We start from the raw sequence: 55,698 nt of genomic DNA on the forward strand, positions 1-55,698 counted from the left end.
AAGTAATTTAATGACATAAATATTCACAACTGTGGCTTAAAGTTAGAGACTTTCAACTAATAACGTATGTTGTGAATAGTTGTTTCTTGTAGTAATTAAGTTGAAACCACGTGTTATTTAAAAAAAAATATATTTTTGCATATTCTGGAGCACAGGCATTAATCATAACTTAGTGTTCTTTTTTAAATGTAAATGTAAAATATATAATTGATTAATTGACTCTTGAAATTATTGGCGTCCGACAGCTGATTCTATTTTCGCTATAAATTATTGGTTTTTTAAAAATAATATTTCTGAAAATTGTACTTTCTTACCGGATGATGTGCTTATATATTGATATATATAGTAAATAATTTACCATAAGTATCTAGTTTCCCCAGAATGACTGAGAGAAATGTTTTTTTTACTATGCCCCGTATTCGGCGTATATATGGATACGGCGATCTCGAGCAAAACATACCTTTGAATAATTTTCATTTTTATCCAATGTTTTTATCTCCTCATTTCATCAACTTCAAAATACCTATGGTATCGTAAAATTTTCTACATTATGGCGTCATGTTTGCCCGGATATGCTTTCCAGTGAACAATAGGCTTTTCATACCTAACAAAATATATTTGAATAAAAAAATAAATTATTGTAGAAAGCAATCACTTTGTGGTTTGACATATTTAATAAAATAAAATAATTTTTTGTTTTAAAACCACGATATTTATTAATTTAAGAACCGACCGGTTTCGCTTTACTTAAGCATCATCAGGGTACAAATTAATACTAAACAAGAAGTAAATAATGTGTGTATATATATAACAAAATATAGAGGGAGACAACATGATACAAATATAAGTTCTCCAGTTCTCCTTACCTCCTTACCACCATGCCAGTTGATGCTTTGTTTCTCCCGATTTATTGATATAACCCGTCTAGTCTACATAATTATCTAGCGGTTTTTCCATTACTTGTGCACTTATGTTAATGTATTTTATGACCGTCTTTGTGTTGCTTATATTTGTATCATGTTGTCTCCCTCTATATTTTGTTATATATATACACACATTATGTACTTCTTGTTTAGTATTAATTTTTACCCAGATGATGCTTAAGTAAAGCGAAACCGGTCGGTTCTTAAATTAATAAATATCGTGGTTTTAAAACAAAAAGTATTTTATTTTATTAAAAAAATAAATATTTATTTTTAAGAACATTTAATAACATTGAACAAAAAGTTTAATAATGTTCATGCATTAGAGATAATGATCTAATACATATTATTTCTTACAAAAAGAAAATTCTTCGCAAGATATTCGATATTAAATTTTTAAATTTCGATTGTTTCTCTTTTGCAAACATAAGGGAGTGATAGTTTTGCACGATTTCTTCCAAAAATAAAATACTTAAAATTCTCGCTTGGTTCCTTTGCATAACATCACCCAACTTGTCTATGAACTTTTTGAACCTACGTCACGTCACATACACAAACGCAGCGTTTTTATTTTCTTTATCCATGGTAATTCCTTTTTGTGCAATTTGCCGAAAATAGCGCATGGCGTTAGTTCTGTCGTCAAAAGTTAATTTAAAACGCGCTAAAATACAGTGATTCGCGTCTTATGTGATAGTATTTACCAATTACGAAATGGATTTCAACATTAAAAAGAATTTTCCGGTGTATATGACTCACGTCGAAAGCGAAGGCCCGTATCTGAAATTGTTTGGACAAGCCGACAAACAGGGAGCTCTTGTAATAGAAAGCGTCATCAACAACGAACGTGCACGATTAGAACATGGAGTTGGAATTGTTCCACCGTCTTCATTACGGTGTGGTCTGATGTGTATAGCGCAGTATAACGATGAGAAGTACTACAGAGCCAGAATTAACAGTCTCCATAATATTGAAGCAGGTTTTGTATCTGTTTATTTCATAGACTTCGGAAACATAGACTCGATCCCCGCGGCTTCCATTCGGCTCCTCGATGCCTATCCCGATGTTCTACAGAAATTACCACCTCAGGCTTCCGACTACTTATTATCGTCTATAATAAACCTTGGCGTATGGGAAGAACCAGCTCTAACCAATATCCGAAACTTGCTATACTACCAAGAAGTATCGTGCACCGTGGAGCTCTCCATTTACAACAAATCTTTCGTCAGAATAAAATTCAGGGATCAAGATTTGGCAGATTATCTTGTTTCCTGTAACTATGGAACTAAATGTTCACTACAAGATCAGCAATATCTTCTTCAGAACATGTTAAGTGGAACAAAAGGGGGCAGTCAAGTAGTCGTCCAGCCGCAACCATTTACGAAAGCCAAAAACACAGCCAGGTTCTCGTCAGAAATATATAACGCTCCCAATGAAAACACTAGTCAAGCCTACCGAATTCACATGGCTCAGAACTCTCCTCACCATGACCCCACCAGCAGAAGTGTACTGCCAGAACCCAGCAACCGTAATAAAATGCGAAGTGTTAATGCGCCAAGGCCACTAAATAGACCCACGGAGGAGATGAAAGCTCATTACCAAAAGCCTGAATCAACAAAAATGATGCAAGCTAACAATAATGTGCCAATAAACAATCCTACTTTACAGAAGAATCCGTCCACCTATAAGAGTCGATTCTTGGAACTGAATTCGCAGCACCAAGTTCATGTTTCATTTGCTAAAGATGGCCCTAAGCTGTTTGCGATACAGCTACAGAGTGACGAGAACTTTCTGACATCTATAGTCTCTCAGATAAACAGTCAGCCCCCCAAGTGCCTGTCGGAGCCCCCCATGATTGGATCCGTGTGTTTGGGACGCTTCTCAGAAGACAATACCTTGTGCCGAGCTGTTATTATGGGACTGACTCCCTCACAATGCAAATTGTTTTTCATAGATTTTGGGATGACCGAATCAGTTTCTCACTCTAATATCTTTGATATTCCTGAAGAATTTGTTACTCCCTGTGTTTTTGCCCTGAGATTTAGTTTGTCTGGAATAATGGGATTGCAGATAACGGAGGAAATCAAAAATGAGTTCTACGAAATAGTCAATAATAAAGTTCTCACGTTGAGAGTTGTACCTCCGGAAGGCCCACCGCTGATACAGTATTGCGAACTCTCTCTAAATGGGGAAAGTGTCAGGGACATGCTGTTACAGAAACAAAACCCCAGTTTCTTAAAAATTGATCCTTCTTCTATAACTGGGGAGCATTCCGTTTTAGTATCTTATGTGGATAGTTGCACCAAATTCTTTATCCAGCTCTCGGATAACATAGATGCTCTCAACACTGTGATGGAAGCTGTGGAAGTTTACTGCCAAAATGCCCAACCCTTACTGTACCACCAAGTCAAGTATGGAATGGTGTGCTGCGCTCTATTTCCCGATGATCAGAATTGGTATCGAGCCTCCGTAACTAATATCAAGAAAGACAAGATAACTGTCAACTACATAGATTATGGCAATGATCAAGAGGTTACCTGCGATTCATTGCGGCCAATTACTCCAGAGTTAGTTAAAATGAGAGCACAGGCCATTCATTGTGCTTTAAAAGAGTTTGAAGTAAAACCATTCGACCAGCTGACATCGGACAACCTAGAGGCATTAACTTTAGAGAAGATTCTGTGCATGCGAGTTCAGGGTTTACTGGAAGGAGGTGTTTTACTGGTAGAGCTGCTGGATCAGTCTACTAATCCCCCCATCCACATCGCTCGCGCCATCAAGGAGGCCGTTGCTGCTTCCCTTACTCCGCCTACCTCCGCTCCTCAGAAGGTTTATTATCTATCTAACATACTCATAATCCCTTCTATTAATCTTATATTTAACATACTGTTAATCGAATCATGTTCTTTTTTTCATTTCAGGAATTCAATGAGTCTCCTGGAAGTGTTGAAAACTCTCCTGACTTTACCAAAAATAATTATAAAGGTGGCAAGCCGTCGTATAGTGATAGATCTTTGGGCAATAAGGACAATGAGAACCACTTTAGGTCAAATAGGCAGTATGACCGAGGGGACGGAAACCATTCTCAAGGGGGGCGCACTTATGACAGACAACCAGAATGTGAACAGTAAGTTGCAATTTGTAACAATTCCTTATCAAAATAATATCTTATCTCAAATATGGTGATGACCCTAAAATAGATAGATATTGTGTTTGTTCTGCAAAATTACACAAAATATTCTATACTTGTTTATAAATATAATATCATACTTGTTTTTAAATCTAGACTAAAGTGAAAAGAAGTGGCTTATCTTAGAAAAGATATATATATATACAGATGTATATTAATTATCATCAAAATATTATATTTTCTAATCTCCCTGCTCTGTATAGAATTGATATTATTTACTGGCTACAGTTAAGTTTTGAAGTATTACCTGAAAATAGGAAAAAATGCTGGCAGGCAATGCAACACATTCAAGCAATCTTAACAAATCTTACAGGAGAATGTATGAAAATCAACGGGAACAAGAACACAGGAAGTTGGCACACCAACAGTGGGGAATTCCTGATCCCTCGTATAACTCCAAATCTAGATATCAGAAACTGTTTGGTAGAGCTGAAAAAACCAATTCGCCCAGTGGTGTTGTTTCACAATGTCACCGGTACCTTATTACTTGAGATATTGCTTTCGCTTTATTACTATATCATAGCTCATAGCCGTCTGCACGTTGCTTTAGGTATAAGTGTCTTGCTTTTCCTATTCTAAAATCATGTGACATTTCTATTGTGATTACCATCTTTTGATCTAACATTGAAAAAATATTATTGTTTTGCAATAACATATGTTTTGCGTTCATAGTAACTCAACATGCATTTTTTAACATTTTTAGTCCATCACGTTTTAAGATATATATTTTTTTACCTTATCTCCACACAGGAGGCCCTGAGGAAAATAATTTCCCTCAGGGCCTATGTCATCTGAAGGGATGCTGTGTGGAGGGTTTTTTTAAAGAAAGGGAGAGGAATTTCTGGAAAGGAAAAGGTTATTGGAGGTGGATATGAATTTGGGGGTCAGTGTGTCCAGGAGTGGCCAATGTGTGAATCCATCCCTCCAGCTGGCCTTCAGTCAAAAGCGACAAGTTGGAGAGGTCAAAGGGTCCCAAAACAGCCTCTCCCCATCTGGCACGCCATGCAGCTGGTGGGCAGGCGCATCCTGAACACCCTCCCCTGCTAAGTCACCAAACGTAGCGAACCACCTTGGGGTGACCTATGGCAGAGGTGTTGGTTATCAACTAAATGGTTCCCGGGGCCGAATGTGAACATTGATGAATGAATTGTGTTATCACCCCTACCAGAATATGTACTTTGGTATAGGAATTGACTCTTCATTTTTTTATAATACACTGATGTTTTGAGGCAATCAAATAAAAATTATATGACAAAATTTTTGGCTGCATTTGATTTCCGAAATTATTACAAATTAAATAATTAGTGTCGTACACCCATTTAAATTTTTTTTTTTTTTTTTTAATCTTTGTTGGTTTGGTAATGTTTCATTTGAGTGTTTTTTAAATGCATTATTTTAGTTTTTATAGTGTATTCATTTTGTTCTTTTTTTTAGTCTGCACTAGATTTACATTGTAAAATGAGAAATGTAATAAAATTGTCCCATATTGCACAACCCATTTTCCGAATGATAAAATCTAAAATCAACATTTTTAAGCATTTTATAACCATTTGGTTATAATTCGACTTTTTCACATTGTTCTAGTATGTGGCTGATGAATTTTAGGTTCAGGTTCAGATGGGTTTAGGTTCTCCTCTAATATTTGTTGTTTGTTGTTAACAGTCAAGAAACAACATTAACTTTTTCATTACAAAAATATGTTCTATTTGCCCCTGTCCATTTTTTTTCTTATATGTAGTATGAGTAGAAGGTGGTGCATGAACCAGATCATCTCATTGCGGATGCTCAATGAGAAGTTTCTGGCAAAAAAAACCAGAAACTTTTATGTGCCTTTGTAGATCTACAGAAAGCATACAACCTAGTTGACAGGAAAAGCTATGGAAGGTGTTATCCAAGTATGGAGTGAATATGAATCTCACTCAGGCTATTGCGTCTCTGTATGAGGGAAACGTTGCATGTGTTAGGGTGAACGGTGGTTTTACGGGGTGGTTTGATATCACAAAAGGTGTTAAACAAGGCTGTGTAATGTCACCGTGGTTATTCATTCTATACATACATGGATAATTGTATGCAAGAATTGAAAGAGGTGGGATTGGGTGCGAATATGAGTAATCTGAAAGTATGTTGCCTGTTGTATGCTGAGAATGTGGTGCTGATTGCTAATAATATGGAAGATCTACAGTCTCTCGTGTCTAGGATGTATGAAGAATGAGTTAATGATGAATGTACGTCAAGTCTAAAGTCATGGTGTTTGAAAGAGAGAGTACGAAAACAGTGTGCAATATAGCTGTGAATGATAAATACTTGGAGCAGGTGGATAAGTTTGTGTATTAAGGAAGTATGTTTACGAGAGATGGGAAGGCTGAGATAGATATTGAAAGAAGGGTAAATGCAGGTAACTCCATTAACCCTCAGGATCCGACCAACTACAATAGCAGTTCAGTGAAATCATGACTTCCTTCAGGTGCACTGCAATGTGCAGTGTGCACTAGGTTTTAGAAGTTTTGAACGCATTTTAATACTGTCTATGAAAATTCCTAATTAAAATATTGATATTGTAGATGTCTGTCAATTATTTCATATATAATTTTCAATATTATATTTGTCTTTGAGATATTATAAAATATTACCCGGCTTTTAAGGGTTAATGGAGGACTAAACGCAGTTGGCGCTGACAAAAAATTGTCCAAAGAATGGAGTGCTGATACCTATCCTTATGCGAGGCATGGAACTGGTAGAGAAAGGATGAAAGTAGACTGAATGCTGTAGAAATGAGATCTTTGTAACACTTACTTTCCCAATAAAATACCCATCGCCCAATTTAGTTTAATGTGTTCATCCTTTAACACATTAAATTACGCCACAATAAACCAAAAACTTATTTAGAGGTTAATTTTTTTTTTGTAAAATACTTGATTTGAAAATTCTAATTATTTTTGATATTTTTCAGGGAAAGTTCTAAGTCTGATAGATTCTACAAAGCCCAGATTGGTGATAGGAAACCATATTCTGAAAGGAAGGAATATGACAGTGAAAAGAAACCATATTCTGAAAGAAAGGAATATGACAGTGAAAGGAAACCATATCCGGAAAGGAAGGAATATGACGGTGAAAGGAAACCATATTCTGAAAGGAAGGAATATGACAGTGAAAGGAAACCATATTCTGACAGGAAGGAATATGACACAGAAAGGAAACCATATACTGAAAGAAGGGAATATGATGGAGAAAGGAAACCATATTCTGAAAGAAAGGAATATGACACTGAAAGGAAACCTTATTCGGAAAGAAAACCATACTCTGAAAGGAAGCCTTATTTAGATAGGAACACAGAAGAGAGCTCTTGGGAAAATAAGCCCTCTGACACATATTCCAGCCCGCCAGCTAAGACCCTCTCCAACCCCGTGGCATTTGAAACGCCTTTTGGAAAACACAATTTGGATGACCAAGTCCAGGATGTCAGAGTTTCCTGGTTCATTAACCCTGATGACTTTTATGTTCAAATTCTGGCTCAAGAAGAGCAATTCAAGAATATGATGATTAGAATACCGAGCCTCTATTCTGGTGTGAAAGCCACCAGCAATGACATCCCTACCGGGGCTTCTGTCCTGGCTCGCTTCCCAGAGGATAAGGTCCTATACAGAGCTGTGGTGCTGGACAATAGTTGGGGGAAGATCATAGTGCAGTTTGTTGATTTCGGAAATAAATGTCAAGTTACTGCCAGCGACGTCTGGCAGTTGGAAAGTGAACTGATGACCCTACCAGCACAGGCTATCCATTGCTCCTTGAAAGGCATACTGCCTCTTGATAAAACCTGGAAAAAGAATACTCAGGTTGATGAATATTTTAATTCCCATTTGCACAAGTGCACCTTTCACCAACACAAACCCCAACACGAAGATTTGTACTCTGTGTCTTTAACTAAAGAAGATGGAACAGATGTGGGCCAGAAACTAGTTGCTAACAACTTGGCACTTAATGATTCAGAATCCACTGGTAAGTAATAAGTAGTGCTACTCTTGTTATTTACACACTGCAAGCGACTTTCATCAGTGACTCTTTTTGCTGCATGGTTTACGAAATAAAACAAACCATGATGCCCGTTACAATTAAGAAGATGTTTCATTGAAGAAGAAGATAATACTAACAAATCTAAAGGAAACAGTCTCAAATAGGAATCGAACCCAGGATCTCTGTCTTATCGGGACTACGTCTTTACCTTTATCTACTCCATTTGAGACCGTTATCTTTTTATTTTCTGTGTCTTCTAAATTGTATAACCTTAACAGTTAAAGAAAAGTAATTCCAATAAAAATTGAAGTAGATGTTTGTTTACATATTTTATTATGAAAATATTTGTTGTTTTAGGTGAGGTTCCTGAATCAGCCATTACGGTATTCGTAACCCATATAGACACACCGGGACAATTTTGGTTGCAGTTGGAAACTGATTCTGAAAAAATCGACACTCTTCAAGAAAGCTTACAGGCTGCTGATACTTTTGAAGACTACGTAGATTATGAAGTGGGAACATTGTGTGTTGCTAAATATTCCGCAGATGAGCAATTTTACAGAACAATCATTTTGGATTCTGATAATGACATAATAACTGTGAGATTCATTGATTATGGCAATACTGATGTCCTTGATAACACTGCTGGTGTCCTGAAGTGGTTGCCAACTGATATGCAGGACATTGAGCCATACGCCATCAAATGCAGCGTTAATGCCACTCCCACCGGTACAGGACAGTGGACAGAACAAGCTTCTGAGCACTTCACGCACTTGCTTGGTAACACTGAAAATCCTGTTGATGCTGTCTTTATCTTGAAAGGTGCCATGACTTATGTCAATTTATACATCGAAGGTCAAAATACAACAGATAAATTAATAGAAGCCGGCCACGCTGCCCGCGCAGTCAAATCTGATGGTGATGACTTGCCAACTTGTTTCGCAAGCCATGTGAATTCTCCATCAGAGTTTTGGATTCAACTGGAAAGTTCAATTCTCGATCTGGAGGCTATTTCCGAAGAGTTGGTTGCTGCTGACGAATTTCCAATTCTTAATGAAATAGCTGAAGAAGCCATTTGCGCTGCCAAGTTTCCAGAAGATGATTTGTGGTACAGAGCGCAAGTCATCATTCATGGAAATGATGGCACTGAAGTGTTGTTCATGGATTATGGCAATGCTTCCTTGACCAATGAATTAAGAAGTCTTCCAGATAACCTCAAGAATCTTCCTGCTTTATCCAGAAAATGCGCTTTGCAAAAGCCTGGTAACATCAAAAATTGGTCAAAAGAAGCTGAAATGAAATTCGCAGAACTCGCAGCGGACGGAGCAACTATATTTCACATCACCTTTATAGCTTCAGGTGACATATCCATAGTGGAGTTATTTGTTGACAATAAGTCTGTAACTGATGAATTAATCTCCCTGTGCGATCTCTCCGCTAATACACCCACACCCTCACCCGATAGACTCCCACTGATTGGGGAGGACAAGATATCTCCTGTCTGCATATGTTACAGTAATTGTCCTGAAGATTTCTGGGTTCACTACATGTCATCTACAACAAATTTGGATATTATCACAGAAGCCCTGGAAGATGCTGAAAACTTTGAACCTTTCAATGATATTGTAGAAGGTGCCCTTTGCGTGAGCGTATTTCCCGAAGATAGCCTGTGGTACAGGTCCAAAGTAATAGATCATGGCGAAAATGGTATACAAGTTTTCCATATCGATTTTGGATCAACGGCGGTGACCACCGAGCTAAGAGTTTTGCCCAAATCTCTGCGTGAATTGCCGCCATTGGCAAAACATTGCAGTCTTCTAATACCCCACGAAAGGACCAAAGGCAATCAAAAGTTTCACGAAAACTTTGCGCAATGGGCCCTAGATGATTCCCAGGAGTACCACATGGACATTATAGATTCAAGCGTTGATCCAATGTCTGTGAAACTATTCTTGAATGGACAAGATATAGTTGAACTATTGATTGATACCGAGGAAATAGTTTCCCAAGACAATATGGATGAAACTGGTGATGACACAGTTGTGGAAAAACTGGATGATGCTATTGAACCGCTGCCCACTGAGCCTTGTGATGACAGTCCAGTGGATAAACAAGTCAACACTGATGAAGCCACTGAACTTCTTTATAAACAAGTCAACACTGATGAAGCCACTGAACTTCCTTATAAACAAGTCAACACTGATGAAGCCACTGAACTTCCTTATAAACAAGTCAACACTGATGAAGCCACTGAACTTCCTTATAAACAAGTCAACACTGATGAAGCCACTGAACTTCCTTATAAACAAGTCAACACTGATGAAGCCACTGAACTTCCTTATAAACAAGTCAACACTGATGAAGCCACTGAGTCTTATGGTGATAAACCAGTGGACAAACAAGAAGAAACCGCCATCGAGGCTTGCGATGACATAGTCATGGAAAAACAGGAAAATGTTGAACTTACTGAATCTAACGTCATTGTTACGCAAATTATTAAACAATCTGTGGATCTTACTAAATTGTCCAATGAAGATCCAGGAAGCGTGAAGAGTGAAGCAGGCGTAACGGAACTAGAAGCTAAGGAAGAAAATGGTGATAAAGCTCTTAAGACATCAGATGATAGTTTGGACAATCTATATGAGGGTGTAACTGATATGAACATTGAAGAACATTGTCCCGCTGAAACCATTTCAGAAAATGAGGAAACAAATTCTGGGGACATATTTAAATCTCCTGTTGTTGAAATGGATTATTGTGAAAGTGAAGTTTCTCCAGAAACAGAAACTGGGTCTGAATGCCAAAATCACATTACTGAAGAAAAATATTTAGATTTATCTAAGGAATTAGAAATAAGTGATAATATTACAGAAAAAGCCAAATCTGATGATGAATCTCTAGTGGAGCCTGAACTTACTGATGATTCTACAAGAGTATTAAAAACTCATGACAATTTACTAGATAACTCAAAGACTGATATTGACGTTTTGGAAGAGTCAAAAACAAGCTACAAATCATTGGATATCTCCAAATCTGAGAGTGATACATTGGAAGTCTCCAAAGATGAGAAGGATTTCTTAGAGATTTCAACAAATGACGAGTCTTTTGAAGATGGTGAATCTGAGAATGAATCTGAAGACGCTTCTAGTTCTGAAGACAAGTCAGAAGCAGACCCTAAAGCTCACGTTACACACCCTGAAGTTTCACAAAATAAGAATGAAAAAATAAAAAATGATAAATAATGATTCCTGTTTTATCCAAAACACATTCTGTTGATAAGCAAGTAAAATACTCACAAATATATTATATTAAGTGATTTTTACTAATTTTTTTAACGTTTAATGCTACGGTGTAAAGAATGTTAAGTTTGTGTTATGTGTATTGTATTTTTTCCTCAAAAATATTTAACAAACTTAAGAAGAACGGCTGTGCGGCCTTTTTCATACAAAACTTAAATCTGGATTTGAGGCCAAAATATATAATTATTTTTTTGTATCTAGTTATGTGTTATTTTTTTTTTTGTGTTTCAAATTATGATTTATGGGTCATTGAAGAATTCAAATTTCCATGATTTTAGAGGTAACTTCGGCATTTTTTGTGAGTTATGTAATTTTTATTGAATAACCCACTGTCTCAATATAATGAAAAATAAAATTTAAAACGAAAACATGTTATAAAAATCGTTTTTTTTTTTTTGTAGAAATTTTATATTATGTGACAATTTTTTTGTTTCAATGTAAATCGGTTGTTTATAATTTGAATTTAGGTCCATGAAAATGCTTTTTTTTTAAATTCAAATTTTCATATTTAAATCATATTTACACAGTACATAGATTTTTTTTAAAATTATCATTAAACTTACAAATAATTGAGCCAAAGTTACCTCTAAAATCATGAAAAATCAATTCTTTAATATTTTATAATTTAAAACATAAATAAATAAAGTAGCACAAGCCATACGAGATATTTTGATTTAAAAAATAATTATATAGTTTGGTTGTATACTTAGGCCTCAAATACAAATTTAAGTTTTGTATGAAAAAGGCCGCGCAGCCATTCCCCTTAACGGCTGTAAGTTTTGAGTGAAATGTCCATAACTTGTAAATATTTTTTTTCATACATTTATTACTGTACTAGATTTTAGGAATACCATTATGTATTTAGTGATTTCATTGAGGGTCTTATTTTTTATAAAAATAGTGACATAATATTGCGATTGCCTTTTGATACAAAACAATTATTTGCCATGTTTTCTTTCCTTTTTTTATGCCATGTTGGGAGGGCATATCTATATGTTTTAAAATAATAACACAAATATCCTAATTGTACTATTAAAATTTATGCTTCAAAATCTGAAGATCCTAAAAAAATATTATTACAGCAAAATAATGAATACGTTATAGTTTTTTTTAACACCAATCAAGAAAATTGTGTGTGTGCAGTGGGGTCAAAAAAACCTTTATGATTTCCATGTGCAAGGTTTCTGGAGGTAAAGTGCACTAGCTTTAGGTGGTTCTACACGATAGTACAAGACGTAAAAATAAAAGTGTTTTAAGGTAATTTTCAGGTAGAAATAAATCTTCTATGGAACAATATTATTGTACGGGAAAAACAATTGATTTTAGAAAAAATAAGTAATTTATTTTTTTACTTGTATAGAATAACCGCCAAAGTTACTGCACTTTACCTCCCGACACCTGTATAATTTTTAATAATGTTTATGCTATAAGAGGCAACTTTTTATTTACTTTAAAAACTTTACCAAGAAACTGTTACAATATAATAATTGGATTATAAATAACCTAAATCTAGGCGTATTAATATTAAATACCAGGCAACTGATCTGTTTTTTTGTTTACTAGATTTCTTATCCACTCGACCGATGGAGATTTCCGGATGTTCGGTTCGGCCATTTGATTTAATTAATATACCTCCAAATATGAATATGGAACCATATGAACTGCTTACTGCGGTTTAAATATGTTTCACGTTCCGGAATAAACTCATTATTATTATTATGTATTGCCAATGAATCCACCTTGATTTCAATGTTTTTTTTCATGACATATTTTTAGGTAATAAAAAAAAAGATGTTTATAATTCATAATAAAAATCACCTACCTAAATCTAGGTAGCTATCGCTCGAGTGGTTAGATGTTTGCACAATGGTCAACGAAAACTATACATTAAACATTATTGTTTCACTATTAAAATTATTTTATTGAAGAATTTATCTTGTTTTTTTGTAATTACTTGAAAGCTGATGTTACGGTTTTTTTTAAGTTTTTTTTTTTTAATGTAAAGCAACATTAAAATATTATTTTCATTTAAGAAAATCAGTCAGTGGATTAATTTTATTTGTTTAACATGCTTTTACTTTATCACGAAATGTTATAATATTTGTGTTACAATAAATAAAAACAACAATTAAAACATTCCAAGTATGAGTTTATTTAATAAATAATTTTGTCTTACCACAACAATATAAAATGTTAGCAACCCATGCGTGGGCCTTTTTTACATTTTATTTTTTCTCAACTAGAGGGCGGCCCGTTACTTGACAAAAAAATGGTAACATATGCAAATAAATTAACACCTCAGGTTAATTTATTTATTTATATGTATATACCATGTTCGCTTTTGAGAACAGCTCAAATGGTCTCATAAAAATCGTTGCATCTCCCTTATCGTCATGGAGAGAAATATGATCTAAACAGTGTTAGAAAGAGAAAACCTTTATATTCAAATATAGAAGTTTACCACAGAATAATTAAAATGTACGGCTCTGCAAAACCAAAAGTTCCGACCGAGATTTCAAAAAAAATTATGAAACTTAATTTTTTTATTCATTATTTTCATTTGAAATGACAAAATTTACATTTGTCTAATAGTAATTTTATTTTATTTTTTTATGTTTGCATTTAAAAAATTTGATGTTTATTTCTAATTTTATAATAAAAATTTGAAAGCGCATTTCATCACCTTTCCAGAACAGTTTAAGTTTACGAATAAGTTCAGAAATATTAAATTTTTTTTGATTTCACTGCAAAGTGGAAATACTCCGACTTTCTGACAGAATATGCCAGAGGCATGAGCGTTTAGTGACAACGGGAGCTGCATAACCATAATTCCCTTTTTTTCAGTATGTAAAACGAGCCATATCCGTTATTCCACGATTGTACGGGACGGCACTGTAGTCGCCGGCCGCACAGACGATGTAGCGGGAATGGCCGGCTGGCCGCTTCGACGCCTTAGAAGGAAAAAGGAGGGAGAATGTGGAAAAATGTGGGAGAAATTGGGAAAAATATGAGGAAAGGGAGAAATGGGGAAAATGTGGGAGATTATGGGAGAAAGGTGTATGGCAGGGGGGAGGAAGGTAGGGGGGAACCTGCGCCCTGACAAAGGGCGTTTCGACTATTGCAAAAAATGTTTCTTCTTGGTGAGCACCAGGGAGCCGGGAGAAAGAAGAAGGCCAGGTTGAAGTGAAGATCCCGGGGCAGAAGAGGCAGTCAGGGGCAGTCCAGGAGAGATGTTGATGGTTCGATGGTTGCTGGATCTCTGCCGAATTGCGCAAGTTTTCCGCCTTTTAAAGGACCAACGGGCTCAGCTCTCCCTTTGTTAGCGAGAAATCACGAGAATTATTTTGGGTTCCCGGAATTTTCACAGGGCAGAGCGCCGTTGTTGCGCAACTCGATAGCGGACGACATTGCCTGGGTCCCTGACTGTTTCTTTAATCCGCTTGCCCGGGACATATTTTATTTTTAAATAGTTTGCACAAATTTACGTATTAAAAAGGGAATTGATATTTAAAGGGAAGCTTTGCACAATATTCGATTTTGTGCAAACGGCGAGTTTTGTAAAGGAAACTGCGCATTCATTCATTCATGTTTTGTACAAATTTAATTTATAAGAGGGTATTTGGGGGGTCAAGCCTTTGTTTTTTGTCTATAATGATGACTGCTTGACCCCGTGGTTTTATTTATTAATCAGTTTTGCAGTTTTTATACAAGAGAGAGAATTTGTTGCATAAATTCGAAGATGCGCAGAGGTAAGTTTGTAAAGGAACTACCTCTGCGTAAATTCAATTTTATGCAAATTAATTTAAGTCGGTGTACAACGTCCGGTACAACGATATATATTGACTTCGAAAATTGTACACAGCAAACTAACGATCACATCAACAATACCATGATAATGTAGAAAAGTCATTTTTTTAAATACCTGGTTCACAGTTTTTGCCTTTTAACCCTACAAACCAATATTATATTTTCAACAATAGTTTTACCAGTTATTATTTTTCAAAAACAATTTAATCGCGAGAATTTGATTACTATTAATGTTTAAACTAGTTTTCAACAAAGAAAACTGGGCGAAAGTGCTAATAACGAATTCATAGCATCAAGTTTGTATCTAGATTTGTAGTGCTCAACATCTAACATTGTTAATTAGTTCCAAATTTGTTAATCCTAACTAATTCATTCCAAACGTTTGGTATATGCATGTGTAACGAATACGTTGACAATAGTCAACGACCAAGGATGATGATGACAGACGATGCGTCTGCGCTGCTATTATCCTTTTTTTCTATTACTTATATAAAATCTTATATTACGGTGAATGTGCGGCAGTGTATTGCACTAAGGCAGGTACCGCATCTCGTCCCAACTGCTCCCAACCATCTGGAGCCAGTGAAACTATGGCATCCCCAATTGGGGTATGTTGTGAGGCTGAAGGTAACGGGGAGGGGAAGGAGATGGGGTAGAGGAAGGTGGGGATATACCTCTGGTCACCAAACACAGCTGAAGCCATTTCAAGCAATGTTTCTATTCTGAATGGTTGTCTTACACCAGGGCGATACTGAGAGTATCTTCCACTCTGATACGTGCTGCAAATCTTTATACAGGGTGTCCGGAAACTCGTAGTACAAGCGGGAAACTGGTGAATCTACATCACATTTGGAGTCGATTTTGTAGTATATTTTTTTTTTATTTGAGCTTTCGTTGGTATCGAGTAAATCGAGTTTGAAGTTGATTTTTTTTTTTTTTTTTTTTTAATCAAATTCTTATAAATTATTACTGAAGATCAAAGTACCCAACTAATTAAAACTATTTGAAAGTAAAACAAATGAAGAAACTCGGATTTGAAGCATTATTTTGAAATCACCCTTCATTTAACCCGGTGTAATCATAAAATATTTCTGCTCTGCAGGGTTAAAACATCTGTTATTCAACCCTTAACACCAGAAAAAACTTTAACCCTAAAATAGCCGAAAAATATTTTTTTTTGGTTTTTTTTTTTTTTTGAAAATGCTCAAATCAAAAAACTTTATGTTTTTTTGGGTTCCCCATGTGGTGTAGATTCTCCAGTTTCCCGCTTGTACTACGAGTTTCCGGACACCGTGTATATAAAAACCTGCGTATGTTTACCCTCGCAAAACTCGAAAAGTAGTCGACCAATATTTCTGAAAATATCAAATAGAAACAGTTAGTTCTTATTATTGATAGAAGTAGTCAGGGACGCCCGAGGAAAACTTCATGCAATATGTCTACACCGGAACAAGATACGGAGTCGGATTTTGTCGGATGTGTAGTTTTTTAACAGTACTAGAATAATATCTGGTACTTTCTCGATCAGATCAGAAAGATATAGAACATTGATACATGCAACACGCATCACATTGGAACGTAAGAGACACGCGGCGAATGTACATCGAGCGCCCAAGATCTACGAGACCTAGCGTAGTACCTAGAATAATAGCGAAGCCGCCAGCCTACCTACTTAGAAAAGTTCTAGACATTAATAGGCGTATGTGACTACTATAAGGGTGTATCGGCACGTACCCGACACACTTTAACCATCTATTCCTTAGCACATTTGGAGAAAAAAATGTTATGGGCACTTTGCTGTCCGGTAACATTTTTTTTTCATTTAAAAAAAAAAACAATTTCTACACTCCGTCACTGTCATTGCTTCTCATGTTCAACAGCTATTATTAGCAAGTATGTCGAAAAGCGTCTTCGCTCTTTCGTACACACTAAATAATAATAGTTAAAAATAAGACGAATGGTGCCGTGCCATTTCGTTGTGATTGTATAAGCGCGCCAATGTAGGTACATACGTACATTATTCAACAAAACTCGAATAAAATATTGCCAGATGGGTTTTGAAACTTTGACAAAAATATAACAGTGGTGACATGTGGTGAAAGAATTATTAAAAAAAATGGCAAAGTGGCTTACCATTTTTTACTCCATATATGCTCAGGAATCGTTGGTTAAAATATGTATTTGGGTACGTGCCGATACACCCTGTATAAACACAGCAACATCGCGGTACATAGGGCAGTCAGTTTTAAGCGGCTACAGAGTATTCAGTAAGTGAGTCCCAGGAAGTGCCAGTCGCCTACTGAGCGGTCATTCCGTTCTGCCGCCCCGCGCCATGCATGCACATCAACTACTATGACGATATCGTCGTTCGTCGTCAGCAACAACTGTGACTATTCTGGCTCCTAAGTAGTATTCGACAACCTCAATAAAGACGCTGCTAGGATACCTGTTAAGATTTCAGGTACTGAAATCTTAATATTGGTGCTTGTCACCCTAATGGGTGTGGCAACATTTATTTTGTGTTAGCGATTGCCGGGGCAATTTCGTATTGCCACGGATTTTTAATCCTTCTTCTCTTGTTACCATCCGTCTTGGGCGGGTCGTTTTTGGCAAAACGGCAGAGCTGCCAGGTTTTCACTTACATGTGGTTTATAAAACCGCGGAGAGAGATAGCAATATTGGGCTCACCGTACATGAGCTGTCCTACGGGTCTTTTTTATTGTTTAAATAAAGACCAATATTCAAGAGCTGGAGTTATTATTGAAGAGTTACTCCAGTCACACTTTCCTTTGGAATCTGGTGGTACCACGCCGGATTGCTCTGTCAGGAGAGTGAAGTTGAGATCCTGAACAATACCACACACATCTTTCATTCGTCTCCCTACCACATCCCCAAAGTAGTATTCAGTAGTGAATGATGGAAGAAGTCAGAGACGCCTGAGAAAGACATTAGCAATAGTGAAGCATTGCGGGGTCCACTATCTGCTTCAAATATATAAAGTTGTTTGTGGCGGGCGGCATGGATTTCATTTTTACAAATCTACAGTTTTATTTCGAGGTTAATGAAAATTTGCACACTTGACCTTCAAAACAAGAGAGAGGTCACTGTTTACATGAGATTTTGAAAATCACCCCTTTTCCCACCCCTTAAAGCAGTATTTTGAAACTTTTCTGTCTGATTTTGAACATTTGACGTTCAAAATTAGAGGAAAATTTCGGTGAACAAGATGCAACTCATTTTCGAAAAATTCTACATAACTCCCGGGCAATGCTGGGGACTTCAGCTATGTAGCTATCTATATATGTAAAGAAAAGTGGTCTGTTGAGGCTTGGTGTTTTACATAAATCTACAGTTTTTTTCCGGGATTGATGAAACTTTGCACACTTGACATTCAAAACGAGAGGAAAGTCACTGTTTACATAAGATTTCTAAAAACCACCCCCATCCCCTTTTTTTGATACATCGTGATGAAATTTTGCATTTGCCGTTCAAGATAAGAGGACCTTACAGTTGCACTTTCGCTTTTCATCTGAATTGTCTCTTGTGCCCATTAGTAAGTTCGTGTAGTTAAGTATTCATTGATAAACAAATACTTAAGTACGGCGCCAACTCTGTTCTCAGTGTAATGACAAACCTGAAATGCGAAGTGTACCTAAACGTGAGATTTTTATGGACTCCAAAGGAGACTAATTCTACTCATGTGATCTATGTCAATCAATGCAACTCCTTGAATGCTTATCCAAGTTCAGAAAGATTTTCTTGCAAGCCATGTATGCAAAGTCTAGCAAACTGAAACAGACATGAAATCTTTGAGAAAATTAAAAAATATGAGTAATACTCTGTTGTGACGATTGTTAAATTACTCGTTGCAAACAATTGACTTTGCAATAAGGCACCATGGAAACCCGTACTATGTCTCGTAGTCCAACGGTTACCCCTGTTGTAAGATAAACAAAAATATTTAACCGATAAACAAGGGAATATGCCTTATCTTAATGGTGTGATGCAATCCTTCTTCTTATTGACACTTGAAGTTGTAGCAGACTGTCTGATTATAAATTCACATACAGGAATTGGGTTATTTTTAAAACGAATCGAGCATAGCTTCTTTTCCGAGAGATAAAATAATTTCACTATTAATTTTTGTTTTACAGAATTTACAAATTGTTACATGTGTGTATGACAAATTTCAGATAAGTAGCTTGAATAAAAAACTAGTTATTTTAAAAGCAAGCCCGGAGCAATATAGACACGTCCCGTTCAAACCTCACACTAGTCTACTTCAAATAAAACCATAAATAGTTAGCAAAACAGCATTTAATTCAAATATGTAGGTATAATTGTTTTTTCAAATGGAGGTCACAAATGGATATATTTTTTATTTATTGTTATCAAGTTTAATTTGTAGAACTCCATTTTAATTTATTTAAATATTATTGAATATATAAAAAATATTAAAAAAAAGATATATTTTTTCCTCATATTTCATCCAAAATGCATTGTAGCATCTCTGGCTGGTAATTTCAGACGTAGTGGTCAGATTTATTGCTATCTATGACCTTCAACCCAGGGCCTGAAAGTAGTGACAACGAGGCATTCTGAAATAAATATGAATTTTCCATTAAATCTCCTCATAACCTTGTTCTGAAGAACAATGTGGCACTAGTTTTCAATCATTTCTAAACAAATATACATTTGCAACACAATTTTGTCGCTTTTATGACCAAATTAAATTAAGAAACAAAATAACTTACCTGTGTGTAAATAGATTTGTCTGGCCGGCACAAATTTGTCAGATATGCTTAGACATGCTTACTGTTTGTAAAACTGTCAAGTGAATTACATCAGTACTAAATTAGCATGGTTGTTGCATTTAGTAGTTCACACTATGCTCAAGAGATAGTGTTACTAGTACCCATCATTATTGGAAAAAATATGCAAAGTTGAACAGTGCCAACACAAAGCTGGCAAATTTAAATAACCGGTAAAATTTCCATTGGGACATTCACACCTCATTTTACAGTATCTCATCTTTTTTTATATGATTACTGACTACCACACAGGAGTCAATTACCCATGGAGCCAGTGGGACTCTATGTCATCCCTAAATTGAGGAATGTTGAGGGCGAAGGGTAATGAAGTATCTGGTGATTCAGATCAGTTCACCAAACAGTGCTAGAGTTATAAGCGACGTTGCGATCTGAATGGTGCTCTTCTACCGGGGCGAAGCTGAGAGTATCTAACACTTTGGGGAATGGTACTTTAGAAAATGTTACAAGAATTATTTAATTGTAAATAGCAATACAGGGTGTATCGGCAAGTACCCGAGAAACTTTAACCAGCTATTCCTTAGCACATTTGGAGTAAAAAATGTTATGGGCACTTTGCTGTCCGGTAACATTTTTTTTAATAAAAAAATTATTATTCATATTTTCACCACATGTCACCATTGTTTTATCCTTTGTCAAAGTTTGAAAACCCGTCTGGCAATATTTTGTTCGAGTTTCGTTGAATAATGTACGTACGTACCTACGTTGGCGCGCTTTTACAATCACAACGAAATGGCACGGCACCATTCGTCTCATTTTTAACTATTATTATTTAGTGTGTACGAAAGAGCGAGGACACTTTTTGACACACTTGCTAATAACAGCCGTTGAACACGAGACACAATGCAAATGACAGTGACGGAGTGTGGATTTTTTATTTATTTTTTGTTTTTAATGGAAAAAAAATGTTACCGGACAGCAAAGTGACCATAACATTTTTTACTCCAAATGTGCTGAGGAATAGCTGGTTAAAGTTTGTCGGGTACTTGCCGATACACCCTGTATATTATTACATAAACTGTGTCGTTACAATCCAACAAAACAAAGAAATAGACATGTCTAAGTTGGAACTTGGTGGTTTAAAAAATATCAACCTATAAAACCCATGTTTTTTTCATATACATTTATTTTCAATTTTCGGCCCAGTTGCGACATCTCCTTAATTTTATTTTTGGTTTGACTCAGACAACTGCGCTAAACCCCGATTGGTTGCATGACCTACATTTATTTCGAATATAGACGGCTGTAATGTCATCCAATTTCAGAGAAATGCGTATATGTCCGCGTGAAATGATGAACATGAAAAAATGCATTGTCATCAACAAGTCTATCTGCTGAGTTTCAGCTCGATCGGATGTCAGGAAGTGGGCTAAGTTCCGTTTACAAGATTTGCATTAATTCATTCATGAAAACAAAGTCAAAATTCAGACAGACATATTTAAAAATGTGTTTTTAATTAAATGTTTCTCAACAACGTGCCCATGCACTTCCTGCGCAGTACCTACAAAGTACATACTCGCAGGTTTTGCTAAACACAATTTTCATGAAATACAATATACAAACCAATATTCAAAAGATTTGTATTATGGCTGAATGAAAAGGAAAGAACAGATATTCAAAATATTCTAAATAAATAACATTTCATACAATTTCTCACGAAATTATATAAATTTCTCACGAAATTATATAATATTCAAATAAAACAAATGCGAGAAACTGCAATTTTGCAATACTAATTATCATGTAACCGCTATACCTATATTCAATTGTCACAAAATTTAATTTACTTTTATCTATGTTACATAGGCAATCTTCTCATGGAATGTAACTAATAAAAAAAAATAAAAAAAGTATGTATGTAAATATTTAATATACCACCACATAATTGTATCTTTTTGTCTTTTTACAACATACATATATATATATTTTTTTAAATACATACATTTCTTTTGGAACAAATATAATATGTGATTTACCCGCCTCGGAACAGACTTTGTCTAGTGAGGCGGGTAAAAGAAAAGAAAACAATGTAAACAACCATGAAATTAAATAAACGCCCGGGTTGCCGGCACTGAAACTGAAAAAAAACTGAAACCTACTTACATAAATAACATTATAAAATATGTTAAGTTAATATTTCTTCTAATAATGATTCTAAAGCATGACTGAAAACTACTGCTCTCGGAGTACTAGCCAAACAACCTTATGTATTTTATTTTCTTTTCATTACTTACTTTATTTTCTTGTATAACTTTCTAGCTTGAAGTAGTTTATACATAATATCATAATAACTGCTATTAAAACAGCATAATACAACTAGTTTTCGCATTGGATGTATAAATACACAATATTGTGTGGGTAAATGTGCTAAATGAAATTGAGGAGAGGAAGGGGCAGGATCACTTAAATAGATTATGTACGCACATGAAATTTACAACATAACTCAACTTGTAATATATTATTTATATATTTGCATACATCATTTTTTTAAACAATATTTTGTTGCTAAAATACATGTGTTATCATGTTCGAATCATACAAAATAAACATCAAGGCCTTAATAATTACCTTATTTTTTTAGTTCAAAATGCAAACAAATTATAGATAAAGACCACTTCAAATTAACCCGTCCTAAAATAGTTAACAAATCAAAAGTTATGTGCAAAATAGAATTGAAAATAAAAGTAGTTATTTGTGTGGCTGTATCGATGTGCTCACAATTATGGCGTAGTATTTTTCCTTTTAACCTAACCTAACCCAATAGATAGGCGTATGTGGCAGTGGTGTGAATTTCTCTATGAACAAAGGTGGACTGTTTAAAGTTTTGATACAAATTATCATGAATTGAGTATTGAAAATGGCTATTTTATTATTACCTCCCGCCATTGGAGGGAGGGGCCAAGTTAAACTTGGCGTAGTTTTGTCTCTTAGTATCTGGTGTATATTAATCAACATTATCAAAAAAAAAATTTCATTTCGTCTCTTAGGGCCGAGGTTCTCGAACTTTTTCAGCCACGTGACCCTAAACAGCTGCTTGATGTTGGCAGAATCGCAGTTCCTCCGAAAAAAATATTTTTTCTGTACCCCCTTCTAAATAAATATTTTTAAAGTAGGTTATTAGAAATATTTTTCAATCCCAATATCGCACAATATTCTCAAATTCCCAGAGCTAATGGGACTATGGCATCCTCAATTGGGGTATGTTGAGAGGCAGAATGGCGTGGCATATTATAATATATAATGAATAACATTGTTTTCTAAGGTAGGATGCGCCACAGTCGAAAATTTAGCAATTTTTCTATTTCTTCAAATCGATAAATGCCGTCAATTTTTATCATTCGGAAAGCCCATAGACATGCAAATTGATAAAATTGCCATAACAAGAAATCTGGGTACCATTTAAACGAACTGGAGGCAAACCACATGACCACAATATGTTTGGCACCAGAAGGGTTCGAGAATGCTCTGAATAAAGTACAAAATCAGTCGTAAACTGACCGCCGAAGAGCGTGCGTCGTAATAACCATAGCCTGCGCAAAGTTTTGCGGCGCAGTACGCTGTGAACTTTTTATGCAGGATTTTAATGTTTATTTTTAAACGAACTGTCTGGCGTGGAGACGGTAAAAAATGAGCGAGGTCGGAAAAATTATAACACATTTGTAAAAGTGTCTAACTAAATAGTGTAATAAAATCATAAGACTAAATAAATTCAATGACAGGTTATAGCTAATCAAACAAAAAATATGGCATATTCTTGTTTTATCTTTCATAGCCAAAATGATGTGAATAAGAAAAGGATGGCAATTCAGAGAATATGTGTGTGCGGATGAAATAGCAATATAAAGGCGGGCACATTTCTCGGTGTCACTATCAAGCGAGAAACGAAACGAATGAGAAAAGGAAAGCAATTCGAAGAATGTGTGCGCACTCCGCGCAAACTTGCTTTGTTCCCCTTTCCATGATTTGCTGGTCTATCAATTTGAATGTCTATGGGAAAGTCAGATTTTTTCAGTGCTTGTTTCAGGAACAAATTGTAATAATTGTTCACGAAGCCTGTGGTCATTTTCTTGCAAGAAATATCATGAAAAAAGTGCAAGAAATATCACGTCGTTTCATTATGCAAGGTTTGTAAAACATTTAGCCGAGTTTATTTTTTTGATCAAGCTGTTCAAAATTATATGTTTTTGCATTTACGAAACTAATGCATGACTAAAATGTAGGCAGCATTTTTGCCAGAATACTCAAAATGGTTAGTGATTTGAATAAAAACAACTTCAAGCATCAAATTCTATGTGACTTTTTGGAAAAACTTCTCTTCTTCTGATTTGTACTATGTATATTGTTTTGTGGTCAACTGAATAAATTAGCGTCCAAGTTTATTACCAAATTCATGGAAAAAATATACATAATATTTATTACATATATTATGCATTTTGATCAGAGATATGCAACATCTAAAAAAAATTCTATTGTTTAATTTATGAAAATTAAAAAAATAAAATGCTTGTTTTTCTTAGGGTAGACACAGCTTTTCAACTTTTATGGACTGCACGTCACTGGGATAAGGAGATCGGCGATAAATTTAAAAAAAAAACACACTTTTGGGTTGGGTTAGTTAAATGGTCAAAATGGGTGGTTGTGTGCATGTTGATATGTCCACATGAAAATATAATATTATGCGTGACATTTTATGAAAACATATTTAATTTTTTTCTTCCGGGCATATCATAAAATCTGTAAAATCCGAGTTCTTCTTCAGGAGTAGTCCCTTTTCATTGGCTAAATGTAGTACTGCGAGTAAGGACAGGGACACACTGAGGGCGTCCTTCATGTGCGTGGACAGCTTCAGGGGCAGCTTCTTGTAGAAGTTGCGGAAGTTTGTTTCCCGTACGCACTCTACTTGGCAGCCGTTGGGGTCGTTCTCCTTGTCCGCCCCGACCTCGTTGGAGGTCAACAAGCGCCAGGAGACTTGCTTCAGCTGTTTCATATCCACTTTTTTGGATCTCATCGCGTACGGTATGAATATTTTAGCAACCTAAAATTAAGTTTCGTATAAAATGAAGTAAAGTCAATGCACATTTATAATTACATATTATATCTAGTATCTCTTGTCTCTTACTCGCTTTTAACATAAATATTACCTTAGCCGGTGGCTCTACCATGTCTCCATTATTCTGGTCAGGTAATTTGTTCTGATTGTGGACATCGCCAGCTAACAAGTCTTCATTGCCCTCTTCTCCTTGCCAAGCTCCTCCCTCATCCTGAACAGATAACAAAAGTATTGTACTTGAAGCAAAAGGTTCAATTAACTGCCCAACTAAATATGATAAAAACATCCATTTTGATATATTATAATAAAACAAATAAAAAACTTTATTCCACTTAATTTTTTTTAATTTTTTTTTTTTTTTTTTTGGAATAAAGTTTTTTATTTGTTTTATTATAATATATTATAATGGAATTCAACCACGAATTATCGGTCTCAAAAATAGAAACATCCATTTTGATCCCATGTGTAACATGGTATGTAATGAACAAGGGACAAGTTAAATGGTTTGGTCATGTACAATCGATGGATGAAAAAAGGAATATGAGATCAATATTAATATTTATTTCAAACAAGCTGAAGCTGAATCCATCTAAGACTGAGTTTCTCTGAGCGGCCACAAACAAACGTCAACATTTCATAGACGATTCACCTATTTCTTATTATTATTTTTTTTGGTAAACTATTGTTTAAGACAAGATTTTTTATGCATAGCACAAAGGGTAACAATTATTTTACAAGCAATAATTATTAGCCTGAAACACTCATCCACATTGAAAAATCTCCTGATAAAAGATACATGACGCCAACGGGACATGAACCCGTGTCCTTTCGATTTCCGGTCGACAGCTCTGACCACTGAGCTATGGCGGCTTATCTCTTATCCGCGAAATAATTCAATATATACTAGTGTTTCATTCAACAATTACTGCTTGTTACATTTTTTTTCCACCTATTTCTATTTCCAGCAGAGATATCATCCCAAAAAAAAACAATCAAACTTCTCGGTGTCAATTTAGATTCGGACTTTTCGTTTAAAAGTGAAATAAATAAGACGGTAAGCACCGGTTTTTTTCACCTAATACATTTCAAGTCTATCCGAAGAAACCTTCCTACAGAGGCAACAAAACTACTTATCAATCATTACATAGTCTCACGTCTCGATTACTGCATCAGCATTTATGCCAGCCTTCCAAAATAAATATTTTAACAAACTTCAATTCGTGTTTAATGCAGCAGCACGGCTCATAACCGGGGTCTCTAAATATTCGCACATTTAAGAACACCTTTGTAACCTTCACTGGCTCAAGTGCCCTGAAAGAATCCAGTACAAATTGTGCTGGATGGTGTTTAAATCCATCAATGAAATGGCCCAACCCTGCATCTCTGAACTATGCGTCCCGGAAAACACTGGTCTGAGGCAGTCAACTCTTAGATCAGCCATAGGCAGACTGATGGAACCTAAGCGCAAGCCAAACACTAAGTTTGGTGATCGCGCTTTCGGAGCATTTGGGCCGAAGGCTTGGAATAAACTCCCTCCGGAAGTAAGATCCATAACAAATCCAACAGAATTCAGGTCAAAACTAAAAACTTACATTTTTAAGCTGTCATACCCTTAAATTAAATATACCATTCCTGAGAGTAGCATTCTTGTATGGTCGATCCAATAACGATCGAATACATCCTAATCACACTTTTCTTATTGGATTTACATTATTCGAAATCTGTCTTACACCGAGGGACGAATCACATTAAGGAAAGTGAACTCTGATCAAAACCTTGTACTGTAGTACCGCCCAGCATAAAATTTTCCTTTCCTAAACTCGCTCATTAAAGAACATAAATATATATTATTAAAATAAATACGGGAAAGTCCAATTGTGTCCAATTTTCCAATTACGTCCTGTGCGTGCGAACCATATCTATATTTCTCTAATAAAAAGTGTTAATCTCAAGTGACCTACCAGGTAAGTATGGTACTGTATATTATCTGCCTGTACAAAATATAAATAAATAAGAATAATAACATATGTACATTCTTGCATCACGTTCATCAATCAAATGCATTGTAAATATAGCTTTGTATTAGTGATCGACGAATCGGTGGATGCAATCTGTTAGTCATAAATTGATAATAGTCTGACTAGTCTATAGTTAGTAATAACATAGATCACTGTAGAAATGTATTATATATTTGTAGAGCGCCCTTGAAGTGATTTTGCACAAAAACGACGCTATACAAATCATCCAAATATTATTATTATAATATGAAGAAATCAGTCCCAACTGCTTAAGAGTCAATGGGAGTATATCATCGTCAATCGCCAGCCATCGGAGTATGTTGAGAAGCTGAATGAGTGGGGAGAGGACTTACGTTAGGTTGACTGTTAGGGCAGTAAGAGTTGTCATTATCATTATTGTAATCATAGTCATTGATATCACTGAGGCTGTGACTGTCTTCTTTCTGATTCTGGCTTTCCACTTCTCGTGCGGTCTTGAGTACAAAACTCTGCTTGAGGTTAAACTTGCGCAGGTGCATCAGGTTGAAGCCGCGGTCGATGGGAGTCTTGAAGTTGTTCTCGCTCCAAGTGTTGCCCTGGGAGAGCGTCTTGCGGCCGATCATGATCCTTGCGGGCACTATGGAGGAATACTCGGGGCACTCTTTGCACAGCTTGTTGAAGCCCATCCCCTCGCCGCTGTAGTCCAACTGTTTCTTTTTCCTCGATACCACCTTCTTGACGATGACATTTGTTATCATTTGACTTTTTTCGGCTATTCTTGAATCTGGAATTAAGTTTATATAATTTATCAATAATTTCAAGTGTTTAATTTTATTTAAACATGCCTGCGCGCTGGTTAATATAGTAGTGAGAAACTTACATCTATTGATATTGTTCTTCAGTTTCCAGTGGGAAGGGCCGGCCCAAGAGCCGATGACGGCACTACAGTAGGAATATTCCAAGAAAGCATCGGCATGGGAAGACGGTCGCATGTCCACTAGATGCGCTACTGCCCGAGTTTTATCTGAAACAAATTCAAAATACATAATCACAGCCTAAAGGTTCCAATAATTTGCTTTTCCACACAATGTCACAAGTCAAATTATCCTTCTGCTCATCTGAAAAATGTAATTAATGTGTTTTTATAATGTTCTTCTCGTCTGATAAATGTAAATGATATATATTTTTACCTTGCTAATTGCGTGCCTCATCACTTTCTGTTATGATATGTTTTTACCTTGTCTAATTGCATGCCACATTACTTCCTCTTCGTCACTTTCTACTCCTCTCTATGCATCATCGTCATCTGCAAATTATCCTGCTTCTCGTCTGATTAATGTTAATGATATGTTTTTACCTCGTCTAATTGCGTGCCTCATTACTTCCACTTCGTCTTCGTCACTTTCTACTCCTCTCTGTGCGTCATCGTCATCTGTAAATGAATTAAAAACAAAACGTAAGGAAGAAAAAATATATAAAACAGTAATAATTTGACCGGTCAGTGGTTGAGTGGGCATAGCGCTTGGGTCTCACCCGAGCGTCGCGTGTTCGATTCCTCGGCTGGCTAAGTCCTCCATCACAACACAAGCAACATTTTCGGCTTTCTGTGGTGGTAGTAGGAGATTTTCAAACATTGTTGGGTTATTCGTAACCTGGGAATGTTTGTCTTTCTTTTAAAAAAAATTTTTTTTTTTTAAATTGATCAAAATTAAATTACGAAGTGATTGTATTTAGGTCCTGTACTATTCTTATGTCTTCTTTCTTCGGTAGCAGTCATGCTCATGTATTGCTCTTTCGCATCGACTCGCCGTCTTTCACGATGATTTCGCATTCTTTCTGTTTCTTTCATTTTGTATTAGCAGTTGTTAGCTTCTTTCCGATCTTTTCTTGCTCTATCATGATTTCTAATATCTTCAACTCTTTTCTTTTGTATTCGTTGAAACTTTTATCGTCCCCAAACCAAACGTCTTTCTCTATCTGCTTCGGTTTCGTTTCTCCAGGCTGCCTTTTCTCTTTTCGATTTTGTTTGGAATTGAGTAAATACTTTCTTTCTTTTTGGCATTTCAAACACAAAAAATTACAAACAAAGAAATTCAAAAAAAAAATTATACGTAACAAATGTACATTGTGAATAATAAAAACTCATTAAAGAAAAAAAAAAAAAAAAAAAAAAAAAAAAAAAAAAAAAAAAAAAAAAAAAAAAAGAAATTCATGTTAACTTTTAAAAAATTTCACTTGGATATTCAAAAAGATTATTCGAGTTCACTTTTAAAAACTTTCACTTGCATATTCATTTAGACTTTTGCAATACTGACCCTGGCGCGCCAAATTTCGCCTTATATGTGTAACACTCTAAGAGAGAAAGTTCTGGAAGGAGCCACAGCAACACAGCTAGTAATACATATTAGTTTTTTTTTTATCCAATTATAAACCAATGTAAGATTTTTTTGCAACCATTGTTTACTACCCTTATGTACAAAATTGTAAACATTTCAATGTACCCAATGGGCATATAAAAAAGGGTAAATAAAAATAAAATTACCATAGTTGAAGTGATCACCGATTTCATTGGGCAACGGTTCTACATCTGCATTCAAATCAAAAGCCATAGCCTGTTGTGACAGATTTAAATTATTTTCAATCCACTTATTCGTGTTAGTTTTCCTGTAAATTAAGATATTGAATTAATCAAAGGCTATAACTTTAACTACCTATATACTTTTTAACCATATCGGTCTCATGCCAACCGCTGATGTGAGTGCCTTAGAAAGCCTGTACTTCTAAAAAACTCTATATTATTAACTTTGTATTAGTGACAGTAAATTCCCAGTTTAGACAGCCAGCATTAAAAATTTCATTAAACTTAACTCATATTTTATTTATCATGGTTGAACACTTGGTCTATCATGAATAAATGATACCACATGAGGGGCCAAATATTGAGAGATCTCGAGGACACGGAAAGACTAAATTTGAGGCTAATCAGTTCTGGACTACAGTTTCACGGTATCCTACGGTATCGGATGCGCAAATTTTTTGTATTGCAGTAGGGCTGTTTAATGTTTCGTTCCTGCATTTTTACTGTTTTTGAAATCAAGAAATATAGTGTGGTGTTATTTTGATTTAACCCCTATTTATTTAATTGGAAAAATATATTATCAAAAACAGTAGAAATGCAGAAAGGAAACATTAAACAGCTCTACTGCAAAACTACAAAATTTGCACATCCGAGATTGTTCTTCGGGACAGTCAAATTAATTATTCTGTCAGAGATTACAAAATGCAATTTGAAAATGTTAATCTCATTATTATTTGAATGAAAACACTCACAAATTGGCTTCTTCATCTTCAGGATCCCAATTGGTCAGGGAGAAGCCGTGGAATGGTCCACAGATCTGGTTATTTTTTTCAGTGATAATTGGGAAGGAACTTTTTTTCATTTCAAAGCATTCCAACTGTTTTGGATCTAGCTCCTTCTCCTTGGATACATTGTCAATGTCCAAAAATAAAACATCAGATCTGAAAAACAATACATTAAACAATAAAACAATACATAATGTAATAACAATAATTAACTAATAATTAATTTACAAAAGTATAAACTGTTTTTTCTCAACAGCAAACAGAAAATGTAATTCTATTTTCTTATTGATTTGCAAGTTGTTACCGTAAAATAAGTCCAAGACTTTTATCATCCACAGGTAAGGTAGCATTGAAGGCGCGATTAGAGGAAGTCATGTCACCCGTAGTGGCTGCCAATTGGGCAAAGAAGGGATCCATGCATTCATTGATTTCCACCTGAAATATTCATGTTTTCATTTAATGACATAAGGCAGCATCGGAGTCACGATTAGAGGAAGTCATGTCGCCCACAGTGCCAGCCAATTGGGCCAAGAAGGGATCCATGCATTTTGATTTCCACTTGAAATATTCATCTTTCAATTTAATGATATTATTAAAAAATATGTCAACACACACCACATGGAAATCAAAACTGTGAGGACCCATAAAAGTATTTAGTTTTTCGTATACATATAAATATACCTCTCCGTTGAGTTGATGCTCCACGTTGGTAGATAAGGATCCTTTAGAAGATTTCTTCTTTTTATTTTTTTTCTGCTGTGTACCTCCTTCACCATCTTCATTTTCCCCCGCATTAATCTCATCTTCTTCTCCGTCTGGCTTCTTGCCTCTGCGAACCTGAAGTCATTATTTATTTATATGAAAATATATAATTTTTTTTCACAAAATATATAAAAAAATAATAATATATCTTATTTTGGAACTAAAAATTTTTAAATTTAAAAAATGTATTTGGTAACTTTGGATGATTGTGTTGCACATGAACATAGAATTTTCTAAAATCAAATAATTATGTTCTGGAATTTCCAGATTTTTGCTGATTCCCGCAGGAGTGGGCAGAAAGGATGGACTGTCACACAACTCTGTATTGGCCCACACTCCTGGCTTCATTCACAAATTCTAAATTTCTCTCTCGATTTCTTAAAAAAAAGTTCAATATTAGGGACTGGTTGTTTCACGGAATGTATTTGTTCATTTATGTCCGTCAGGCTTTTACATAAAACAAGTTTAAATTTATTATATTAAATAGTGCATTCAAACTGACAAAAAAAGAGATAAGAGAGGAAAAAAGGTATTAATACCTGCCTGGAATAAATAACAAAAATCCACATAAAAGAAATAGTTAATTATAAGTTATTATAATATTTACATAAAGTAAGTTACAGATTATATAATACAATAATGTTAGTGAAACCAAAGGTTAGAAATTTCGTATTTAAATTTTAGTAAGGAATAAATGAAAATATCAACAGAACTGAATTTATTTCCAAGCCTAGGTAGCCTTTGGACTGGGGAATTAATAAAATAGTTGGTTTTAGATGAATGAACAAAGAACAACTCGGGAAGTCTCGTGTTACGATTTGGTACTCGGAATGTTATTATTAGCTTAGTTAAGTTAGACGCATTCACTAAACCATTAACTAATTTGAATAAAATTACCAAATCACTCATGGTTCTTCTGTAAGATAAGTTGGTTAAATCAAGAAAATTCATTAAATCAACTTAATTAATTTGGTCAGTGGGTATGGATAGTTTGAAATTGATGAACCTTAAAAATATGTCTTGAACTCTTTCAATTTTAATTTGATGTGCTTTATAGTATGGGGACCAGATGGTTGAATTGTATTCTAAATTACTTCTTACCAAGGCAGCGAAGAGAATCTTAAAAGAATAGAGTGACATAAAATCATTTACTTTTCTTAAAATAAATCTTAAACATTTCATAGCCTTGTTTGTTACTTCATTGATGTGTGGGACAAATGTAAAATTTTCATCAAATAAGTTACTTAGATACATCTTTGATATAAGACATTTTTCTAAGAGGAACATTGTTGATGCTATAATGAGACATAATAGGAATTTTATTTCTAGAGAATGATATAAATTGACATTTATATTATTTTGAACAATTCATCAAATCCTAGAACTATCCAAGAACTGTGAAACAACCTGATGAAATATTAACAGAACTTCAATAGAATGTTCACACAACTTGAATTTTAACCTTAAAATTCAGTGAATTGTTCAAATTCTGTGAAACATCCCGTCCTAAAATAATATAATAATCACCTGTAATTATTGCATGATAACATTATTATCTTTAAATTGATAAAAAGATAATTACCTGCGCAGCTTTTGACATGCCCCCCGCCATTTTGAGAACGTCATGATGAACTGCATCCACCCGGAAGGAGTATATTCTGGTGGAGGCGTCAAGTGTTGTGGAAGCCATTTGCAAATTTTCCATTCTCGAGTCATGTTTTTGTAACATGGATGTCATGAAATCTATCAACTGCAAGTTCCACGCATTGTCCTTGTTGATTTTCTATGAGAATATTAAGAAAAATTATCAAACTCTCAGAAAATAAAATAAAGTAACACGTAAGTACTCAGGAAGGATATTTATTTAAATATAAAGAAAATGGAAAGAAAAATAAAATTGTCCATTGAAGATGGCATTCTAAGTATTTGATTGTCTATTTATTAATATGAACTCCACAATGGAAGCATTGGGACATCAGACAAGTCAATTTTGGGAATGCTGTGGGGAGGGTTCTATAATATTTTAAAAATTTGGGCATGCGTTTAGCTTGTCTCCAGCGAAGACATCAATGACGCTAGTTTTCCAAAATTACCATTTTCTGTATAGATCTTGCATTTTATTTCAGGTGTCAAGAGGCGCCAGGCCTAGGAACTAGAAAACCTAGGAACCTGAACAGTGGGACGCACTCACAATTTGTACAGGGTGAACAGTTTTGTACTATTAAACAACAGGTACCAAATTTAATACCATACAAATAAAAACTTACGTTTTCTGCAAAGAGTTTCAAACATCCCTGGAAGTGTTCCTTCTGCGGAGAACCAACCGTAGATACGCTACTCCTTGTATTGCTCTGAGGAGTACTGAACTGGCTGGTGGCCTTCGTCCTGTCCTCCGCCAAAAGGGCCGCCCTTTCGGCTTCGTCGTCATTTTGTTCCTGAATCATGGATATGAATTAAAAATGAAAACAATAAGATGCTATAATATTATTTGACCGAAAGGTTTAACTACGAAAACCATTGTTTCCTTGTGTCGAGTAGCAACTGCGAAATTACTTGATTGTATGTAAACATGGGCAGTACTGTCAAAATGACAGCAATAACAATTAATTTACAACACAATTATTGATAAGTAGTTTTTATATAACCACAGTGGTGTTCATATTGAATTTGTATGTAATAAATAATGGAAACCTCATTTTTCCGAGAGACGTGAGATGTCCTGTTGACAAGACTTCTCCTGAGAGGGCTTCCGTCATTAACTATCGAGGACCTCATGACCATATCGCTATGGAGATTTGTTCAAAATAACTTGTTGGATTTTATTTACTATCTGTATGTTTTAAATCAGCAACTCAACGATTATTAACAATATTTCTCCACAAACTGTTGGACAACGGCAAACGAAGCTTGTTTTCAATTTGAATTTGATTTTTCTTTTGTCTATGGTTCTTCGTTAGCTATTCAACCGATTCAATAACAAGCCTGTCACACAAAAATATCTTTAATTTTTCTTTCATGTCATTTGACAGCTGTCACACCAGCGACAAGAAACTATGTTTTCATGACGGCTTTATTGTTATTCTGTAAAAAGAACCGAATAATTTTATATAGTTATGTGAGTGGTTTATTTGTGATAGTTATTTGACGAAAATGAATGCGGTGGTTGCGTTATGTCATTTTTGCGAATCTCACGGTCCTCGTGTGGTATTTTGTACTCAAGTGTTCAAAGAAAATAAAATAACGACAAGAGAAAATCCGACCGAAACAGATTGTCCTGCCTGCACGTCAATTGGAGTAGTTAAGACGTTCATAACAAAAGATAAAAATGGAATTGTGTATTGTAGTAAGCAAATATCGTCAACGGAAACTCTGGAAGCATTGTTGAAGCAAGCCTGCATAAGAAGCCTCAGTTGTGAAGTATGCACGGTGACAACTTCTAATCACACAAAAAATCACTGGAACATATATGAACCCCTAATTTATTGTCACTAACCATTATTAATAATAGCTCATACTCACAAGACAATGCATGAACTTGTGAGAAACATACTGATTACTTACCAAAGTCCATTGTGATAGTACCCAGGAAAATATTTACTTTAAATACGTCATGTGATCAAGTCAGGTTATCACTGAATATTATGTGCAAATTTTGTTCACAATTATATATCTCCAATTTTTACTATCATTTAACCCGCCATTAATAAAAATAAATTAAATATATTTTTTATTTTTAGGTCAGCACATCAAAAGAAAATGCTTTGGTATTTTTCGGGGATGAGACCCAGGGCTATGTTCTGAGTTATTCCTTCCAATTGAAAGACACACAAGCCCGAGGCCTAAAACGATTATTTTCTATTATCATACTGATGAGAGACAAGATGTTTTTGCTTAATTTGACCACTCATTTTTCTAGTGAAATACAGGTAAATAAATACGCGTAAAAAATGCACTGCTTTAATTTAGTTTTGAATAAATCCTTTTCTATAAAATACTGCAATGATTATTAGTATTGATAAATAGACAGTCTATATGTCCCCCACATGCACTCAGGCCCAATTCGGAATGCCATAGTCTCACTGGCTCCAGACAGTTGGCACTTTTGTGTGGTATTTAGATGAAAAAGGCCATAGGCTCATTGTACTATCTCACACGTTTTATCTTATTCCCTTAACAGTTAGCTCAGTCTATTTACTAAAGTTCATGAGAGTTTTTTTGGGTATTACTCGTACATTACACTCGAAGTTTTCCACATTCAACATGTGTGTGTTTCCTGAGGTGGCAGTGTCCTATTTATTTTTACTACTAGCGCCCTCTGTGACTTTGTGCCTATATTGCAATTGTAATGATAATCGAGAACATACAATAAAGAAGAAAATTAGAAGTGCCTTCTATACAAATTAGAATAAAAAGAAATGTGCCACTGACTTAGAACCTTTTTTATTTCAGGTAACAACCAAAGAACTTGAGAATTTAGCAAATGACGTATTTAATAAAGAACAAGCAACCTGTTCACAGAGGGCTTTTAGATTAAGGAGAGGTAAAATGGGTGTTGAACCTCCCCGTTCTTTAGAACAGTTGACAGGTTTGTTAAATTATCAATTTTTGTTACATTATTTACAACTGAAAGAATATTTTACTAATAGTGCTGTCATGAGAGATGGAGTCTCAGTGAAACCAGGAGCAATGTTACAGTACTTTAAGTTTTTCTTTGCACATTGAATGTAGTGGATGTCAATATTCTACCGCTGGAAATGTGGTAAAAGTTTTAAAATGCCACAGATTCGATGTTCAATCACTTCTGAAAACTGTGACATTATATCATACGAGATTATTTGTTAGTTGGAGTTCATAATAAGCATCCTACAAACTTTTGTATTTATTTTTACCAGGAAAAACCAATGTATTTGGCTACGTACACATCAGATCAAGCAGTATGCTCTCATCTGCAAGTAAAATTTATACAGAAGTATCTTGTAACAATCTACTACCTGCAGTATCATCACTAAAAATTGAGAATTGTAAATCTGAAAACCCAAATCAGTTTTCCTTGAGGCAACTAGAGGAATACCTAACTGGCGATATCTTTCAGAAAATTATTTACTGTACGTTGATAGGTTTACAGGTACCTATACTTTAATTCATTTAAGTACTAAGTTAATTTACAATACTTTCTCTCAAGCATTCATTTATTTCAACGCAGGGGCTTCAATCTGTGTATTAACTTGGGTTAGCTGGAAGAAATAGGATGTAACCTATAAGCTATACCCTTTGTACTCTGTATTTTTGTGCAATAAATATTTTTTTGAATTTAACTGTTTGTTTTTTGTTTTTGTTTAGGTTGTTGTGCGGGGAGACTCGGAGAAATGCAGTGCAATAATATCAACTTTAGAATCTCTCTTGCCCAAATCAAGTTGTTCCGTATATCCAGATTATGTTCCGTCTACAGTTTCCCGATTATTCAGTTGTAAATCTCATGTTGCAGTTCCGCAACCTTGCTCTGGCGTTTGTCGAATAGATATTGTGGACGAGTCAGCGGTCATTCATTGGATGGGAGAATTACCCTCAAAATGTGAGACATTTTTATGAAATTGAATGTAAGAAATCCATTGGCAGAATTATTTCAGCTCACTAGGGGGTCGCAATTAATGGCCTTGACACTAGCGAGTAGCGACCAAATTCTTGTATGGAATATTACGAATTTTGAGATAACTGTAAATCGTAACAAAAATCTAAACCTGCTAACCCTAGCAAATTTATTTCTCTATCACTTTCAATGTTTTATTTCCAATTTATATTCGCCAATCATCTATAATGAACATCTTAACAATTCCCGGCTACCTCTGACTGAATTAAGGACCTGGGGGGCCTAGTCTGTATCTTTCAAAACGTTCATGCCGCAGGTTTAGCCACGTCACAAACCCGTATTAATCCTTTCCTTATGGTATTAAAAACTCCTCATACTCTGGTGCTATGTAAAAATTAATATATTGTAATTATTTCATGCAATTTGAACTTAAATATGAACTCTGTGTTTATTATATTTACAGAGATATTTTAGTAATTAGGGACGGTGTTCACTCAGTTGACAGCACCGGCAAGGGAAGGTTAAACCACAAACTTACTGGTTTATTGACCTGAAAGATACAGAGTAGCCCCCCTCTTGAGTGTAAACATTTAAAAGTGGGTGTGTAAATTTAATAATTGCAGGGCCAACTCTTATGAAAAACATTTTAAAGGGAATTCATGAAAATGGATTCAATGATGCCACTCTACATCTACATATTTTAGCTCTGTGCGAGGAATGGAAAAAGTAAGAATTAGCTTTTCACCCATTTTATGATGAAATTCGTTTAAATATATAAAAGTGGGCCATTTAATTATTTTTTTGTATTATTTTCAGCAACGCCATGGCACTGAAGTGTATTCAACATTCATCTCCAGTAGTTATATCAGCCATGAAGCAGTCACTAGGAGTCAAAGGACAGGACGAGTCATTATTGAATTATTGGATGTCAAATTTTGTGATATAATAAAAAAGAATATATTAAGCTTTTGGTTTGATTTGAACATGTTTCTCAATATAAATATGGACGAAGGAATGGATTCATCTCAAGAAGCAAGGGTTTGCATTCAGGAACAAGACTAAATTTAGAAATCAGAATGGTAGGCATGTTTTCCTTCGTACGGTATGGAAACCAGCACACTGAACTAAGCATTCAATTACAGACGCCAGGACATTAAACTAACTAACTAACCATCAAATCACGTCCGGGTCACCAATATGGCTATTATGATCGGTACTTACCTTCAGCAATCTTGCCATTAGTTAATGTAATATGTGTAAAGAAATGAAAATAAATAAAGAAAAAAAAAAAAAAAAAAAGTGACTCCAAATTAGAAATGAGAACTCCGATTGATTGAAATATTTGAATTTATTGCTATCAAGTTTAATTTGTAGAACTCAATTTTAATTTTTTTATATATTCAATAATATTGTTATTGGGTTTATAAAAACAGATTATTTTTAAACAAGTTCTGCTGTGTAATTATTACTGTTTTTATAAAACCAATAACAATATTATTGAATATTTAAAAAAATAAATATTTGAACTTTATTGTTAATATAGAATTACACACATGATCAAAGTAAATTCATCAGAAAGATTAGGAATTATAAGAAAAATAAATATAAATTATAAGAACCGAACGAACTGTCCCAGAATTATATCAAAATGGCCTTTCGGACAGCGCTCGGCTCTTAGAAGCAGTGTGGCGATCCGCTTAATATTGCCAACGGCAAAAGGGAATATTTCGCATAAATTATTATTGTTAGTTCTTATTCCCTACACGCCGTAGACAGAGAGGACGGACCAGAACAACTCAGTCTTGGCACACACCCCTTCCCTTGCCTTATTCTCATTCATACATACTCTTCTATTAATCTGACTCTTGATATGGCCCGACTAAATTATCTGATTCACTTGATCGTACAATGTCTTCCTCGGGTTTCCCCGACTTCTGGTACCATTCGCATTTGCATCCTTACCACTCCTTTCTTCGCTCTACATGCCCAAACTATCTAAGCATCCCTTTCTGAACCTTACTCATTACGCTTTCATCAGCCTTGCACTCTTTGCGGATCTCCACATTTCTCACATGATCATACATGGTTTTACCACACGTACGCCTCAGGGATCTCATTTCTACAGCATTAAGTCTACTTTCATCTTTTCTCTGCTAGTTCCATGCCTCACATCAGGGTAGGTACCAGCACTCTGTTGTGGACTGCTAGCTTGGACAATTTTTTGTCAGTGCCAACTGCGTTCAGTCCTACATTAATGGAGTTACCTGCTTTTACCCTTCTTTCAATATCTCTGTCAGCCTTCCCATCTCTCGTAAACATACTTCCTTAACTCTTTGCACGCGGCCGTATCAACTGTTGTTACGGCAAAAAGTCTATACTCACACGCGGCTGTATCAACAGTTGATACGGCAACTTTGACGGCCGATATTCCCGCTCTCTTTCGTCATAAATGTATTTCTTGCTCACTTGGACATTTGTAGAACTATCACGATGCTGACATCTACAAGAATTTCTCAAAAATAAAATTGTATTTCATAAAAAAAGATCGATAACCAAGTGCGCCTCTTCGCGCCTTTTAGTCATTTAGTTTACATTTTTGTCAACGGATGGCGTTAGTACTAGTTTGTCATTCACAACTTTTCATAACTAAGAATGATAAGTGATCATGGTGTCCCACTTGTGCCTATAAACACAGTGGCCTAAGTACACACACACCGAGAGTGGTTTATTTATGACACCGAGTGAATGGCGGGACCACATTCAAAAGATACGGTATGTCTTTGTATGAAATTTTATGTTTTTGTTTTTATAAACATCTAAGAGTGTTGACACACGAGGATTTGTTTTCATATTGTGGAGAATAATCTGTTCTGTCTATAAAGTCCAATAAATCATGCCAGAATAATCTGTTCTGTCTATAAAGTCCAATAAATCATGCCAGAATACTATAATTTGACATTTAATTGCATGCATAGGTATTTGAAAATATGTACCGCGTACGGGTATAGATAAAACGGAGCAAATTAACGCGTTCAAAAGGTTAATACACAAACTCATCCACCTGCTCCAAGTATTCCTCATTCACACCTATATTGCACACTGTTCGTACTCTCTTTCAAACACCATGACTTTAGTCTTGCTTACATACATACTTCGTTCATCCTAGACACAAGACTGTAGATCAGTCATACTCAACCTGCGGCCCGCGGGCCGCATGCGGCCCGCCGAGCTATTTTGTGCGGCCCTCGATACTTTTAATATCGGGAACATTTACAAAATCTGGCATTCTATATCACGTTAATTTGAGATTAATTGCGACTTTGATGTACAGACATTGAAACCCGAAGAGGATAGTATAAGTATAATATTACTGCACACAAAGACAAAATGACAGACAAATATGCGCGCAAATAATTTTGCTCGTGGCAATACATAAATTTTTGACAGTAGGAAATTTTCGAAAAAATGGAATTCCGTAGCTACCCCCCCCCCCCATGAATTCCGAAAAATTGCTGTGGGGAATTACACATTATGTTTTTGGCTGTATTTTTTTTCAGCGAAGTTCTGTAACCCCCCCCCCCCCCAATGGATTTCAAATATTTTGTGGGGAGCACTCATTTTGAACTTTTATCGTGGGGAATTATTATATTATATTTACAGAAATTCTCTAACAACCCCCCCCCCCCCATGGATTTCGAATAATAAAAGGGGGAATCAAGCTCACACCGTTTTGGCAACACCGACCAGTAGCGGCCCGCGTAGCTTTATAATCATATGAATGTGGCCCGCAGAAGAAAAAGGTTGAGTATCACTGCTGTAGATCATCCATACTGTTAGCAATCAGCACCGCATCGTCAGCATACAACAGGCAATCCCACCTCTTTCAATTCTTGCACACAATTATCCATGTATAGATTGAATAACCACGGTGAGATTAAACTAAGCATTCAAATACAGACCCTTTTTATATGGCATGGAAGCCAACACACTAAACTGAGCCTTCAAACACAAATACCTTTTTAAATTTAAATTCTAAATCCCATTCAGGTGTTAAGTTCTATGAAAAGGTGAGTTACTAAAATAGAGTTGCGGGAATATTCCCCGGGCTCATATTAAAACCCCGAAATTTTTTAACTTAACAAGTTATTCTGAATAAAGTATATTTGTGATGAAAATGTATTATACATATAACAGTTAGTAAGAAAGTAAAATTAGTTTTTCAATATCTCCAAAAATGACGATGTTAACATTCAAAGTGAACTTGGGTAAAACATATACAATTGTGTCTCGTGACAATTCGAATGGCAGTACTGCTGTCCCAGGCCAGTATTTGTATGTACCGTGACAACACACGTTTATCGGCCAGCTGCAAAAATCAATATTTTCCTTGCTGTTACTTTTATCAGTTGAAAGCACAAAATCAAGCTCTATAATTCGCCAGTACTCATGACAAATTCAGTATTCACCACGTGCCTCGACTCTAGCACTAATGCCCCTAGTTCACGCTGGCCCAACATGTACAGGACCACTTGGCGTTATTATTATTATTGTCGGTTTTCATGAACACGTCAAAGGATCTTGGCGCCAACAGTGTTTAGATGTGGACTAGGGGCTTTAGATACATACACCGACTGGTTACGCTATCCTTACTATTCCGCCGTCTAACATGCTCTTGCTAGCTATTTTACCAGTCACCAGGGTTAATACAGTTGTTTTAGAACATTTCGGCTAGTCCTCCGTGCATTCTAGTAACTGTCGCTTGTGTTTCCATTTGAAAAAGTTTACAAAACGGAGTCTTCTAGCAAGCATTAACATAAAAATCTTAATGTTAATCCAAAAATTGGAAATTTTGTGAAAGATAAAATCCACCGCTTTCACTAATTGTATAGTTGCCCGGTTTTTGGGGTAGAAAATTAGTGAGAAAGTACTGTACTCAAATAATTTTTACAGGGGTTATTAAGAGAAACGAAGAAATGGTCTTAGGCGTTTATTCCAAGATTCTATTAAGCGGAGAAATAGAGTCAAATTGAATTACAATAAAAGTATAGTAATAAAACAGGCCACAGGTTGCTGGCGACGGTCTCTACTTCTTGTATCCACAGCTGCGCCTGCGACCGCGAGCCTTCTCGAACTTGCGGCCCTTGGAGCGGATGTACGGCTTGGAGTGCGAGCCGGGGACACCGGGGGCGGCGCCGAAGTGCTTGACAGACTCACGAGCCTTGCGGCAACCCTGCAGCAGCACTGTCTTGCGGCCCACGGGGGAGCGCAGAGCCAGCTGGTCGAAAGTCAGAATCTCACCTGGAATTAAAATTCAATTATTGCAGATTATAATGCATATCACTTTGAAAAAGAGATATTTATCAGCATTCACTTTAAAGTAGAAATGCAGCAGATGGCGAAAGTGCCAAATTATTGGAAAAATCTTGATATCTGTTCACTAGTTGAAAAGGTTAATTTGATGAACTATCTTTTCTGCCAATTAACTCACGCTAATTAACTAATAAAACCAGATATTCAATGCACTTTAAAATAATAAGATGTTAACGACCTTTTGGCACTTGATAAAATATTTACAAACTGATTTTGCATTTGAAGTCTCAAAATCTACTTAATCTAATCTTAACTAGTCCCAGACGTAATTAAACAATTTGTCTATTATTTCCAATTTATGTTTGATTATAGCAAAAAAACCAACAAACCACAAGGAGTTACTTATGTAGTTATGTCAGCTATCGATGGTGATCTGGCAATGGGTGTGTCTTATCTTATTTTTAATAGCGATTTGAAGCAGTAAATTGACCTCGCCTGAAAGAAATTATATATTTCCTAAGGGAAACATTTTGAGTATCGGGAGGTATTATTACTTCAAATCACTGTTAAAAAAGGGAAAATGTACATAATGCCAGATCAACATTGATATTGCAAATGGTTTCCCATTTAACATTGAATTAAAATCATGTGCACTGCGGGAGAGTTTATATTAATATCACTGCATACAGGAATAGGAATAATAATAATACCAACATTTATATAGCGCAGTTTTGTGTTATTTCACTTCAAGTGCGCTTTACAATAGTACAAAACTGCTAGTAGTTAACGATAACTATTATTTTTTGCCCTGAAGATGTTACAGTAGTTAGTTGTCAGTTTGTATTTGTTAATTAGCCTAAAAAATAAAAATAAAACATAAGTTGATAATGGCTGAATCAACAATATGGGGTCAAACAAAAGTTAAGAGAAAAAAAAAAGGCAGATGAATGAACTAGATACTAGATGGATTGAAAAAGTTTTTTGGGTTCTCTGTAATTTAGATTAAGCTTTTTCCCGCTAGTTGACGGAGACCGTATACAACTGAAGTCCGTGTAAAAGATTTGCATTACTGCATGTATCACAGCCACTGCCTGTCACTTTTGTTAGAAATAGGAACTGAAATTTGCTACCCGAAATAAAGTAAAAATGAACAATAATTTAATCCATGCTTTCAAGATATTCAACATTTTATTTAAGTAAGAACATCAGTAAGTGTACAGCAGACAGAGGGTTAATATTAACACATTTCGGCCAGGTATTTTTTGCACTGGCGCTACCCTGTCTCCGGGCGAAAATAAAGTATATATACCAACTGTCCAATGACGGTATACACTAGTGTGTTAATTTCAAATGATCTGCATAAGGGTAAGTATATAGTTTATGTTCCAAGCTGTTAATTAATACCTCTCTAATGAGAATAACTCGTGTTTAGGGAGGGACATAACTGAACAGTTACAGTAAATGGACGACTTTTAAAGGTTTTATGAAAAATTACACTAAGAGTGCTCATTACAAGTAATTTAGGAACACTAGCAATTTTAGTTTGCACACAGGATTATCTGGAAAAGTATCAAGGACAACCGGGCGAAACTTCACTCAAATTATTCACAATACAAGCACATGTTCAGAGGTTAATATTTTCATACTTACAACTATTGTGGTACATATAAATTATAATGGTGTATTTTGTGCAAATGCTTTTAATCACAATATCACATAGTAAATTATAGTTTAATGCTTTTGTATTAAACAATAATTTAACAAACAGTATATTTTGACAGTTGTCATGAAATAACTCTGGGTTTCGAATATTTACCTCCGGCCTTCAGGATCCTTGCTCTGGCCTTCTCGGAAACATGAAGAGCGCAGATTGTCATCTTGGGGATGTCGTAGATCCTAGCATCATCAGTGACAGTTCCGACAATCACAGCAATCAAGTTCTCGCGTGTTGGCTTTTTCATGTTACGGGCAATCCTTGCGAGGGATATCGGAGGACGGTTGATCCTGCTCATGAACAACCTCCTCAACACGATCTTGTTAAACTTAGCCCTGGTCCTACGGGCCAAGAACCTGTAGAGCTAAAATAAACAATTCCATTAGGATACTAAGAAAATACTTACAACATAACAAAATAAGTAAATAAATTGATCATGGGTCGTACCTTGACAAGAAGACGAAGATATACATCTTGCGATTTTGGCTCCGTACGCCGAACTATGCGGTCGTACTTATGGTTAATGTCGATACCCTGGAAAAATAATGACAGAAATTACTTTCAAATACTTCCCTTCATCCATTTTGCACAATTTCATCACAAGAATATCACATTTAATGGCAGATGATTGAAGATTTTAAAATTATTTTCACGGCAAATAAACTCACCATGGTGACAACCGGATAAAGAAAGGCTGAGAAATTTTAGGTTAGAAATAGACAACACACAACATTACCCCGAAGCCACAAAGTATGAAGCTATCAACAATGAAATTTTATCTATGGTAAACGAATTCCGGGGCAAATTGTGGGATAATTTTTATGTCACGGTCGCAATTATTTTCGGATTATTTCTACAAATTATCAATCTCGCTAAGATAAAGTAAGAAAGCACGAAGATTGAATTTCAGTGCTTTGGAAATCATATAAAAAAGAAGAGTGAATACGCTAACTCAGCACACTGGTGTTTAATCATTCGACCATTCCCAGATTAATAAAATAATTTGTGACTCAATGAGGTGAATTGGACATCCATCCATTTCCCTACGCCTTCTCTCATCGTGTGTTTCCATTTCATTGGACGTGCCTAAATATCTTTTCAAAAAATGATAAATATTCTGAAATACATAAAATTTGATTAAGTTACGATGATTAATTTGTTAATTATGTCTTAGTGTGATATAACTCCTTACAAATTCCTATTAGAATTATTTTTTTTTGGCTTTCCAACAATAAATAAAAAGGCATCAGGTTCACAATCACCCCACGAAATAAAAACAAAGAAGTGATTCATATGTGATGATCATATTCAAGTAACTACTTAACGATGTAAATTAAAATATAAATACGACAGTTGAAAGAGTTTATACACGGAACAATTTGTCAGAAAAAATAAACAAAAGCCTCAATAACCAACACACATACAAACGAATAATTTGCAACTATTTGCACGAAAATGAGTAAAAGGAAATTGACAAATAAGAGAAGAAATTGTGTTTGTCAGCCGGAGAACTATAAATTGGAAGCATTTTCTCCTAAATTGAATGAATTCCGAATTGAAGGAATACTTTGTGATGGTGTTATTCACTGTGCCGATAACAAATCAATTCTAATTCATCGCGCGATATTATCCACGGCTAGTCCATATTTTCAAAATGTGTTTGTCAACACTTTGAATCGAAGTGAAAACGAAAAAAAAGAAACGTCGGTTGACATATCGAGTTATTATTTTAATTTACTACTTGATTATGCGTATACTGGCAGCTGTAAAATAACAGCAGCTAATGTAGAAGAACTTTTAATTTATGCTGATAGATTTGAATTGATGGGAGTTATTCAATTATGTTGCCAAAATTTGATAGAAAAATTAAACCCTAAAAATTGTTTTAATATTTTGAAATTTGCCAAGGAATACTTTTGTCAAGGGCTTGAAAAACGTGGGAAACTTTATATCCGACATAACTTCATGGAAATAATAACAAATCCCGAAGAGTTTAATAAACTCTCCATAGAGGAAGTGAAGGAAATATTGGACGACAATGAACTGAATGTCAGACGTGAAAAGGTCGTCTTTAAAGCAATAAAAAGCTGGGTGAACCACGACCCCGATAATAGGGCTAACCGCGTTTTTTCTTTGCTCTGTTGCATTAGAATTCGTGAAGAAAATAAAGAAAGCTTATTAAAAAGAGTTCTAAAGTGGGAATGGGTTAATTGTAACCAGGTGAATAAAATAAAATGTTGTACTTAATTATAAGTGTATTTTGTGACAAGTTGCGATGGGTCACCTTTTGTATTTAATAACATTCAGTCTAAATTGAAATGTATAATTTTTTCTAGCAAAGCTGTCAAAGGATAAAGAGTTTAGAACAGTTTTCCCAACCAAGATATCCCTACGAAGTTTTGTTCGCTATCGGAGGATGGGGGGTGGGATGTCCTACGAACTATATTGAAACGTATGATGTCAGGTAAAAAAAGTTTTAATTTTTTAAGACATTCTTTGAGGGAAACGAGAAAACTCGTCATACGCCTTTTTACAGTAAGACGCGGGAGACGAGTTTACTCGTTTTGTTGCGCAAAGCGGTAAGGAGCGGGAAACTTGTAAAAAATGGGTTCTAAAAGGATGCGGGGTCATGTGTTTTCTATTGTCGGCGGTACCCGATCTATCTACCTGTCAGTACAATGAGTTTGAAACACAACAAAAAAATAAAATCGTTGTCGCGTATGTTCCGGTCACAAACTACGCAGTACAAACTACAAACTACGCAAACTAACGCGGTACATGTGCAAGTTTTGAAATGTGCCCCTGCATAAAGGAAAGTGTTTCGAACGCTATCACACATTGAAGCACTATTAGGTTATAGTTTTTTTTGTATTGTATGGTATGTATTGAAAATTTCTAAATAATCTTGTAATTTTGTATGAATAAATTTCGACATGTTATTTCGATTGTGAAATACTGTTTTTTCTATGATTCCCAAGAAAGTAGAGAGTTTTTGTTCATAAAAAAGGAATTACACATACATTGCTAAGTAAATAAATAGATACATCTTTTTAAAGTAAAACACTGAAAGTTTTATCTAAAAATATCAAATAGATCATAAGATATGAATATTTTGCGGAAAGTCTAATTTTGGCGCTAAAATTAAAAAAAAAAACACCAGCGCTACGCCGTGATTTGGCGGTAAAATGCCCGACCATATAGTGTTAATATGACAAACGTTTATTGTGTTAATTTAAGTAAAAAAAATATTTTGTGCATATTTTCCAGGGCCGACAGGTGGAGCGCAACATGTAGTTTGGATCAGCCGCCCAGAGCTTACCACGGAGTGTGCGCCCTCGGCCTGCTGGTGTACGTCATCGGAGGGTTCGACGGCAGCAACCACTTCAACACCATGCGGTGCTTCGACCCCGTAACCAAGGTCTGGAAGGAGAGGGCGTGCATGTACCAAGCAAGATGCTATGTCAGCGTTGCTGTTCAAGGTTGGTGGAATTCCCGTTTGCTCACCCCTAATTCCGTTGCCGGATTGGCCCCAACTTCGGTCTAAAAATTTCACTGGACTATGTGACCCTTTTAAACGATGACCACAAACTTAGCATAAGCTTATCGGCAAATCCGTCACTGCCTATAATGCTAATTAAAAACATCTTAAAGTATTTTGATTTATACGTTTTGTACCCAGATTTTCATAATGTACTGCACTTGAAGTGAATCAGATAGATGTAATATAATAGATAGAATGGGGGATACAATTATCAACACATTTGGAAATATACACAGACAATATCACGATTACCTGTGCGCCATGGCAGAAAACAACTTCACAATAAATATTAAATTTCCTACCCGGGTTCAAGAGAATAGCGAGACATGTTTAGATCACATAAATACCAGATATATTACGGCCTCCAATACATTTATTGTACACAATACAATAACTGATAACTAATACAACCACAATTAGCAAGTAAAAACTAACCAGTTCACATCATCCATCTGATATGAGGGATTAATTAAGGATCTAAATGATGAAACATGGCAGGATGTATATAAAGAGACTGAAGTTAATAATGCACTCGACTTATTTATTAACAAAATCAACATGCAAATAACAAAAAATTCAAAAGATAAACTCATTGCACATAAAAAAAGCAGTGATATTGTAAATGCTATACACAAAAGAAACACAAACACGAAGTGGCAACAAAATACCCACAAAACAACAGAATTACCTTAGGTATCGTAACATTTGTAAAGATGTTATGCGTGATGCAAAATAAAAGTACCTACTATAAGCATCAACTCGACCAAGATCCATCTATGTATATTAATACATGTGGAAAATAGTTAAACAAATTACCAACAAAAACTAAACATACAATTGACTCTAATATTAACAGAGGTGTGCAAAATGGGTACCCAAAACCATTTGAAACGCAAAATGGAAATGGGTCGAAACTTTTCCATTTGAAAATGCAAAATGCAAAATTGTTTTTAGAAAAGCATTTCAAATGCAAAATGCAAAATACCTATTTACAAAATGCATTGAAAATGCAAAATGGTTTCTCATTCAAACAATTAAAATAATTATAGAATTTTTAAACAATTTTTTCTTTTAATAATGGACATCAATGTAGAACAAATATATTATGATGGTAAATCATTTACATGATGGTAAATCCAAAACACCACGACTACAGATTATGAAACCACAAAAAATTGCGCGGGACTAATGTTGCCAACGTAAAAACATAGAAACTGCTATCTAACATTTAATATTTCAGCGTCATGGCCGAGGCCCCATGTTCAGTATTTGAATCAGTATTTTTTGTAATGGGATCACTCAATTGCCAGGGCTCCTACCAGGGAGCAACTTGACAAATGTAAATTATCTCTCATAGCGAGGTTGACGACCGACTAATATTTGGGGCTTATGAAAAAAAGATGAGTGGAGATAGTAGGAAGAATGTTGCAAAAAAGCATTTAAAATGGAAAATGCACTGAGAAAGGCATTTAAAATGCAAAATGGTTTTTAGAAAAACATTTAAAATGCAAAATGGAAAATACCCATTTTGCATTTCCATTTGAAATGGATTTATTTGAAATAAAGCACATCTCTGACTATTAACGAACTTCTGATTGGAAACACAGCCTCCACCAATCCGGGTATAAAAGCTTGCCACACTAACCAATTATTTTCGACGGTAGGGTCCAACCTTGCGGAAAACATCCTAATTGTCAGAAACTGAAGATTCATTGGCATCTGCAATAGAACAAAAACACAACTCTTTTTCATTTAAATTCTCACCTACGACAAATGAAGAGGTTTTAACAATTATTGACAATCTTAACAGTACACATTCGAAAGGTCCCGATGGTCTTAACACTCGTATACTAAAAATCATCAAACACAATATTGCACCACCTTTATCGAAGATTTTCAATAAAAGTTTTTCTTCAGGGGTTTTTCCCGACCATCTTAAAAAGTCTTTAGTACCTAGTACCAATTTACAAAAGCGGACCCAAAAACGAAGTGGGCAATTAATTCAATATCCCTATTGAGTGCTATCTCAAAAATTATAGAAAAAAATCTTTAAAAATAGATAAAAATAGAGTAACTTTGGGGATCTGGTGAGGAGACAATGAAAGATGTATGTTGCATTGCGACTAGAGTGTTCCCGCTACAATGCATTTTAACTTGGAATCTAGCTAGCTAGGAACTGATATCGACCTAAAATTCATAATAACACTTGTACTTATTTTTAATATACTTACACAGTTATTACAATATTATTATCTTATCATTTTTGCTATATACATGTATCTAATGTAATGTAATAAATAAATTAGTCGGGCCATGTTAAGAATTAGAATAACAGAAGAGTATGTATGAATGTGAATGAGGCAAGGTATGTGTTCAGGGTCAGTTGTGTAAGCACTGTTTAAATATTCTAGACTATTTTTACAGAACCTCAATAATTGTAAAAATTGGGGAAAACTGCGATAAATTGTATTTTTTCGAAATTTTGTTTGTCAGATGGAAAGATTTATGCCCTCGGAGGATACAACGGCTTATCCCGACTGAGCTCTGTGGAGAGGTACTCCCCGGAACAAAACCAGTGGGAGATGATGGCCCCCATGAACAAGCACAGGTCAGATGCCAGCGCAGCTTCTTTAGAGGGAAAGGTAAATTACGCATCTTCTTTATATATTTTTCTTTCCTATAATGTTTTCCATTTTCGTGTTCACTTAGTTTGTATTTCATCAGGTTTACATCATTGGAGGCCTCAACGGTCTAGAGATTCTAGCATCGGGCGAAGTGTTCGACCCCGAGAGCAACCAGTGGACCTTCATCATGCCCATGATGAGCCCCCGCTCCGGGGTCAGCCTGGTGGCGTACCGCGGCTTCCTGTACGCCTTGGGGGGCTACAATGGCTCAGCTCGACTAAACACATGTATGTTAAATCACTTTAGTTTATCTCTATAGTTTAGGCGTAATGCAATCTCTAAATTATAACAACCAACTTGTTCAACTATTAACTAAAATATATTAATACTGATAAAGACAGACTTTTTTCATCTTTCATTCATAGGCCCGGTATATCAGTCGGTCTGTATCTTCGCTAGGCGCGACTTTCCTCGCTTAATTTTAAGCTGGCTAAATCGGCCGCTTAAGACTTTGTAAGGCGCAGAATAGTTCACTTTTTAGACGCCGATGCTCTAGCAGTAACAAATATTAACTATGATGTTTACGTAAGTAATTAATTATCTCACCGAAATTTACGACCTCAGATGTAGTGTTGAAAATTGCTTTTGCGATAGCGCGAATTTTCACGAGAATAACGCCATTTGACTTACTTTTTCCGCGATTTTCAAGTAATTTAATTTTTAGGAAGTAATATTACACCATTCCAAATGTTTCTTTGTCTACGTGTTTACAAGAATATGGAACGCAGCTAATTTTAAGTCAAAAACTCTACCCTGTTATAATTTTTTTTAATTAAATGTAAAAAATCGCCTTCCGCCACTTTTTTTTGCTGCTAAAACCAAAACCAAATTAATAACATAACATTTGATGCTACATACCACCGGTTTTGCTAAAAAAAATTAAAGTAAATGAAGATAAAAAATATGCGAATTTCACCGAAAATAACGCGAAATTTTCAGGTCCCTAGTAATCGGGGCGTTGCCAGCTTCTAAACTAGGGCGTGGAAACAAGGGATTAGTCAGAATAAACTAGAAATATATATTTACAGCCTCCGAGGTTGAGGGGTAGGCTCTCGACTAGCAATCCGGAGATCGCGGGTTCAAATCCCGACGCACGCAAGTAAATTTTATTTGACTGATTTGAGCTATTTTAAAATGTATTTAAAATAATTTAAGTATATTTGCGGCACGTTCGAGAGTGAATTGAGAGATACTCTCGGTATCGCCATGGTGTAAGACCACTATTCAGAATTGAAACATTGTTTGAAGTGGCTTTAGCAATGTTTGGTGACCAAATACTTCACCAACTTCCTTTTCTCCTTCCCATTATCTCCGGCTTCACAACATACCCCAATTGGGGATACCATAGTCACAGAACGTAATAAAACATTATTACATTTGATTTACTTTATTTTAAAATCAGGTGAAAAGATCGACCCTGCTCAGTTGACAGGCTGGGAGGCGGTGGCCGACATGGGTGTCACTAGGAGTAACTTCGCAGCAGTCGTTCTGGACGGGATGATATTTGCCATCGGTGGATTTAATGGTAAGTACAAAAATAATTTACCTACTTTACATTATTTACATCACTTTCGTGTCCTTGCGGAGCTAAGGCGTAGTCAACACATTAATATATTATCCCTTTTCAGTAGGGACGTACATAAAATGCATCGGTGCGTAGTGTACCTAATTCCCCATCATGAAACAGATTCCATTTATCTATATACAGGGTGTATCGGCACGTACCCGACAAACTTTAACCAGCTATTCCTTAGCACATTTGGAGTAAAAAATGTTATGGGCACTTTGCTCTCCGGTAACATTTTTTTTAATAAAAAATTTATTATTAATATTTTCACCCCATGTCACCAATGTTTTATCCTTTGTCAAAGTTTGAAAACCCATCTGGCAATATTTTGTTCGAGTTTCGTTGAATAATGTACGTACGTACCTACGTTGGCGCGCTTTTACAATCACAACGAAATGGCACGGCACCATTCGTCTCATTTTTAACTATTATTATTTAGTGTGTACGAAAGAGCGAGGACACTTTTTGACACACTTGCTAATAACAGCTGTTGAACGCGAGAAACGATGCAAATGACAGTGACGGAGTGTGGATTTTTTATTTATTTTTTGTTTTTAATGGTAAAAAAATGTTACCGGACAGCAAAGCGCCCAAATCATTTTTTACTCCAAATGTGCTAAGGAATAGCTGGTTAAAGTTTGTCGGGTACTTGCCGATACACCCTGTATATAATTAAAAATGGAAATGTTCGTTTGTTCAAAATCTTAAATCTAGTAAAGTTCTTCGCCGATTGCTTTGAATTTTTGACACAACATTGCATTTGAATAAGCGTGTGTAATACCTATATTATGTAGATGTCACCTGTGATAGGTAAAAATGTGTTTTTCTGGCCACATATTTCCTAAAATAGCTATGTTCAAGGCCGGTCCTGTGCTGGCCTAATTGGAGCAGTTAATTTTTTCTTTTAATAATGGACATCAATGTAGAACAAATATATTATGATGGTAAATCATTTACATGATGGTAAATCCAAAACACCACGACTACAGATTATGAAACCACAAAAAATTGCGCGGGACTAATGTTGCCAACGTAAAAACATAGAAACTGCTATCTAACATTTAATATTTCAGCGTCATGGCCGAGGCCCCATGTTCAGTATTTGAATCAGTATTTTTTGTAATGGGATCACTCAATTGCCAGGGCTCCTACCAGGGAGCAACTTGACAAATGTAAATTATCTCTCATAGCGAGGTTGACGACCGACTAATATTTGGGGCTTATGAAAAAAAGATGAGTGGAGATAGTAGGAAGAATGTTGCAAAAAAGCATTTAAAATGGAAAATGCACTGAGAAAGGCATTTAAAATGCAAAATGGTTTTTAGAAAAACATTTAAAATGCAAAATGGAAAATACCCATTTTGCATTTCCATTTGAAATGGATTTATTTGAAATAAAGCACATCTCTGACTATTAACGAACTTCTGATTGGAAACACAGCCTCCACCAATCCGGGTATAAAAGCTTGCCACACTAACCAATTATTTTCGACGGTAGGGTCCAACCTTGCGGAAAACATCCTAATTGTCAGAAACTGAAGATTCATTGGCATCTGCAATAGAACAAAAACACAACTCTTTTTCATTTAAATTCTCACCTACGACAAATGAAGAGGTTTTAACAATTATTGACAATCTTAACAGTACACATTCGAAAGGTCCCGATGGTCTTAACACTCGTATACTAAAAATCATCAAACACAATATTGCACCACCTTTATCGAAGATTTTCAATAAAAGTTTTTCTTCAGGGGTTTTTCCCGACCATCTTAAAAAGTCTTTAGTACCTAGTACCAATTTACAAAAGCGGACCCAAAAACGAAGTGGGCAATTAATTCAATATCCCTATTGAGTGCTATCTCAAAAATTATAGAAAAAAATCTTTAAAAATAGATAAAAATAGAGTAACTTTGGGGATCTGGTGAGGAGACAATGAAAGATGTATGTTGCATGTAAAAAAATGTTACCGGACAGCAAAGCGCCCAAATCATTTTTTACTCCAAATGTGCTAAGGAATAGCTGGTTAAAGTTTGTCGGGTACTTGCCGATACACCCTGTATATAATTAAAAATGGAAATGTTCGTTTGTTCAAAATCTTAAATCTAGTAAAGTTCTTCGCCGATTGCTTTGAATTTTTGACACAACATTGCATTTGAATAAGCGTGTGTAATACCTATATTATGTAGATGTCACCTGTGATAGGTAAAAATGTGTTTTTCTGGCCACATATTTCCTAAAATAGCTATGTTCAAGGCCGGTCCTGTGCTGGCCTAATTGGAGCAGTTCGCTCCCGGCGCCGACTTGGCAAGGCGCACAAGGAGCCGAGGCACTGAATATAACCTAACACAGCGCCCGTGAGGTTTTTACTAGCGCCAGTAGTCTAAGGTTTAGTCAAAGGGGACAGGTGTCCCCGCGGAGCCCGCAAAAAGCACCTTCCAATACGATTAACTTCATGCTAAAATATATTGCCTCAGTAGGTGCTACGACCATCCCCACTGTGGAGTACTACAACGGCAGGAAGAACCGCTGGAAGCAGGTGGCCCCCATGAACCTGAACAGGTCGGCGCTCAGTGCCTGCGTCATCCCCGGGCTGCCCAACGCGCGCGACTTCGCCTGGTTCCACCGCTGTACCCCCTGGGAGGGGGACCACTCCCACTCTGCTACTTAGCTCCACACCCGCAGTCCTCACAGAACTTTACACTTTCATTTAGTTTTAATTTATTTTAAGATGGCGGGTCAGTTGTGTAACAGTCAATTTCAATATAATTCATAAATATCGTTCGATTTTAAAATTATAAACTAATGTTGGAAATGAAATAACTTTTACTAAAACTTGATTGGCATCTAAATTTGAAACAACATTTAAAAAGGGTAGTTTAGAAATTATAAAAATTTACTTTTACCCAACTTCTACCTGGAAAAATTCTGATCCCAGAAGATCATTTAAATGGTACCATGACCACCGATTAGTTACCTCTTGCCTTGGATTGTAAAAACAAAACATTACACTTTTCGCAATCTTTGATTTCCCTTTTTTAACAATTATTACTATAATTATTTACCTCATTCTAGCAGATATTATTTCCAATTGCAATGATAATGTGCAATACTTTCTTAATTTCTTCTTCCAAAGACTGATGTAATTTGTGATGCTCTTATTTTTTGTAATAATAGTTTTTTTACAACATTGGTTATTATTTTATCGTTTGACAAACGATTTATTTGAATGCACTGAAATTAAAATTTAATTGGGTAAGTAGCAATGTTTGAAATCGTCGACGGTTACTTGAAAAATATATTTTTTTATAAAAATGCTTTATGTAAGATGTGAAATAATCAGACAATTTATTTTCGGACGTTAATAGTTTATTGCTACCCAAAGAAATTAGATTTTAATTATTTTGGAGTAAAACATTTTGTCTTTACATATTACTGTGATAATTTTTTCTAAATGTCTGTGATATTTTTTTTCGTATTTAGTACAATGGCGGTTTTTCTGCTAATGTCAATATGTATATATAAATATGTAAATAAATGTAATATTTCATTTGACAATAATTTTGAAACCGATTTATGTATAGACATTGTACAAAATAACTTGTGATATATCGATGTTTTTTTATGAAAAAGTTTTTTATTTTTAAACGCAAGATTTATTTAAAAAAATGACATGAATTAATCTAAACTTTATATTATTAATTTGTAGTCAACGAAATGTAAATCCCACCCCTTTTACGAGAATAAAATTAAACGTTTTTAACTAGGTAAGCGACTGTACCTATTGCAATAATATACATGTTATTTAATTGGCAAGATTCTGTTGTAATATCGAATACATTTATTAATAATTTATTACTTAGGTAATTGGTTTTATTTAAATCATATCTTTTTTAACATCGATTTTACTTGTAAAGTATGGCTAGTATAATATTGTAATAAGCAATCTGACAAATACATAAAGCAAGCCTGCACACTTTCCTAGATGTAAGTTTTATTCGATAACTCGGATGGCGCATGCTCCACACCCACATCCCCCCGGTAGTTCCCGTTCCCTCCCATTGAAGACGC

At 35.3% G+C, this 55,698-nt stretch overlaps 4 protein-coding genes and 1 pseudogene across 6 annotated transcripts; 3 read left to right on the plus strand and 2 right to left on the minus strand.

The window, feature by feature from the left end:
* Positions 1 to 1,532: 1,532 nt before the first annotated feature.
* tud (tudor domain containing protein) lies at positions 1,533 to 13,548 on the plus strand. Of its 2 annotated transcripts, XM_089633190.1 has the most exons (5): positions 1,533 to 3,749; positions 3,842 to 4,047; positions 4,424 to 4,585; positions 7,061 to 8,106; positions 8,479 to 13,548. In XM_089633190.1, the coding sequence occupies exons 1-5, from the start codon at positions 1,635 to 1,637 to the stop codon at positions 11,361 to 11,363; spliced, it is 6,414 nt and encodes a 2,137-aa protein (XP_089489316.1). In that variant the 5' UTR covers positions 1,533 to 1,634; the 3' UTR covers positions 11,364 to 13,548. The 2 variants fall into 2 exon arrangements, with proteins under 2 accessions (XP_089489316.1, XP_089489317.1); XM_089633191.1 differs by lacking the exon at positions 4,424 to 4,585.
* Positions 13,549 to 22,068: 8,520 nt separating this feature from the next.
* Positions 22,069 to 34,149, minus strand: barr (non-SMC condensin I complex subunit H). The gene is made up of 12 exons (XM_089633690.1): positions 33,920 to 34,149; positions 33,496 to 33,663; positions 32,811 to 33,011; positions 31,148 to 31,303; positions 30,771 to 30,901; positions 30,434 to 30,622; positions 29,646 to 29,767; positions 28,461 to 28,535; positions 27,984 to 28,127; positions 27,478 to 27,887; positions 25,198 to 25,317; positions 22,069 to 25,091 (listed from the first exon to the last, which is right to left on the minus strand). The coding sequence occupies exons 1-12, from the start codon at positions 34,007 to 34,009 to the stop codon at positions 24,759 to 24,761; spliced, it is 2,139 nt and encodes a 712-aa protein (XP_089489816.1). The 5' UTR covers positions 34,010 to 34,149; the 3' UTR covers positions 22,069 to 24,758.
* A 121-nt stretch (positions 34,150 to 34,270) lies between these two features.
* On the plus strand, positions 34,271 to 37,779 carry BHD (folliculin). 2 transcript variants are annotated; one of them, XM_089633691.1, is made up of 7 exons: positions 34,271 to 34,645; positions 34,966 to 35,154; positions 35,678 to 35,813; positions 36,121 to 36,353; positions 36,569 to 36,800; positions 37,439 to 37,541; positions 37,632 to 37,779. In XM_089633691.1, exons 1-7 carry the CDS (start codon positions 34,379 to 34,381, stop codon positions 37,759 to 37,761), a joined length of 1,290 nt encoding a protein of 429 aa, XP_089489817.1. In that variant the 5' UTR covers positions 34,271 to 34,378; the 3' UTR covers positions 37,762 to 37,779. The 2 variants fall into 2 exon arrangements, with proteins under 2 accessions (XP_089489817.1, XP_089489818.1); XM_089633692.1 differs by having other exon boundaries at positions 34,280 to 34,343.
* Positions 37,780 to 41,789: 4,010 nt separating this feature from the next.
* Positions 41,790 to 44,576, minus strand: RpL18 (ribosomal protein L18). The gene is made up of 4 exons (XM_089633196.1): positions 44,508 to 44,576; positions 44,287 to 44,373; positions 43,942 to 44,203; positions 41,790 to 42,113 (listed from the first exon to the last, which is right to left on the minus strand). The coding sequence occupies exons 1-4, from the start codon at positions 44,508 to 44,510 to the stop codon at positions 41,899 to 41,901; spliced, it is 567 nt and encodes a 188-aa protein (XP_089489322.1). The 5' UTR covers positions 44,511 to 44,576; the 3' UTR covers positions 41,790 to 41,898.
* A 718-nt stretch (positions 44,577 to 45,294) lies between these two features.
* LOC149422273 (kelch-like protein 10) lies at positions 45,295 to 54,298 on the plus strand (annotated as a pseudogene).
* Positions 54,299 to 55,698: the final 1,400 nt, after the last annotated feature.

The sequence above is a fragment of the Hesperophylax consimilis genome, chromosome 7 (assembly GCF_061612785.1).
Source record: "Hesperophylax consimilis isolate HC1 chromosome 7, BYU_Hcon_1.0, whole genome shotgun sequence".
In the NCBI taxonomy this organism is placed as follows: Eukaryota; Metazoa; Arthropoda; class Insecta; order Trichoptera; family Limnephilidae; genus Hesperophylax; species Hesperophylax consimilis.

What these genes read in the sequence shown, in the direction of transcription:
- tud (XM_089633190.1), top strand. Translation starts at nt 1,635, where the DNA reads ATGGATTTCAACATTAAAAAGAATTTTCCGGTGTATATGACTCACGTC. An exon ending in CTACCTCCGCTCCTCAGAAG is followed by an intron (nt 3,750 to 3,841) that starts GTTTATTATCTA and finishes TTTTCATTTCAG; the next exon opens with GAATTCAATGAGTCTCCTGG. An exon ending in GTTGTTTCACAATGTCACCG is followed by an intron (nt 4,586 to 7,060) that starts GTACCTTATTAC and finishes GATATTTTTCAG; the next exon opens with GGAAAGTTCTAAGTCTGATA.
- barr (XM_089633690.1), bottom strand. Translation starts at nt 34,009, where the DNA reads ATGGTCATGAGGTCCTCGATAGTTAATGACGGAAGCCCTCTCAGGAGA. An exon ending in ACGTCTCTCGGAAAAATGAG is followed by an intron (nt 33,664 to 33,919) that starts GTTTCCATTATT and finishes TCCATGATTCAG; the next exon opens with GAACAAAATGACGACGAAGC. An exon ending in GAAGATGAAGAAGCCAATTT is followed by an intron (nt 29,768 to 30,433) that starts GTGAGTGTTTTC and finishes CTTAATTTACAG; the next exon opens with GAAAACTAACACGAATAAGT.
- BHD (XM_089633691.1), top strand. Translation starts at nt 34,379, where the DNA reads ATGAATGCGGTGGTTGCGTTATGTCATTTTTGCGAATCTCACGGTCCT. An exon ending in TAAGAAGCCTCAGTTGTGAA is followed by an intron (nt 34,646 to 34,965) that starts GTATGCACGGTG and finishes TTTTATTTTTAG; the next exon opens with GTCAGCACATCAAAAGAAAA. An exon ending in ATTTTTCTAGTGAAATACAG is followed by an intron (nt 35,155 to 35,677) that starts GTAAATAAATAC and finishes TTTTTATTTCAG; the next exon opens with GTAACAACCAAAGAACTTGA.
- RpL18 (XM_089633196.1), bottom strand. An exon ending in ATCTTCGTCTTCTTGTCAAG is followed by an intron (nt 44,204 to 44,286) that starts GTACGACCCATG and finishes TGTTTATTTTAG; the next exon opens with CTCTACAGGTTCTTGGCCCG. An exon ending in AAGGATCCTGAAGGCCGGAG is followed by an intron (nt 42,114 to 43,941) that starts GTAAATATTCGA and finishes TTTTAATTCCAG; the next exon opens with GTGAGATTCTGACTTTCGAC.